This window comes from Rhincodon typus, chromosome 22 (genome assembly GCF_021869965.1).
Source record: "Rhincodon typus isolate 14 chromosome 22, sRhiTyp1.1, whole genome shotgun sequence".
Classification (NCBI taxonomy): domain Eukaryota; kingdom Metazoa; phylum Chordata; class Chondrichthyes; order Orectolobiformes; family Rhincodontidae; genus Rhincodon; species Rhincodon typus.
In genome coordinates, this window is record NC_063353.1 from 39,734,453 (window position 1) to 39,806,541 (window position 72,089).

Sequence of the window (72,089 nt, forward strand, 5' to 3'; positions counted from 1 at the left end):
TAGCGATTCTCTAGTTAATGGTAAAACCCTGGTGTGCATATTGGTTCATCCTGAATTAGGCAATTGGATAAAATTAGTCAATTTGGTGGTTTAATCAAATTTTCATCCTTGTGATAACTCTGGGAATAGTGGGGCTTGATTTGCAGTGCAGTACCCCAGTCGTATCAGAATCAACCACATTGCTATGAGTTTGGAGTCACATATAAAGTCAGACTATTTAAGGATGACATATTTCCTTCCCTAAGGATATTAGTGAATGACATTTGATTTTTATAGCAATCTTTTAATTTCATGGTCAACATTATTGATATTCGTTATTATTCCAAACAATTAATCAATTGAATTTTTTAAATCCTTTTGATGAGATTTAATTTCCATCTCTGTACCATCAGTCCAGTTCAATGACGTCAGAAGATACAAATTAAGTGCTGGATACCATTCAGCCCATCGAGCCTGCTTTCCCATTCAACGCAATGATCTTTGGTTTCAACTTCTCCTTCTCATCCACTTACCATATCCATTCATTTACCAAGATACCAAAAATCTATCTGTTTCAGCCTTAATTGTTTTCAATATTGGTACATCCACAGCCCTCTAGGCTAGAGAACTTCAAAGATTCACTGTCTCTTTAAGCGAAGAAAGTTCTCCTCATCTCAGTCCCAAATGTTTGGCCTCTTAGCCTTGGCCTAGATTCCCCAGCTAGTGGAAGCAACGTCTCTGTATCATAACCAGCATGCCTCTGATGCAATATCCCTCTGGCTACTGCTGGTTATGGATGCCAAGGAGACAGCACAGAGAACTTGTTCCTGGGCTGGTACTCTAGCTGTGACTACAGGCATTTGAGACACTTAAGCCAGATCACCTTTGTTCAGTTATTACATGAAATTTATTGGTAGCAGTTGGAGTTTAAGAAATAAAAAAAACCTCGAGAATCATTGAGGAATAGTATTTTTACAAATTGAAATGTGGTTTTCTGCAGAGGTTCTGGGGTTGGGTTTGCCTCTAAAGAAGGAATAAGTGATCACGCTGCCAAATGTGTTCAACTCGTCCTGCAGAAGTGTGGAGGTAAGGACCATCTGTGGCCAAAACTGTGATAGGAAGAAGCAAAGTATTTAAAGATAAGACTGTCTTCCTGGTATCCAGAAGCACTCACATACTGTGGTCACAACACATTACCTGCCCTGCCATCCTTTCCATTTGTTAACTTACTACTTTTACATAAATGGTTTATAAATAGCACCCTTTTACCCAGTAAATGTTATTATAGCAAGAAACTTCGCCAACACAAGTATAATATTCCAACTACGTTCATTTCGAAAGATAGGTGAACAAAAATACCTACCCATCAATCCCTTTTGTTTCCCTGTGACATCATTTTTGATTTTATCATTTCAGACTCAGCCACAGCTTCAACCCCATTCCAGTTCCTAATTCCAGCTCAATCCTAAATCCAGCTTGGCCCCAGCCCAGCAACCTGTTTATGAATTCTCCATCTGATTAATGTATTCTCCTTACTCCTGTTGAATGAGTCTCTCTGCATTCCTGCTATTGAACATACGTTGTTGAATGGACTCTAACTCCGCTCTCATGCTATTGAATGGACTCCCTCCGCACTTGTTCTGTAGAATAAACTCTCTGCTCTTGTTCTGTTGACTAGACTATCTCTGCTCTTGCCCATTCTGTTTAATGTATGAACTCTTAGTACTGTGCATTTTGTTCACTGGTAAAATTCCCCACTGTCATCAAAAATCCATGACACCTCAAGTCTTTCTCTACACTGTTTTAAAATAAATCACCATGGCTACAGAAAGTAGCTATGTGAGTAGCCAAGAGCTGGGGGTGTCAACACTATTGGAGGAGATGGAATTTAAGGAGCCTAGAAGGGCAGGAAACATGATGTGTAGATGAATGAATTAGTTGGGATGGGAAATCTCGATTTCCTGATGGTGCATTGAGATGCAGAGATTAAAATTGTGATTTTTTTGTTTTTGGAGTGGGTGCATACAAACAGGAGAAATCCCAACTCCTGGATGCCAACCTTTAAGAAAAGGCCACCAGCACTTTCCATTTTCAGCTGTGGGGGGGTGTGGGATTGGATTGGAAATCAGGTCATGCACCCGCAAAGAGCTGAGATGCTGCCAGTTCCTGAGGTGGTCTGGGCAAAAAACCTGCCCATTGGACCCTAGTACTGTGTCCGAAACTTAAAATAAAACAATAACATATAAAACATTCCTGTAGCCCTCACCCTTCACACCTCCGTTAATACACACTTCCCATGCCTCAGGCATGCCAACCCATTCCACCGAATGCCACCCACCCATTCCCATATAACCCCTCTTACCCCTATGCCAACTTTGTGCTGACTGGCCTACATCAACCTTTTCCCTCTTCACCAACCATACAAAGCTGCTATTATCCCCATATACCTGTGCACACAGGAGATAAAATGAAGTTCTATCACACGAAGTTCTGCATGACAGACTTCACTCTAATCAGAAAAGCAGTCTCATTCAGAAAAAAAAACATTTTCTCAGGTGTAGTTTTTAGCAATTCTTAACTTCTTGAGAGGTTGGCACTTATTTACACTCCTTCATGTGATGTAAGGTCTGCGATTTCTGTATATTTTAATATAATTTAACTTTGAATTTTTGAATTTGAATTTGTGCCACAAGGGTATTCTTTGTGTCTGAAGAAGTTTTTATGTTTAATTGTAAGTGTTTCTGTAACCATGGTGATTTATTTTAAAACAAAGTGTGAACAAAGACTTTCTGAAGAGTCATGGATTTTTGACATTGGGGAATTTTACCAGTGAGCAAAATAAAATGTTATGAGTTAGGCTCCAGTTTTGAAAGTTGAGGATTGTTTCTTCTTCTGTTTAAGCATAGCTTGAGGGAAGAAAGTTTCTTTAGTTTCAGTTTGGACTGTTCACCACAGTTCTTGTTTGAATCTGGAAGTATAAAGAAGTTGCTCCTGAAAAAGGGAGAAGATAATTTGCAATTGTTAAAATTAAGGTACCTCAGTGTCAGGAGTTAAACAAAAGTTCCAGAGCAGAAGTGTTTGGTTAAGAACCCAATGGGTTATTTGAAGCCAAAAATGCTCAAGTTCAGTTATACGAAGGTTCCAGGAAGAAATACCAGATTCTCAAAATTAGGAATTTAAGGCACAGTTATATTAAGCCCAATAGGTGTGATAGAGAGGGCAATGTTCTTTTATGTGAATTAAAGGGAGTGCTTTTGGGATTAATGAGATTATATTTTTATTGTGTATTTCTATTTCATATTCATTTTTTGTGCATAATAAACTTCTATTTTATTGTTAAAACCAAATCTGGAACATTGATTGTGTTTCAGTGAGAGATTACCTCTTTAAAATAAAAGAAAGATCAATTAAATCAGAGATAGTAGGAACTGCAGATGCTGGAGAATCCGAGACAACAAGGTGCAGAGCTGGATGAACACAGCAGGCCAAGCAGCATCATAGGAGCAGAAAGGCTGACGTTTCGGTCCAAGAATCTAGTCTACTGCATTCGCTGCTCACAATGTGGTCTCCTCTACATTGGGGAAACGACCGCTTTGCAGAGCATCTACGTTCTGCTCGCAGAAAAGACCCTGAGCTACCTGTTGCCTGCCACTTCAATGCACCACCTTGCTCTCTGGCCAACATCTCTGTCTCCAGCTTGCTACAGTGTCCCAGTGAAGCCCAGCGCAAGCTGGAGGAACAACACCTCATTTTCTACTTGGGGACCCTACAGCCCTCCGGACTCAATACTGAGTTCAATAATTTTAGGGCCTAAACTCTCCCATGTCCCAGCCCCCCACCCCACACACCAGGCCTTGTTACCACATAGCCTGCCACTACACACCCCCTGTTGTTAGTCACTAACGGTCCCCATTAACAACTACTCGCCCTCCCAGCCTGATCATTAGCAACTCCTTTGTCTGTCCAACTGTCTTTCTGTCTCTTTGAGCTCTATCCTATCGTTTACTCCCTACCCCAGCCACCTCCCTATTTTCTGCATATAAACTGACGTTTTCCCAGCCACCATTAGTTCTGAGGAAGGGTCACTGGACCCGAAACGTTAACTCTGTTTTCTCCTCCACAGATGCTGCCAGACCTGCTGAGCTTTTCCAGCAACTTTGTTTTTGTTCCTGATTTACAGCATCCGCAGTTCTTTTGGTTTTTATTTAGCTGGGATACAGCTAGAAATGAAGGGACTTGAATTGGAGGACAGACAGTCAGTGAGACTAAGGCCATAGAGTTAAGAAAACTTGAAAGGGAGATAAAAAGAGGAAGATGGAAATTGAGAAAACAAAAAAATGGAAGATAATGGAAATTGGGGAGAAAGAATAGCAGAGACGAATGGAAAAGAGATGGAATTTTTAGAAAACTTTAATTCTAAAGAGATAAGAAATGTAGACACCATGAGTTGGTCAAAGAAAAGTCTAGAATAAAGAAAGAAGGGATGGGAGCTAGGATGAGGATTCTCCTTCCACTGAAGGATTTGATTTAATTAAGAATCCATGTTTAGTGCCTACGTTTAATGAAGATGGAATGAAAACATATTTTACCTCATTTGAGATGGTAGTTTGATGGATGTCGTGTGGATCTTCATGTTATGGAGTGTGTTGTCAAATACATCTATGGCTATCTGCCAGTTCATTAGAAAAACAATGTTCAGAACAGGAAACATTCAAAGAAGAACACTCTTTGTCCTTTAAGGACATTAGTGAATCAGATGGGTGTTTCCCTCCGACGATCAACAACAGTTTCATGGTCATCATTAGATACTTAATTCCAGATTTTCATTGAATTCAAATTCCACTATCTACAAGGCAGGATTCAAGCCCAGGTCCCCAGAATATTACCTGGGTTTTTGCATTAACAGTTCATTTGATAATACCACTAGGCCATCGCCTCCCTATTACGAACACATGTCTAAAACTTATCAAGTAAAACTTAGGATTGCAGAGAAGAAACCTACTGCAGATTCTGAGTGTTTTATCACAAAAGGGAAGTTATTTCCTTCTGCTTAAAATCAATAAGATAAACCAAAAAGGAGATTGAAAGATACTGGAGCAAGTTAGTCACTGATGCTGTCTTATGATGCCCTTTGTCTTATGTTTGTTGTGAATGCTTCACCCTATCTTTTGCATTGTTGTACTGGACTTTCCCATCACTGAGGATGGGGATATTTATGGAGTCTTCTCCTCTAACGAGTTGTTTAATGTCCACCACGATTCACAATTGGATGTGGCAGAACTGCAGAGCTTAGATCCTATTTGTTGTTTGTAGGATAACTTAGCTCTGTCTATAACTCGCTTATAGTGTCTGACAGCCAAGTAGTCCTGTTTTGTAACTTCACCAGGTTGACACTTCATCTTTAGGTATGCCTGGTGCTGCTCCTGGCATGTCCTCCTGCACTCTTGAACAAGTTGGCCAGAGGAAAACACATGAAATCCCTGGATGGCATTCCCAACACCTGACCCTGAACTGTCTGCAACTTTGTGGGGAATGGGGTGGGTGAGACCGAGGGCTGCAATTTTGAGGCCAGTGGGAGGAGTTCTCAGACAAAGTGAAGCTTGGTGGGTCGTAAGGTGGGGAAGAGGTGGGTAGACATTTTCGTCACTGGCACTTTGCCCAGGGAACATCTCTCCTTCCTGGTCCAGTGCCCCTCTCCTCAATCGCCCGGACCTCATTCTATCCTGACTCCAAATCTGTGCTCCTTGGCTGACAACCAATCAGAGGGGCCTGTAGCTTTTTCAAGAAGACGTCCTCCTAAGTGAAGGGCAGAATTTCCACCTCCTGCTAACCCCTGGAGAGGTAAACGTGGGGTCTGGCATTTTAGCTGGCAGAGTGAGCAATCCCACTATCCAAAAAAGTCCTGCCCTGAAAGATTTTCTATTTTGGCCTTAGAATGTGGAGTATATGAGACGTCCTGATTTTGCGTAGGCGCTGAATGAATGTAAATCATCTTCTTCAAAGCTTTTCATAGAGAGCGCCGCTCAGGTGGGTCGGCAACTTAAGGCTGGTTGATGAGTGGCTGCAGAGTAAAGTGCCAGCTGTAACAGGTATACAGGGAGCTTTAATCTATGTTTAAAATGGCCGAATGTTCTCCCTGGCTCCTGGGAAGACACCATTCAAACCTGAAGTGGACAGTATCAGAAAATACAGGAAGACATTCATTATGAATATTCACTGAAGGAAAACGCAAAGTTGTCAAGTGTTGTGCAAGAGCTTTTGGACTCTGAGGCAACACTGTGATGGTGCCACTCATCTGCTCACTGGGCATAAATAGCACAGAGTGGGCAGAGTTAAGAAAGAAAGGGAGAAACATGTGGAGTGGACCAACCAGCACCAGGCAATAGAGCTTATGGAATAGTTTTTCAATAAGGTAAAGTATGGTTGGAGCCCGGTATGTCTTCGATTACCATGTTTCATCCCAATATGTAATAAACAGTATTACACAGAAACCCTAGCCTGAAAACAGTTCTTGACTTTGCTTTCTTTTCAACCAGTCTGTTTGAACCCAGACTCATGGATGTGGATGTAACACCATACAACAAATATAAAAATTGACCAGCACAGAGGTTGGTTCCTGTACGTTGCCTGTACTCATGACTGTAAACCAGAGATTATGGACTGTCATCCTGTCCAGGACAGAAACTCCTATTGTTCTGAAAGGTAGTGCATTGTTCATCAAAATGGAATGATGATTTTTGCTTCAAGTGCATTGCGTGTCAGGAGCCAAACTGTGCCAGGAGCAGAGTTGTGATATGCAATTGTAACTTGCGTCACATTCAAAGATCCAACTTTTATACAGTAATGACATATGATGTATCAGATGACAAACACAGTTGAATCATAATGGTGTTTAATGAGGTAATTTGAATACAGCAGGGACTTGCAGAACCTGAGCTTGGTGGCAACAAGAAAAATTATCGGCAGCAAAGTTAGGGGCCTCTTGCAGTGTACAGATTCTGTTTAAAAATCGTGTTCACTGGGCCAGATCTGGAGCAATGATCGTAGGGAACTCAAAGTGTCATCGCAGGAAGCCAGCAGTCACAGGAGGGTTATACCAATCATAGGAGCATCCAAAATCATCAACCTTGTAAAAATGAACAGCCAAGGGAGTGGTCTGGAAGCACAGGGTCACCAGAAACTGACCTCCCATGGAAACTAACCGTGGAACATTGACAAGATATTACTGATCCATAAGCTTTTAAGAGTAAGGAAGGGGATTCTGCTAAGCACCATTGTGGGTTAATTCATTTGCCCTCTCAAATACTGATGCAGACCATATCCCAGAAATTGACCCTAACAGTGCCATCAAAGGTAGTAGAAACCAGGAATTATCTTGTTGAGGGTGTTGGGCATAACTGAGTATTCTAAGCTAAGACTTTTGTTCAGTAAGGATATCAATGTGATATGGACCAATGGTGGGAAAATTGAAGTTTAGATACAAATAAACCATTTGAATGACAGGATGGACTCCTGGTCCAGTTATTAGAAAATGTAAGCCTTGGGTATATACAATACCTTTCATGACCTCCGGCTATCCCTGTGTTCTTTAGAGCCAATGACATTTTGAAGTGGGGTCACCGTTGCAATGTGGGAAATGTAGCAGCTAATGTACACACAGCCCGCTCCCACAAACAGCAGTGTGATAATGACTGAATGGTCTGGTGGTGATTGAGGAATAAATGAGAGTTTGGACATCAGGAATAATTCCCCTGCTCGTCTTTAAATTAGTACCGTGGGATCTAAAGCAGATAAGGCCTTTGTTCAACATTTTATTTGAAAGAGGGCATTTTCAACAGAGCAGCAGTACCTCACTGCTACACCAGTGAGTCTGCTTGAGTTTTGTGCTCCAGTCTTGGAGTTGGACTTCAACCTACAAATTACTGGTGCAGAGGCAGAGCTACAGCTATAGGAAAAATAAATTAAAATCCCCAATGTTGGCGTTTATTTCCACCACACAAGTTTGTACCTACCATAGCTACATGTCACAGGGTTTTCATCGCCAATTCTATGTTCCCTGCTCTTTTGAGGTTTCTGGTCTGCCATTGGTTTTCTCAGGTGCTGCATTTCTCAAACTGAGGCTGGGTTTACAATATGAAAAGGCAGTCATTCACATTCATGGAATGAGCAGAACATTAACATAGGAACATAGAAAATAGAATAAAGAATCAGCTGTTCAACGTGATCATAGCTGATCCTCTGTCTCAGCACCATGCTCCTGTGCTCTACACACATCCCTTGAAACCTTTGCCTCTAGAAATCTACCTATTTCTCTCTCGAACGTATTCAGTGACTTTGCCTCCACAGCCTTCCATGGTAGACAATTCCATAGGTTCACCACCCTTTAAGTGAAGAAATTCCACCTCACCTCAGTCTGAAATAGTTGATCATGTGATGGGATTAGTTGAGAGTATGGCTGGCACAGACATGCTGGGCCGAAGGGCCTGTTCCTGTGCTGTACTGTTCTATATTCTATGTATCCTGAAATTGTGACCATTGTTCTGAAGCAAATCAGTTTCCACGCACCATTTTGCTGAGGTTCTGCTACATTCGCAAATGATACACGATCCCAGACATCTGCCTCCCTTTGTTCTTTGATCCTTTCTTAACCAGTTAACCTCCTGGGTTATTCCCCACAGGTCACCCTGGCTCAGCAGAATTGTGGAAACTGCTCCGGGAAAATTCTGAAGCCAAGGTCGCACAGATGGATGCACAAATGTCCAAGGCGTTCAAAGTATGTATGTTCACAGTGGTCATTTCAGGTTGATTCTTGAGGAGCTTTGTTACTAATGTATCATTTGTTGCTGTTGACGTGGTCTTTTCTGAAGTGCTTTGAATGTGTCCTTAACGCAGTTCAGGTTTTAGAAATAAATGCACTGAAAGAGCAGAAAACACAGCAGTGACGTAGCAGAAGCTGTCAGCATTTGGACACTGTCCAAAGTCAAAGAATTCACACTTTGGTGTTTTCTTACATTGGATCTAAGAAGGTGCAAATTTTGCACCGGCATAATTCATAACTGAAAATTAAAACGATACCATTTAGGGCTGATGCCAGGAAGCACTTCTTCATGCAAGTGGAAAAAATCTTTTACCTGCATCTTCAATGATTAGTCTATCCACAAAGTACTCACTGCACTGTATTAATTCCTAGGTGCACTTGTCCATGCAAACATTTCTGTCCACTTGCGTGAATTATCCACCTAATATTACAGTTCCTGAGCTGTTAACTGTGATGCAGGTGCTCCTCCTTAAATATTATTCACAATATTTGACAAACATGCACTGAAGTTCTGAATGCTTTTATTAGTGTGTTTAAAAACTCTCAATGTTGATGCCTAAGGCACTCCCACTCAGCGAACCACACCCCTACAAACCGATACCACACCGAGCTCCACAGATTTCTACTGACTGCAGAGTGCCCTTCCAGTCAAATATGTATCTCTTTCCAAAATTCAATCTGAATCTCCATTGCTTGGAATTTCATGCAGGACTTTGTCAAATGCCTTTTGGAAATTTGCTACAAAAACTTGTAAGGCTCTGCCATATCCTCTCTCGATTTCTTCTGTGATTCTTTGAAAAAATTCAACCCAAGAGAAACTTAAGTTGTGTTTTAAGCATTGATGCTTTATATATAATATATAAGGGAACACTGCCTATGACTGTCCTCCAATAACGCATGGACCTGTCTGGAAAACAGCAGGTTAAAAATCAACCATTTTTCCATTCCTTCCTTTGATTCACAAACCATTTAACCATAAAATTTTTGACCGAGCTTCTCAGGTGAAGAGTTATATCGTGGGGCAGGATTAGCTTAATTCTAATTTTCTACCCATCCGTATTTCTTTGGGATGCACCTTGTACGTCTCCCAAATGTGAGTTTGCCGAGATTTGAAGCTCAATTTGAGGGGAAATCCCAAGTTGCCACTGAACAAAGCCATCTGTAACTCTATATCAATTTTATGTATATATTTATTCATTATGTATTTAATACAATCAGCTGAGCTCATGAAATGGCTCACTTACATTTGATAGAAAGAGAACACCTTCATACACAGGGACCCAAACACTCCAAATAAATAGAATATTCAAGCCTCGTGCTTTCTATGAATTATCTGGGAGCTTTCAGAGCATTACACATTACCAATTAGAGTCAACTTGCCAATCAGTCAGCGCCCTTTCTCTCCTACAACATGATCATTTGAAATTTGTCACTCTTGCATTTCTTCTTTTGAGGGCAAGGTGATAAGCTTTGGTAATATGTCTCTTCAGCAAGATTAAAGCCATTTATTTTCTTAAACCAATGACAATGTCAACACAGATGCCAACGTAAAGTTGGAATAAAGTGGGGAAAATGAAGATAAATATTTTTAAGACTTATTGAACTGCATCTCCGATCCAATGCTCCCATATCATGTTTCATCTTGTTTTGCTGTTCATAATCGCTTTTCTGTTTGTTTCCATATCTCAGCTCTATGCACAGACAAGAACAATTGAACGCATTTAAGAATATTATCTTCAAGAGTCTTGGAGAAATTCCGGTGATTCCCGGAATGAGACAAAAATCAAATTCTGTCAAATAAAATCATATAATGATACAGGATGAGGGCTTTTGGTCCATCTCACCTCTGCCAGTTCTTTGAAAGAGCAAACTAATTAGCCTTTTTTCTTCTTTTTCTTTCTTTAGCCAACTCCCTTTTGAAAATTATTGTTGAATCTGCCTCACTACCCTTTCAAACAATGTCCTAGATCCCGACAACTCAATGTAGAATGCATATTTTACTATTTTCTTTTTCTTAACCAATCACTTTGGATCTGTGTCCTTTGAATCCTGAGTTTTCTTCCATTCACTTTTTTGGCTTCCACCTACAATTCCCAGAGTTGGAAATATCAATGTCAAACTTGAAGAACTGAATGCTAATTTGGGCTGAATTTTCTCCACGTTGAAAATATTCACCCAGCTGTTTCTGGTTCCTCACCTCTGCTCACTTCCTCAGCCCTGGCTCCTGTCTTGATGGTGTACGGCAGGCAGCCAATCAGCACAACACCTCCATCATCACCTCACAGTTAGGGATGAGATGCTGGCTCAGAAGGCTGAAGGGAAAACCAAGAGTTAGAATATGAGGAATGCCAGGAGCCTTGACTGTAGCTTCAATGGGAATCCAGCTGCAGTTACTGGGATATGAGAGTCTCTAATGCAAGAGAGGAGAGAGATGAGGATGCTGTTTGAGATGCATTCTTTGAGAGACTGCTGCAAGGATAGGTCTATGCCTAGTATTGACTGTTTTGGTCTAGTTTTAGGCAAACGAGTGTCCCATGTCAAGTAGGTCTCAAGCCATTAGGTTCTCCCACTGTATGTTTGGCTCCTGTGAGTTAATCAGTCATGTTTTAATTGGTTTCCTATCACTGCCACTGGAAAAATGCCATCAGAAAACTGACATAGCAAATACGAGCAGGAGTAGGCCATTCGGCCCTTTTGAGCCTGATCTTCCGTCTCGTATGACCGTGGCTTATCCTCTAACTCAGTACCCTGTTCCTCATACCCCACATGCTGTCCCTGGTGGGAATTTGCCAGGCCCAGCACTCATTTCCGCCAAGTCTCTGAAAACTAAACAAAAAATCTAGTTCACTAATGCCTGTTAGGGGAAGAAACTGGCATCCTTAGCTGGTCTGGCTGACATGTGAATCCCAGACCAACTGTCATGCGGTTGACCCTTAACTGCTTTCTGGGCAGTTAGGGATAGGCAATGAACGTCAATGGATGCCCACATCCCATGAATGAATAACTTTTTTTTACCAAAAAAACTAAATAAAATCCGCAAGAACTGTGGATGCTCTAAAACAGAAACAGAAGTCAAAATTGCTGGAAAAGCTCAGCAGGTCTCATAGCATCTGTGGAGAGAAATCAGAGTTAATCTTTCAGGTTGAGTGACCCTTCCTCAGAACTGTTCTGAGGAAGGGTCACCAGATCCGAAATGTTAACTCTGATATCTCTCCACAGATGCTGTCAGACCTGCTGAGGTTTTCCAGCAATTTCTGTTCTTGATTTGAAAAAAATAAACTAGCTGCCCCTCCCAATTCCCTATTGTTTAATCCAGAAACGTATAACATTGGGTGAAATGATGTGATGTTATTCCTAAGAATTAATGAAAACATTGGATGGTCTGTTACAGTTCACTCAGAGTCTGAGTTGCTGTGGCAACATATACGTTCCCATGCATGTAGTAGCCTAGCGCTATGAATCAAGAGACCAGGAGTCCCAACTTATTTACGTCACATGACTGACCACAAATCACTGCCGCTGTTGCCACCTGCCCTTGACGTGTGTTGGAAAGATTTGCAGGTTGATGCTCAGTATGTTTGGCCATGTTATGTACACATCTTTGTTGGCCACCGAGTTATGGGATAGGACTCATTCCTGGAGTCTCTGGCTCAGAGACAGGGTTACACCCCATTGCACCACAAGCTTTGATCAGCCACAGTTGGAGTATGATATTGTGAAACAGTACATACCTTGCTGAATCTGGCTCCAGTAGGGCAAACACAAAACACTCAATATGAAGTTCACTTATCATTAAGTAGCTCGTGACTCGACTTGTAGAAACCAACTTGTCCCAACGGTTCTTGTGGCTGCTTAATGGCTGAAGCAAACATTATTATCGGAAGGCCCTTGGCACACTGCTCCTTCCTAGGTGTGTGTTTCCCATTTATTACAAAAGAGCTTGGAACAATGAGAGGCTGTGTGAGCTCAGTGAAGCTGAAAATAGCAGTCCTAAAAGAATGGACTGTTAAGAGTGTTCCATTCAAATAATCAGAAAGAGAGTTGGCACATGTATAATATGTGAAGATATCAAGTTTACTTTTTTTCTTTGTCTTGTTTCTGCTTCCCTAAAGGCAGTTTAAAACATCTAGAAAGGACATTCTTGGCAAAGTCACATTTATTACACAGCCATTATTGCACTGAAATGGTGGTGATGGTTCTTCTTGATCTACTGCAGTCCTTGTGATGCGGTGGCTTAGTTCGCTGGAGGATGGTAGCTGCCTAATACCTTGTTCAAACTCCATTCTTGCTGTATAAATTAACACTGAGAGGGAACGCTTGATAAGTACCAGAAAGAAGCCACTTGCTGAGGAAAAATGGAAAATGAAAAGAAAGGAAAATATAAATAAATTGATTGTATGTGAAAGACAACAGCATAATGTTAACCTCGTAGTTTATAGAAGATTCTGTTCTATTGAAGTTATTAACATTATTATTTTATTTTATTGTATTGACTAGTCTGCATTCAGCATCTACACAAGAGACCTTCGGATAAAACAGGATGCACATCAAAACCTCAACTGCTTAAGTGATGATTGGGTCAGTGATTAAAAATTCTTTGTTCATTTGCATTGTTATTTCCCTCATCAGTCTTTACTGTTAGGCAAGTAACCTGTTGCCTTTAGGAATCATCAGTTTCCTAAAGGCAAGCTTGCGGCATTTCACTGATAACAAGTAAGCATCCAGTGACAGTGAACTGCATAAATTAGTCAGGAATAAGGTTTAATTACACTTTTGAATTGAATCGGTTGTTCTCAAAAGGGTGGCTGTATTGAGCTACTTTTGACACCAGTGGCTAGGACAATCTTTCTACTTCCCACCATGAGAATAATAATCAACATCAAAGTGTAGCACATCAGTGGAAATTAACTGATACCAGCATCACGTTCAGCTGGTTGGTTCCTCTGACACTGTACAGTTCTCTCACAGTCAATCTGAAGGTTTAACCATAAGGATGCAGGGTGTATGAAACCCTGCATCAAGGGAGAGAGAAAGAAAAGGAAAAAATACTAGTGAGCATATGGAACTAATAATATAGTCTCCTTGTGTTTGACTCGCCAAGGAGCCCTAGCCTTCCTATTACATATATCTCAGAATTCCATACTGTTGCGATGCTGTTGCAAAACCAAATCTTGGATGGTCCAACTGATTAAGATGGTGACACACTGGGGATATCAAACGTTTCACCATAGGCTTGTGGGCCACAGCATTTGCAACAAATATAGTTTGGTCCAAGGCAAACACATGTATGGACAGTGTTTGAAGGTTGAACGGCTTCAGCTCAGAGTTTGAGCTAGAGGCTGAGCCAGCGACACTACAATGCATCAGGGAGGGAGAATGTTCCCTGGATTCTTTGTACCAGGAGGCAGTGACGCCGCTTAACAGTTAAGTCATCTAATCTGGCCAGTGTTTAGGAACTGGAGAGTATGACTGTGAGGGATGCAAGTAAAGGGAGCCAGAGCGCAGGAGCACAGGAGTCTCAGTCTGTGCAGTTGTCCAGCGGGTTTGAGGTTCTTTCACAAATAAACACAGAGAATGTTGCAGAAACACAGCAGGTCCGGCAGCATCAACGGAGAGAGAGAGAGAAAAACAGTTAACATTTTGAGTCTGGTATGACTCTTCTTCAGAACTTCTTTTTCCCGTCAGAATTCTGGAAAAAAGACATTAATTAACCAGATGGATTTTTACATGAATCAGTAATAGCTGTCATTGTTACTGAGTCATGCTTAATAAATTAAATTGGTGGTCATTGAACCCAAGCTCCCAGGTATTTAAACTGGTTATTATTAGTAATAACATTATCACTACACAGCCATAATTTCCATACCTATACATCTCACACCTGTGCTAAAGAGGTACCTTGTTACATTCAGAAAGACTGCTCTGTAAGATCTCATTTGAATGGAATGTACAGGGAGCTGAGAAATGTGCTGTCTGAAAGTTATAGAACAATCTGTATCAGATGCCAGTCTCCATGAGAGCTGAATGCTGGACAGTACTGAACATGGGAGTAAGTCCTTCTACTTGTGGGAACACACTATGCAATCTGATAACGGTGTTGTAACTGAATTGGCTTATTATTAACAGTGCAGAGGAAAGCAGGAGAACTAAATACTTTATTGTCTGTGCTCCTTTCATGTGAGTGCACAGTTATAGGATTTTCATTTTTGAGTTGAATATGCCACTCATTATAGAATTATTCACAATTACTTAGGGGATTGGAATGACCTCACTTCCTCAGTCAGTTTCCATCCACTGCCCAAAAGGATGCTGAGGGCAGGTTCAATTGTAAAGATTGTAGAAACTCATTTACCCAGGTCATCTGGTCTTCCATATCGTTGGAGACCAGACGTACCCTGACAGACCAATGACAGACCAATGTCAGATGCCTTGAGGTCCCTACACACTGGCTACACAATAATTGCTGGGATGTCTGCAAATCTGTGGAAGAAGCCTGCAGTCCGAGACTGTGGAGGGTTCTGACTTACCATAACAGTTGGGCAGGAAATGTTAGAGGAATTAAAACCTTCTCAGACTCTCAGACAGCCATAAAACTGCACCCGGACCCTTAATCACGCACACTGACCACCCCCTAACCTACCTCAAGCACCTAACTTGATCCCACCCCTGCCACGATGCCACCCATACCCCTTCTTCAACACATACTCCACCCCGACACATGACTGCACCCTCAAGATAACGAACTCACAGTATTCACGTGCATCACCGCACCCATGCATCTGTTACCTTACCCACCTGCCAACCTGCTTGCTGTTCCACCTACCACCCTTACTCCTTACCCACCTGCCACCCCATCCCCTGACTCATTTCACCCTTCCTCTCACCCGTCCTACCTGCTGATTCACATACTTAACACCGTGTCCCTTCACTCGCCTGGCAACCTACCACCTTACCCATCTGGTTCCCTACCCTCTTCCTTAGCCAGCTGACAACTTGCCTCCTTAACTCACCTGCTGCCCAACCCAACCCAACCCCCCCCCCGCCCCCCTGTGCCCCATCTATCCTCTTGCTATCCTACAATTCACCCGTCTACCTGTTATCCCACCTCCACATTCATGAACCTGATACCACACCCCCTCACTCACTTGGTAACTTACCTTACGCCATTACCTGGCCACTTGTCACCCCACTCAAGAATTCATTGCCCTGCCACCTTCTCCCCTTATGTACCCATCCGTCTTACCCTCATATCCACCTACCGCACACATTAGCCTTCTTTCTGTAGCTTGTCAAAGAAGCATTTGGAACTGTGTTTATTTAAAACATGGCAGCTATTGATTTAGAAATGGGGTATGGCATCTGTGTAGATTAGCTCTGATGCTGCCCGTGTGGTTTGCTGGGCAGTGGCTGGTGAAGTGAGTCCTGCATTAGAAGTTGTGCCCAAAAACATCATAGAGTAGAAAATATATTCTTGTCTAACCTGGATCAGAAACAGAGATTCCAACCCACATTGGAAAATTTGGGCCAATTTGCTGGGACATGCAGAGTAAATGGTTAATACTTGAACATATAAATAATGTGACCTCAGTTGTGATGTAAGAGATCACATGATGATGGAGGCTTTCTAGACAGACCTGAACAGTCTAGGCCTTGTGCTTGCTTCAACAGCTCATAGAGTGTAAACAGTTACCTCCAGAAGACCTTGGACCCAAGCCAATTCTCTGTATTAATTAACCTCCTCCAAGACTGCCACCAGAATAAGAGTCACATTCAAAGGAAAATTGGATAAATACCTTCCACTCCATTTGCTTTGCCAATTACAGGGAAAGTAACTGGAGAGCAATCTCCAAGAAAGCTCTCTCAAACCTCTCAATCTCCATTGCGCGGAGGAGAATGAGCCTGGTTTCTCCAGTCAAATATTGTTGCTAAAACCCTTCCTCTATGGAAACATTCCAGTAAATCTACCCCTCACCCTCTTGAAGACCCTTACATTCTTCCCAAAGTGTGTTGATCAAAACTGAATGTAAAACTAGTGGCCTGATCAGATCTTCGTAAAAGGTTCGTAAAAGGTTCATAATAACTTCCTTGCACTCAGGCACTCGATACTTCTAATTATGAAGTGCAAGATCTGATATCGTTTACTAACTTAACTGGCTCACACAGGCATGATGTATTGAGACGGTCTTCAGCTGTACTCTGTGATTCCAAGAACTGGCAGCGAAAGCAAAATAAGCATCTCAAGAATGTGCCAAATTCCAAAGAGTACATTTTTCTCTTCTCCTCTTACCTTATGACAAGGGTATAATTGTGTTCATTGTGTAATCACTGCAGATACTTCAGACAAATGATCAGCCTTCACTACAGGCTGAAGAGTTTTGCAGGTTATTGTTAAATCAACTACCAGATGATGCAGGAGATCAGACGATGGTCAGAAGCCCTTTAATCTTAGTCTGAAAACAGTGTTTTGTTCACTGAATTGACTGAGAAGACTGTCACCTTTGGGGGATTAGCACTAATTTACTGGACTGAACCAGCACTACAAGGGTTGAGTTATGATAACAGGTTAGAGAGACTAATTTTGCAGTCCCTCAAGTGCAGAAATGTCCACTGTGAGCTAATGGAAATAGTAAAGGTTAATAGAGCAGCTCACTTGTTAGCAAAAAAAAAAATTCTTTCGGATAGAGAGTTCACATAAAGGGGCATAGCCTCAAAATTGGGTCCTTGTACGGTGAGTCCACAAAGAACTGCTTCACTCAATAATGAAAATCTGGGATTTTCTCCATCAAAAAGCTGTTGAGCTTCTTCAAATTTGAAAACTTAATCCTGATAGCAATAGATATGTAATGGATACAGGACAGACTAGTCTAAATAGAGATGAGATACAGGTCAGCCACGATGAACCGGGATGTTGGAATGGGTTCAAGGGGCTGAACAGCCTCATCCTGTCCCTCCTTTCCTGTTCACTTACATTTCTGGGAGCATAATCCACAGAAAACTGAACAGATAGTAACCACTTCCCACCCCTTCATTCTTAACAGGAGGAGGATTTTCGGAACCTGCACCAAGCCCAGTTTCAAAAATGTGTTCAGCACTTGAGAAACAGCCTGGGCCTAATGAGCCGAGCATCTGAGACCAACCAGGAGAGAGCCGCTGCTGTCATTGCCAATAATCCAATTCCTGACCTCAATGACCTGGATGGAAAAGACTCCCCAATGCGCTTCCTAAGCAAACCTCCAGCCAAGGTAACTTTTGTAATAACAGCAACATCATACAAAGAAAGTATTATGTTGTAAAGAAACTTATTTTTCTCATGCCTAAGCAATTTCTTTTTGAAATCAATGACTGCCTCCAACCCTTCACCCTCGTACACGGTTACCACAAGCTGTGCGATACTGTTTTTCCTCAGATTCTCCTGTCAAATCTGTGTATCCTAGTTCTTCTATTACTGGTTACAGTATTTAGAGTAATGTTTCCCTGTTTAACTTTTACATAGTCTTGTACCTTTATTGAAACACCCCTCAATCTCCATTGCTCTGAGGAGAACAGTCCCAGTTTTCCCAGCCAGATATTGTTACTAAAACCCCTCGTCCGTGGAAACATTCCAGTGATCTTCCTCTCCCGCTCTTGAGGACCATCACATCTAGGTCAGCATGGTGGCTCAGTGGTTAGCACTGCTGCCGCACAGCGCCAGGGATCTGGGTTCGATTCCACCCTCTGGCGACTGTCTGTGTGGAGTTTGCACGTTCTCCCCATGTCTGTGTGTGTTTCCTCTGGGTGCCCTGGTTTCCTCCCACAGTCCAAAGATGTGCATGCTAGGTGGATTGGCCATTCTAAATTGCCTGTAGTATTCAGGGATATGTAGATTAGGTGGGTTATAGCGGGGTGGGTCTGGATAGAATGCTCTGAGATTCGGTGTGGACTTGTTGGGCCGAAGGGCCTGTTTCCAGACTGTAGGGGTTCTATGATCTAAGATCTATGAAAACTGGATGTAATACCAATGGCCTAATCAGAGCTTTGTAACAGATTCATAATAACTTTCTTTTGCTCAGGCTCTCAACATCTCCAATTATGAAGTGCAAGATCTGACATCCTTTGCTAGCCTACTGTCTCACACGTCCCGTCACCCACAAAGACCTCATCACACGAATCAACAGGTTCTCTGTCCCTTCACATTCTTTAGAACTATCTTATTAAGTCTATACTGTTGTCTCTACCTCTTCTACTAAAGTGCTTCACGCTATGGTCCTCGGAACTAAATTCTATCATCTCAGACAGAAAAACATTTAGTATGACTCATTGTTGACTGTATGTATTCCAATTTCCTTTATCCACATTAACCATGACCCACTTCAACATTGCTAGTTTTTAAGCAATATTGCTATTCCATGCCAAGGAGCTTGGTCATTAATCTTGGTCTCTCAAAAGCAAAAGGAATTTGCCTGAAGGTTTTAGTGGAAAGAAGTTTTGATAGTCATTCTCTCAGGCTGTGTTTATAGACACCACAGGTATATGCCCCACTTAAATTCACACACTCAACTTCTCATTCTATATTTTAATTTACTGCTGCATTTGAGATTGCTGCTGTAATTTGAGTAATAAACATCTGTTAGAATGAGCTGGGGAATGTATGCGGAGAGGTTTACTCTTACATTAATTTCCTGTTGCCACTTTAAATTTTGTCAGTAGCTTCTATTCTTGGTAGCTGGTCCAAGCTGCTTAAATTGCATTTGCTTGGTTTGTGAGTGGTCTGTGGAAGAACTAAATATCTGTGAATAACTTTAAAATGTGATTTTGTCCATTTTTACAGTAACTACTGTAATTTGCATTATAATGAAATGAGGGTACAAATCCCAGGAGTGTTGAGATTGTACAGTAGGGGTCCATGTTCAAGCCGATGAATAGGAATCTTTTGTTAACTCCGTAGGAGTTAGGTTGGAGAAAGCATTTCTAGAATCTTGCTGGTTCAGTCCTAATTCCAAACGTGTCCAGATGTCAGCAGGCAACACTGATGGTATATACTATTCCTTAGCATAATGGGACTTAATCATTATCTTACACAGCCAGTCTCTCAGTTCTCCAGTGCTGCACTTGAAGAGATCCTCACATCTTCCAGCACAAGGCCCAGCCAAAGAGCTGGGAGGTCAGTCTCTGTCTGAAGATCCTCATGGATGTGCAAATGGCCCAAGGCAGGAGAAAGGCAGGTGATGTTCCCCCACGAGCACCTCGCTCCTGCCTGGTACTCCATCCAAACAAAGAGGCTGTCTGCAGGATTTCAGACCCCAAATGCATGGCTCTTGTGTATGTGCTCAGAAATCGCGTGGGCTCCTTGTGGACTCCAGCTGCATATCCAATAGGAGTTGGCCTGAACAGCTACAAACTCCCCCAACACTGGGAAGAACTAATGTCCAGATGAATGCAGGAGTTTTCAGTAGACTTGCGTAATTAGTTGGTTGAAGGTCCATGAGAGCATAGGGAATAGAAACAGGAGTATGCCATTTGGCCTCTTAAGCCTGCCCACCCCATCAACAAGGTCAATCCTCTTGCATTGCCATGAACTCCCTCGTATTTCAAACATCAATCCTTCTGTTTAAATACTTTGTGATCTAGCCTCCACGACTTTCCACGATAGAGAATTCCAGACATTCACTACCCTCTGGGAGAAAAAAATTCCCTTGATTTCTCAGTTTTAAATATTCTGTAACTATGTCCCCTACTTTGAGATTCCCCCTGCTGGTGGAAACATCTTCTCAACATCTACTCTGTCAAGCCTCTTCAGAACCTTCTACATTTCAATAGAATCACGGCACATTCTTCTAAACTCTAATGAGTAAAGACCTAATCTATTTAGCTGTTCTTGATAAGCCAATCTCTCCATCCCAGGAATCAGCCAAGGGAAGCTGGTTTGAACAGCCTCCAATGCCAGTAAATCCTTTTTAAATACAGGGACCAAAACTGTACTCCAGGTGTGAGCCTCACCGACAACCTGTACGGTTGTAACAAGCCTTCCTGCTTTTAAAACTCCATCTCCTTAGCAATAAAGGCCAAAATTTCATTTGCTGCCTTAGGTAGGAGCTGTCTAATCTGACATTTGCCACATCTTCGGCCCTCAAGGTGTCCCATTAGATTGGGAGACCCAGAGAAAAAAATGCATTCTGAGGTTGGCTTCACTGGGAAGGCTGGTTCAAAGCCAGAAAATCTGCCCAGGTCACTGAAGGCAGGCTCAATTAATATGCTCATGCAGATGCCTACTAAGACCTGGCACAACTTACCATCGTTGCATCTTGTCACACATTTTCCATTCCCAGGAAGCATTTCAAAAGCTATTCATCCTTTGATTTGGACAGGCTTTCCTACTGCAGCCATTGGCATAAACAAGCTGCTGATTAACCCATAGTCCTGCCTTCTCCCAAAATCAAAGCCCCCAGGACATATTGAGTTCTCTGCAACTATTCCTCTTTGCTTAAGTTTGCAAGTGCACCATGGCTCAACGGTTAGCAGCGCCAGGGACCCGGGTTCGATTCCACCCTCGGGCGACTGTCTGTGTAGAATTTGCACGTTCTCCCCGTGTCTGCGTGGGTTTTCTCCGGGTGCTCCAGTTTCCTCCCACAGTCCAAAGATGTGCAGGTTAGGTGGATTGGCCGTGGGAAATTGCCCGTAGAGTTCAGAGGGTGGGTCTGGGTGGGATACTCTTCGGAGGGGTGTTGTGGACTTGCTGGGCTGAATGGCCTATTTCCACACTGTCGGGATTCTGTGAAGTTAATAGGGAATGTTTGCATTCATAGAATCAACTGATTCAGAGTGATGCACAGAGCATGCCTGGGTGGCCTGAGGGAAAAACCAGTAAGCTTTTCAAAAGCAGTAAGGCTTTTCCTCCTACAACTTTGTTAAGCTCCCCCACTAGATAGAATTCAGTCATTAAAATGCTGTCACATACTTGGAAAGACAGGGTGTTGATAATAGACCTGGAGCTCTCTGCACTTACAAGATTTCAAAACGAAGCTAAGTGCCTGTCTAGCAACTATTCATCAGCTATTACTCTGAAACTGGTATCTGGCATGCTCCAGCACAAACTCTGAATAATCTGAACTTCAGTTTACAATAGCATTTGGAGAAACAGAGATACAGAACTGTACAATGTACACAATGTTTCTGTCGTTAGAACATCTAATTTAGTGCAAGCTTTACCATGAAAGGAGATTGTGGTTCAGTGGGGAGCACACTCAACCTGAAGGTTGTGGCCAAGCTCCCCCCTCCCACAATGGGGAGTTTAGCACACAAACCAGGCTGATAGTTCCTGTGCATTACCAAAGGAGTGCTGCATTGACAAAGTTGCTGCCTTTTGACTATGGCTCCATCTGTCCTCTCAAGTGAACATCAGTGACCCCATGGCACTGTTTCAAAGGATGACCCAAGTGATATTGGATTACTGTTTATAAAAGTGTTACTGTTTGCAACTTAGTTGCTACATTTCCTTTGTAACAACTATACTTCAAGAACACTTCTATGTGTGTAAAGCACTTTTGGGTGCTGGGTAAATGCAAAACATTTTTACAGCACAATAATTTTGTTGCTTTTTACGGCTAAAAGGATGTCTGCCTATTTTAGCTGTAGCAATGAAGGAGCACAGCAGGTCAGGCAGCATCGGAGGAGCAGAAAAGTCGACGTTTTGGGCCTAGAACTTTGTTCAGGACTGGGGAGGGGGAAGGGAGCTGGAAAATGAAAAGAAGGAAGAGGGGTGGGGCTGAGGGAAGGTAGGTGGGATGGCAATAGGTGCATGCAGGTAGGGGTAATGGAGATTGGTCAGTGGGAAGGGTGGGGCGGCTGGGGGGAAAGAAGATGGACAGGTAGTGTCAGGTCAAGGAGGTGGGAATGAGAGGGAGGTTTGGACATGGTTTGAGACTGGGGGTGGGGAGATTTTAAAACTGGTGAACTCTATGTTTAGGCCATTGGGCTGTAGGCTCCAGAGGCAAAATATGAGGTGTTCCTCCTCCAGTTTGCATGTGGCGTCATTGTGGCACTGAAGGAGGCCCAGGATGGACATGTCACCCAGGGAGTGGGAGGGGGAGTTAAAAATGGTTAGTGACTGGAAGGTGTTGTCGATTATGCCATACAGAGCGCCGGCGCTAGCTATCTCCAAATGGATGAATAGACACCACAAAATGTTCAGTGTAACACATCTGGTTTTAGATAAAGGTTGAGAGTTGCTGTGATGCACTTCTGTTCTGGACACCATGTTTTATGCAATTGTAAAGATTAATTGTACCTCAGCTTCAGAACTTTTTTTGTCTCCGCAGCTAAAATACCCAGTGAGAAAACAAATAATCCTGCCTCCCCTGAAACAACGTAGGCAGCAATCTGCTGATATTTCAAGAACCAGCAAGCAGGAAGAGCAGGGAACCTTGCGAGAAAAGTTAGTATTAAATGAAGAACTGCGGATGCTGGGTATCTGAACGAAAGACAGAAATTGCTGGCAAAACTCAGCAGGTCCGGCAGCATCTGTTGGAAGAAAGCAGAGTTAACGTTTTGAGTCCAGTGACCCTTCATCAGACTCTTTATCTTCTGATGAAGCGTTATTAGGACTCAAAAGGTTAACTCTGCTTTCTTCCCACAGATTCTGCTGGACTTGCCGCGTTTCTCCAGCAATTTCTGACTTTGTGTGAGAGACGTTAGTACTTCCTTTCCTGTATTGTCAATACAGTGAGAGTTAAAACAAGAACATCATTGCATAACAACAGAATTGTTGCAGCACAGATAAAACGCAGGCCATTCAACCCGTCAAATTTGTACCAGCTTCTTTAATGAGCAATTTCCCTCATATCATTCTGCTGCCTTCTCCCTTAACCCTGCACATTCATCCTTTTCAGATAATCAACTCATTCACTTTGGTTTGCCCTGATTGAATAAGCTGCCATCCTACGCTCAGGCAGTGCAATCAGGACTAAGACCACTTGTTGCAATGCTTTCCCTATGTCACTTTTGTATAACTACCTGTTTGGTCCAAAATGGCTTTCTCCTGTCAATAATCTGAGGTATTGGAGTTAATTAGGTAGAAGGAAAACTGTTAAAGTCAGGGAAAAAGGAATTTGTGCCTCTGTACTGAGAATTACCCTGGACACATTACTCTGGACACATTACCCGGATTGAATCTAATGTTCAGCATTTCAGAGGTGGTCAGTTGCAGAAATAGTATCCCACTGGTCTGCATTCTCTCTCCTTACTGTGTTAATTATAACAATGGTAATGCCCCAAGAATCAGGATCTTAAAACCAGATAAAGAATTACAAAACATTCTTTAAAAGTCAGACCATAAATTGGGATATCAACAGCTAACCTGGTGCCCAATTTGACGTTCCCATGGTGAGACTGTAACATAAAGATAATAGTTTCTCAGAGCAGTTCTGTGGGTCATGAATGATGTTATTTTTTGAATCACACCTGGATAAACTAAGAACAGCTGAGTTTAGATTAATAAAAAGGGCAGCCAGTGATATGGTGGCAGTGTTGCTATATTCGTAATCCAGGGTTCTAAAGAAGGGTCATTGGACTCGAAACGTTAACGCTGTTTTCTCTCCACAGATGCTGTAAGATCTGCTGAGTCTCTCCAGCAATTTCTGCTTCTGTTTTGTTTTAGCAATCCAGATGCCCTAACTAATGGTCCGGGGCATGGCAGCTGGTAGAATTTAAATTAAATTTAGAAATCTGGAATATAATGGTGACCACGAAGCTAATATCGTTTGTTGTAAAACTCATTGAGGTTCACCGATATCCTACAGGAAAGGAAATTGTCATTTTTCCCTGGTCTGGATCCCAGACCCACAGCAATATGCTTGACTCTTAACTTCACTCTGAGATGGCCCTAACAAACCACTCAGTTCAATGATAATTAAGGATTGGCATCCCGCTAGCAACACCTAGATCTTGTGGAAGAATACAGCAAAAGAAAAGGTGATTTCTTTCAACAAGGGGGTGGTAGTATGAGCTGGCAAAATAAGAAATGAAGTCACCTGGCAATACACAAGCAATAATGGGTTAAATTTATAATGGGACTGTTAAAGTCACATTGTACTTTGATATTTAGATATCCTTGGCACAATGCAATAGTGTGTTCTTGGAATAGTAGAGACAACACAGTATGGAGCTGGAGCAGGCCAGGCCCATATCCCTCTAAACCTTTCCTATTCTTGTACCTGTCTAAATGTCTTTTAAATGTTGTAACTGTACCTGAATCTACCACTTCCTCTGGCAATGCATTCCATGCACAAACCACCCTCTGTGTGAAAATGTAGCCCCTCAGATCACTCTTAAATCTTTCTCTTCTCACCTTGAAATTATGTCCTCGAGTTTTTAACTATGTCCTGACATTTCCATCATCACACAGTTAGAAAGCTTTCAGAATATCAGTCACGCAGGACAGCATTTCTTTGATGAGAAAAATGCTGATACTTTTGACAGTGTGCTGGTGAGATAATCAAATGTACAATGAACTTCTTCTTAAATTTCAGGGCTCTGATAATTAAGGCTTCAAAGAAGGAATCAGCTTCCAATTTGTTGAGAAAGGAGTTTAAGAAAGTTGTGAAACCATCTTACCTACTGAGTTCCAAAGCGCCACCAATTAAACCAAGTAATGGCAAAAGCCAAAAATTATCTTAAAGTCTTAGAATACTAACACTAATAATAAGGCTAATAATTACTAATAATGTTGGAATTCATTAGATTAAATGGGAATGAATTATACGTATTTTAAATATGGTGCTGCCAATACTCAGGCTATCACCAATGATTTTGAAACATTCTTAAGGGGTTCATCAGGGTAAATTCTGGGAGGATGTTTCCCATCATGGGAGAGTCTAGGACCAGACAGCATAGTCTCAGAACATAAGGGTGTCAATTTCAGACTCAGATGAGGAAGAATTTCTTCTCTGAGGGTTGAGAGCCTTTGGAACTCCTTGCCAAACACAGCTGTAGGCATGGAGTCCTTGTATGTATTTAAGCCTGAGATAGATAGGTTCTTGATCAGTCGGGAAATCAAAGGGTTATGGTGAAAGGGCAGGCAAGTGGATGTCAGGAATTAACCATAGTTCTACTGAATAGCAGAGCAGGCTTGAGGTGCTGAATGGCCTATTCCTGTTCTCATTTCTTATAACCCTATTGGTGTTTGAGGTCCATGAGTCTTGAATGATCAAGAGCTATTTGCTTGATGTTATTCCAATTAATTCTAAGCAATAACACCACAGTGTAAATCTATGTTGTTTGTGAATATTGTTGGTGCTATAATTTCCAAATGAACTCCGGTGAAAAACCGATTTCATATGTGAATAATCTAATTTCTGGAATTAAAACTCTAATGACCAGTAGTCCATTGTCAATTGTTGCAAAAACCCATCTAGTTCAGTGAGGTCCTTTAGGAAAGGCCTGACCCGCATGCGACTCCAGACCCACAGCAATGTGACTGACCCTTAGCTGCCCTCTAAAACGGCCTAGCAAGCTGCTCCACTCAGTTGTATCCGAGGGCAACTAGGGATGGGTAATAAATGCTGGCCCGGCCAACAAGGCCACCATTCCCGTGAGTGGATTAAAACAAAATCGCTATGTACTACACAATATGGTGTCACGTTTTAGACACAACTCTAGGGAAATTCTAGCAACTCAGTTCATATAGAAAATAATTTTCTAACCCAGAGGAAGACTGGTGAATTTAGCAAACTTTCATGTAAAGTGCTCAAGGGTATCATGAATGGGAGATTGAGTGACAAAACAGTAATACAGTCTTCAAATTAGTTAACATTTAAAGAGCATAATCAATGAATTAGTCCTTAAGTTTAATTGTTTGGCTCAATTTTACAAGCTAACAAATCCAGGTTAGCTTTTAAACAGGGATATATGTTAAAGTATCTGGAGGGCAAAGTAATAAAATACAACTTAATTATGAATTATGAAGGCAGCAATGCACAAATGAGGAACTACTCAAACTAATGTAGACTTGGAAGTGGTTAAATAAGAGTGAGGCAATAGGTTCCAAACTGAAATGGGTGGCTATTTACTCTTTTGGCCCTTCTGGTTAGATAGTCCACGATACACCTGCAATCGGGCATTAGAGGATGGGACTGTCTGAAAACCTGCCTGATAAATAATATAATGACTCTACTGGACTGTTAAAAGAATACCCTCTCTGATATTGCAAACTGTTTTTCCGTGTAGTGGTTGACCCACATTGTGGACCTCACGCTGGGAATATACCAGAGTGTTTGGGGAGCAGGAAGTCTGATGTAAGCAGCTCCATTATTGATAGATAGGGTAAATTTATAAAAACATTGCTGCAAATCAAAACGAAAATTTTAATGGGCTTTCCAAAAGCTGCTACTATTTCTAACGTACATTCTGATGTTTGAGTAAAAAAGTATTTGCTAAGGCATGGTTGGTTCAATAAATGCATAGGTTGGATATTGAACCTGTGGGTAAATGGTGGAACAATCATCCCTGTGTGATGGGTGACAAAGCAGAGATGGTATTAAATAATTCTACTTTTAGACACAATCCACAGTCTTTAGTATGCCTAGAGGACGACAGAAGTGAAGGATGTGCAGTCACTGCCTCTCTACCTGTTGGTATCTACTCTCACACATCTATGGGTAGTGTTATGTATTGAGCAGGGGTTGGTTAGCTCAGTTAGCTGGATGGCTGGTTTTCAATGTGCATGTGTTCAATTGCCTCAGCAGCTAAGGCTACCAAGAACTCTTCTTCTCAACCTGTGCCTTTTCCCTGAGGACTGGTGACCCTCAACTTAAACTACCACCAGTCAATCTCTGTCTGATGAGTGAGCAGCCGATAGTCCAGTAAGGTTACGGCAACTTTACCTTGACATATCTAGCAGCAAGTGTGCAGGAATGCCCAAATGCAGAGCTGTGTCGTCTGTTGATGAATTACCTGAGATACCAGTCGGTCGGGGGTACTGGAGGAGACGGTCTTGAACTTGAACGTCTGACATTCCCTATGCTGCTCCTCCAAAGCAACAGAAGTGAAAGGGGATACTTTCAGGGGAAACTCATTGTCCTCCCGTTGTGGACTTCAAAAAATAAATGGCCAACATGTATGGCAGAAAGGTCCAGGACTTACAAAGTAGAAACAAAGAAGAAGTTTAAACAAGAAACAGGTAGCAAATTCAGAATTAAAACCAGAAGAACTGTGGATGCTATAAAGCAGAAACAAAAACAGAAACATTTCTAGCAATTTCTGTTTTTGTTGCTGTTGTAGTAAATTCAGAAATAGCCTCAAATTATTGCTACAAGCCTTGCTATCAGAGAAACAACATACTCTATTAGCAACAGACTGCTATTTACATGACTGGGCAGAAAACATGTACTATGGCACAAAATTGTATAGCATATTCAAAAGCATTGCTAATGTAACTAATTGTAAACTCAAGGCTGTGTCCAAGGTTAGTTTAAAACCCAACTGAAAATTGGATGGAGTACTCAACAGGCAAAGATCTGGTGTAGTGGGTCTCTGATCTTTTACTGCCTGGTCACACTCACTTTAAACAAATGGCTTAGAACTGGGAAGAAGAACTCACCCAGCCATTGATCCTGACAAGATCCATCAAATCATAGGGTCATTATGGTACGGAAGATGGTCATTTGGTCCATTGAGACGATGCCTACTGGAAGCTTTAATAATAATTTATGGTAAGTAAACAAATATTTACCAAAGTATGTTAATACTTACCAAAATTATGTCTTCAATATGTATCATTTTGTTTTTATTCTCTCAATTAAAAAAAATCTTCATGTGCTCTGGCTAAAGTATGTTCCCTTAAGCATCACAGGTCATTCATAGCTCACTGAAGTTACCACTCTTTACGTGCAGTCTGTGGGTGTGAATTTTGACAAGATATTCCAGAGTGGAAGGGTCAAGATCAGGATTAAACACAATGCTGTTCTATTTTGGTGACCAAACACTTAAATCAAGGCTTGCTGGATGGTTTCCCAGAACTCTGCTATAAACCTGGATGATTAAAGCGAACTACAAGAGATGCAATAATATCCCAATCATGTCCCCAGTCCAATCAGATAGCAGACTGGGAATCCAAGTATGCTTCTGTTATGTGTGGCTCAGCTATTAAAAGGATAATTGCCTGGAAGAAAGTTTTTTAACCTTATCAAATACATGCATGACCACAAGAAATACTGGAGCTCCATCATCTTAATTGGGTAGTGAACCCATCCAGCAACAACATTACAAATATAACACTTGAACTATTAACCGTGAGGTTCATGAATTATGGAAATTGGACTGTTATACATTCTTTTTCTTCACAGATTTCAGACATCACCTGTGAGAAGAGCTTTGACAGGAGTTTGGAGGGGAGGTTGCTCCTGGAGGTGGAATGGACTATCCACCTTCATGCTGAAGAAAGATGCTCTGACACTGTGATCAACATGATCTTCACTAAATCTATGGATGTTTGAGTGGCAGCATGATGTCTTGTGGGAGATGAACTCTGGTGGAGTTTCCGGTGGATGCATATTACATCAATAGCAAGAAAAAAAAATCCATAACTAGTGGGTCCCACAACATGTCAAAACTGTACCTTTCAATGGAAATTGTTGCATCCACTTTGCAAATATTTCCAAATCCTCAGCCTCTGATATGTGAAGTTAAGGTCATGCATGCACAGTTGGGGAGTGGAATGGAAGACTCTGAAGCGACAGAATACATGTTATCTATGATGCGCTCCTCATATTGATTGATTTTATTGTCACATACCGAAATACAGTGAAAAGCTTTGTTTACGAGCGGTACAGGCAGATAACAGGAAGCAAAGAATGTACAGATCACCACAAAAGACTTAGAGGTATACAGGTTATATTGCAGGTTACATTATTTGAGTCCATTCAACAGTCTGATAACGGCCGGAAAGAAGCTGTTCCTGAACCTGCTTCAGGCTTGTGTGTGTTCAGGCTTCTGTATCTTCTGCCTGAAGGAACAGGTTGAAGGAGGTCATTACCAGGGTGCGATGGGTCTTTGATGATGTTGGTTGCCTTTCCATGTCAGCGAGCTGTGTAAATAGAGTCCATGAGTGGAAGATTAGCTTCCGTGATGGCCTGGGCTGTGCACGCCACCTTCTGTAGTTTCTTACGGTCCTGGGTAGAGCAGTTGCCATACCAGGCTGTTATGCACCCGGACAGTATGCTTTCAATGGTGCATCTGTTGAAGTTGGTGAGGGATCTTATGGACATGCCAAATTTCCTGAGCCACCTGAGCATGAAGAAGCGTTATTGTGCCTTCTTGACTGTCGCATTTACATGGGAAGCTCAGGACAGGTCGTCGGTTACCATCACTCCGAGGAACTCGATGCTGTCCACCCTCTCAACCTTCAGCTCCATTGATGTAGATGGGGGAGAGTTGTCCTCCTTTCTTTCTGAAATCGATGATCAGTGCTTTAGTTTTCATTGCACCATGTCTCCAAGCCCACTAGCTCTCTTCTATATTTTGACTCCTCGTTCTTAGATATCCGTCCAACTACGGTGGTGTCGTCGGCGAACTTGTAGATGGCATTGGTTCGGAATTTGGCCACACAGTTATAGGTGTACAGAGAGTATATTAGGAGTCCTGCATATCGATCTACCCCTTGATTGATTCCCTGGATGATCCAATATGAGGGAACATTAACCTTATGTACATGTCAGGACCTCCTATTTAGAAGTTCAGCTCATGTTGCATCTCTTTGATCTTCATTTTCCTTGATCACATTGTTTTCTGTTGTTGAGAATGTTCCTTTTTCTCTTTGGTTGTAATCTTAAGTATACAGATTTGAAGAAATATCCTGCAGGCATCTGTAGACAGGAGGTTTACTTTGCTGAGTCTGGAAAATGCAGGACTCCGCTTTAAGTAAGACTTTGAAAGAATATTGATCTTCAGTAGATTATGTTTATAAGTCATGCATAAGCTAATATCACATTAATCATACCTGTGTATGTTTCCAATATCCTGCATACATACGTTTTCAGGAAATATGTCGTACACGGCATATGATAATAAATGAGATTACAGAACATATTGGATCATATACATCTGGTGTTCAATCTACTCTGGAAACATTTGGTCATTAATCTGATAACCAAATTACATTGATGATTCCCATCAAGATTACTTTGGAAAAGGTTTTGTCATTATGAAAATGGATTAAGCACTGAAAATAAATCAAGAATGGAGAAATGGGAGAAACTTGGTTCCAAGTTGGATGTTTGCTTATTGGCACGCAGTGGCGAAATATCTAACGGCAATAGTAACTTTCAATAGCTAGTCCTGGTTTCTTACTGGATGGCCCATCTCTTTCACCAGTTTCTAGTGATTCCAGGACTTTTCTAAAAGCCAAGAATGTCTGCGATCTGGGAAGAACGCTTATTTTCAGCAATTTAAATTCTTCGACCAAAGTGACTCAGATCAGGAAGCCTACCTACCCAGGTACTTGATAAGTTGTTGATCCAGGCTTTTAGAACTCCAAGGTGTCACTCCAAATACGATGGGATGAGTGCAGTTTTGTCCACCAGGCGGGTTACAGCCCATTGTTCACAGTTCTATACAATATTGAATTGGTTGAGCATATATCCATCTGGACCAAAGCTTTACTAGCATGAACTCTAGCTCCCAAGCTGAGGGGACGCAAGAAGACAGGAGAACCTTTTAAATAAAAAGTAAGCCTGAGAAAATATAAAGTATAGGAATACAATAGACAGAAAGGAATCAGGAGGCAGAAGATGATTTTGAAACCCTATTTTGATTTGGTTCTGAAGAGAAGTTTAATTAAAATTGGAATGCTGAATTCAGTTCCCAGATTGCAGCTATACTCTGGAACATTTGGTGATTTGTCAGCCTAATGGTATTTCTGAGCTGAGATCCTTTCTCACAGAAGTGACTTATTCTGACCATAGGACTTCCTGAGGCTGAAGCACAATTGAAGGGTCAATGTTTTCTAAGCTTTGATGTTTAATGGTTTGTTGCCTTGTGGATGATAGGTCAGTGTGTGCCCACTTGTGTGCAAGTTCAGAATACATGACCTGATCCTGATTCTTATTTCATTCTGTTCCAGGTTTGAAAGCCTGGTCTCCTGAATTACCAGAGAGAGAGGCAAATTTCCAATTCGTATTGTGGGAGCCCCAGATTGGGCATGATTTCAGAAAATGTCAACACACAGTTTCAGGCAAGGGAATTTTCAACCTGGTCAGTGAAGTATCAGCAGGCATCGGTCTGATCTTAATTGGTAAACTGGAGGAGGGATAGCAGTGTTGCTTAATTCATGTCCCCACAACACACTGTCAATGTGAATCAGTTACAAGCCCATTCCGTCTGTTTGTCCATCTGGATACATATGGGCTAATTTCTACTGCAATCCTATTTGAAAAGGTGAAGAACTGAGTTAGTATCCTGTCAGTTGCCTCTAGGATCTGATTCCAGGTGACACAGAACAACACTGCAAGCGTAAACAGCCATTACAAAAGAAGTTTCAGCAGCCCCATCCCAGTGGGTCCGTGACACAAAACTGCCACTTTATTAATACCAATCAGAACTAAATCTGGAGGTCTCATCAAAAAGGCAAGAAGGGAACACCATTGTGAGCAGAAGGAACTACTCCATTGGTTCCCTGGCCTTTGAGGTAGATCAGGTGTGCATTGCTGTCCAACCAGCAGTGCTGCCTGCAACTCACCTGAAAGCATTGGGCCCTGGTGGTGGCCAATTGCAACACCAAAATATTCAATTTGCTGACACTAACATCCCTCAGCTTGGGAAGCACAAATTTTGCCAAAAGCGAGGACAAGATTGCGTTGGCCTATTGTAAATGATTACATCGCAATAATCACAATGATTAATTTGAAGTAGTAAGCATGTGGTTTGTATGATTATGATGTATCTTTCATGGTTCATGCCAAGTGATTGATGTGTTGTTCTCATAAAACCACATGAACGTAACCATTTCATGCAATGTAAAATTTTATGTATCTATCATTTTTGTGTTTGTATGACATAAGTGATGTACTGTGTAATATGTATGTAGCATTATATGAATATCATATTTCTCATTTATACTGGATTTTTTATAATCTTTGTATTTTTGGATGGAAGAGTATTTTATTAAAGTATCAAAAATGGTGTGTTAATTACTGAAATATTTGTATTGTCTGACTATGGAATGCTGTAGCCTGCTAAGCTGAATGATTTATGTTTTGAGGTGAAATATCCACACTTATGATTACATTACTAATTTCATCAAGCACATGGCTTATAATGCTATTTGGAACATTGTTCCCAGTGACTGTGGATATGTTATGTTGAACGGTAAACGTTGGAAATCCTGGAAGAAAAGTAGACCGTTCATTGGAAATACATTGTAAAGCTTGTAAATACCATTAATGCAGATCGATTACGATGGATTTTTTGCTAGGACATGTCAAAGCAAAGAAAGGCTGGGAGATTGATAGATAACAGCAAGTGTTCAGTGGCAAAATCTAATGGGTTCAATAACTCATTAGCCTTTATAACCTGTGTTGGCAAACCTGTAGCCACTTCTTTGTCAAAGCAATTTGCATTCTTAAACTTGTGCAGAGCTGAGTGGAGATGGATTTTAATGTGAGCCAGTGAACACAATTAGCCCAACCAGTAATGTCAGACTTTTTGCAAGTTAGGATACCAACAGCACAGCTTTGACAAAGTCAGCTACCAACCGTTGTGTATATTATATCCTTATTACATGGATATAGAAGACATGAATTTTGATCACTTCCTTAAATCAGTTCTGACCCAAGATCTAAATCTCTCGACTACATTTGCAGGTATTCACAAGTCTACAGTGTATTTTCATTTTGTTCCATTCTTAATTTTGGAATCTGAGTATTCAGTGGTTTCTGTACATCTCTGCAGTTCTGTGTTCTGAACTGTGAGGAACTGAGATTTCTGAAGTCATTCTGCAGGTGAGCGAGTGTCATCTATCTGAAACAAAATGATGCCATCACCATCCACTTTCACAATGACTTCAGTCAGTGCATGGCAAGCCCAGGGTTCCCTCAATGCGGGAAGGCAATTGCTTAGTGGTATTATCGCTGGACTGTTAATCCAGAGACCCGGATAACGTTCTGGGGACCTGGGCTGGAATCCCGCCATGGCAGATGGTGGATTTTGAATTCAATAAATAGCTGAAACTAAGAATTTAACAATGACCAGGAATCCACTGCTGATTATCAGGAAAAATCCATCTGCTTTGCTAATGCCCTTTAGGGAAGGAAACTGCCATCCTTACCTGGTCTGGCCTGCATGTGACTCCAGACCCACAGCAATGTGGTTAACTTTTAACTGCCCTCTGGGCAATTAGGGTTGGGCAATAAATGCTGCCTAGCCGGCATCGTGCCCTCATCCTGTGAATGAATAAAGGAATGACTTCCTACTCCTTATGATGTAGATCTCTTAATATCTATTTCTGCCAGTAATACAAATTGAATGGACTGCACTTCTGAATTGAATTGATCTCCTTTCCCTTCCCAATGGACAGGATTGGTTGTCAACTTGTGTGGTCCAGTACCCTTGGCTGAATCGGTGCCTTCAGGAGAGCTGGGCAAAAAGGAAATTAGGTGAAAAAGTCTAATAAGGAGCAGTGAGAACAGAAAAAAAGAAAAGTAGAGAAAATCAGAAATATAGGGACCCTGAAATCAATCTGTTTAGAGGAACTATGTTATAATAGCAGGTGATGGAATGCCATTTGATTGTGTCCAATGTTTCTTACGCTGTTTCTTTTCAATACCAATCAATATAAATCAGAGAAACATAAAGATGAGAATAAAAATGAATAGTGAAATCTGCTCTGTCTGCTCTGCTTGTCTTTGCTTCCAGATTTATGAGTCAGTCACTCTTGTGCCTCTCCTAGTGGTCAAATGAGGAGTGGTATTTTCAAACCCTTACTATGTTTATTAAGAATGCAAGGTGTGGCGTGAGTATCCATAGTAAGTTGGGAGAGAGCATTTATCAAATGATGCTGCGTTATAAATTAGAATTAGGTTTTATTGTCACGTAGTCAAGTACAGGGATACATGAGTACAGCGAGCAGTGTACAAAGTCACCATTTCTGGCACCATCATAAAAAGTAACATTTGTTGTAATAATGAATTCGTCATTTGAAGATTTTCAGCTCACGTCATTCATCTGATTCTGAACCATCTATTTATCAAATGGAGATAATGTACTTAGAATAAATCCTCTAGCGTATTTGTAAACTCTGCCAGATAGTATGCTGGGATGGTGAAGGATTAGTAAATTCAGCAAATACTATAGGACCCTTTTCATAATATGCTATGATCTCCAGTTTTGGCTTTTATATACACAGGATTAAAACCAACCTCATGACAACAACCTGATCAACTAAAAATGATATATAATACACACATTTATTGGATGCTCTTCACATTGACATTTCTCAAAGACTTTTGATCTTTTTTTGAAGCCCCTTGAGTAAATGTTAGATGGTCTACGTGCTGGATATGGGATGTGCCTAATTTGCTCTTATGTAACCCGTACAGTTTCCCTGCATTGACTAGCATTCCAAAGAAATGTCAGGATGAAATTTATGAAAGGTCAATGTGACAGTTATTTCTATCCGCTCTTGAATGTCGATTGACTCAATTGAAAAGTGGGAAGGCAAATTATTTTCAGTTAATAAGGTGAATTATTACCATCTGTACAAAATTCTTAATTCTCCATTTTTAATTGTTTGCTTGCAGAGAAATCCAAGGAATGCAACGTGGAAGACACTGTCGTGATTTCCATCAGTGAGGGTTTGGATGCGTGCCGTAGATCATCATAAGTTGTAATGTACACTTTGTCAAGGAAGGAATAAAGGGAGCATTTGCGACATTGTTACTTGTTTCTGTCTGGTTCATTCAGAAGTCTTCCAATTTGGAAAAGGCAATTGGCTGTTTGAAAATCTCTTTTCTTTCTGTTTAGTACAGGCTCATCAATTAGTTTGAAGACTGCAGAAGCAATTGTTTAATTCAGAACCTGTGAGATCGAAAAATCCCAGCAGCTTTACAGTCTTGGGCTTGATGTTGAGAATGTAACTTGAGAAGATCGTTGGGACAGGGACCCCCAGGTAAGACCAAAGGCACAGCCTTTATCATAGCCATCCTAAGCCACAAGTATGGAAGTATCTAATCAAAGATCTAATCATGTTGAGTGCGATGTGATGTGAAGGATAGCTTTACCAAAGGGAGTTATACCAATGGAAATGTCTCTCATCCATAAGGTGGAAGACTAAACACATTATTCTGGATCGGCAAACTGTGAAATGGAAGAAATCACCTGTGAATTTGGATGACTTAAGAACGATTTTCAACTTAATAACAGCTGAGAATTTCTACTTTAGTGGTTCTTTGTGAGTCAACTTCAGTGGCCTCCCACATCCATGGTTGGCATGGAGCAATCAAGAAACCAACCCACAAAACACTGGAGACTAAAATACTCGAAGTATTTAGATACTGGCTTTCAGATGTCAGAACCTTGAGATCAGGCAATGTAGCAAAGCAGCGACATTGTAGCAATGTCTCTGGGTTAGGATTCCAGAGTTCCAGATATAGTTCTAGGAACATGAATTCAAATCCCACGGCAATAGCAAAATTCAAATTTGATTAAAAATCTGGATTTGAAAGCTGGTCTAATGGAGACCATGTAATCATGGCCCATTGTCACAAACATCCATTTGATTCACTAATGTACTTTAGGAACAGAAATTTGCTGTCCTTGACTGACCTTTGTGTGACTCCAGTCCTACAGCAACGTGGTTGACCCTTAACTTCCCTTTGGAATTTCCACCCTAATAGGGTCATGGAGTAATAGAGCATGGAAATGGTATTGTGGGTCTGCCTACAGCACTTGGACTGCAGCGGTTCAAGAAGGCAGCTCACTACCACCTACCTTCTCAGGGGAAACTAGAGACAGGCAATAAATGCTGGCCCAGATGGTGTAGCACTCCATCAGTATTGCTTTCTGAACTGCAACTCTGTAATTGAGCTTGGACCCATAATCCTCTGAATTAAAATCAAGCACCCTGCCAACTAAGTCAACTTGTGCAGAATTGAAAGGAGATGGCTAATCTATTGTCTCAATTTTTATGACAGATTTACCAACCTTATTTGATAAAAATCAATGTTTCTATTTTTTTAAGAAATGTGTTTATAACTTGCCTAGAAATCCTGGTAAAGGAATATTCACAAATATGTTTCGATGTCACTGAGACCGGAGGAATTTTCTATTACTCATACTGATACTCTGAGTTTCATTTCTATCACATGATTTGTAGTATCCTGAATTGTTTCGATGGAAAACTTTGGGACATTTTACTGGTAAAACCCGTAACTGATGATTCATTATTCTGGCTAAAAAGAAGAAAAGTAGTTTAATTTCCGTATTTCTCATAACATGAGGAAGTGACTTTTTATCCAGCTACGCATCTTCACACCAAGTTAGGACAGTTATGACCAGGTAAGGTTGAGAAAATTCTTTCTTTTCAACTTTCTCTTGATTGGTTGCAACAAATGTATTATTTCTTTTTAGCACGCAGCTATCAAACTTCAATTAAAACCTCATATTACTCAAAATTAAGGAGATAGTTACCGGGTTTTCTTGAGTTGAAGGAAAAGGAATTTGTTATTACTAACCCCGAGAAAAATATAAAACACAACATCAAGTACAAACACAGGCCTGAATCTTAAAGGGGAGTGTGTCTGGAATAAACAAGAAGAATAAAGGTGAGGCAATTTAAAAGTACTTTGAATCCTTGAAGTGTTACATTTTAAACTGAGACTGCAGTTGTGAAATGACTTGTATCCTCATCAGTAGCAAAATCCGTGGACATCTTAGTGTACAGTTTTTTTTTTCTTCCCTAATTTACTTTCTCATGGTGAGAAATGAAGATAAAATGAAGAGAGAAACAGGAAAAGAGTGAGAGGGAGGCCTTGAGTATAAGCTGTTACCAAGCCATATTCCTTTCTTTCTGTCCTGTTGCTCAAAAGCAATTGCTGAAATAGAACTGATTTATGTATTCCTGAGTCTGGTCCCACAGCCTCTCCAACCTGGATACTCTGCAGGCAACCGTCCATGTCCAATATGTACCAATTATACAGGCAAACTGAAACAGACAATGTCAATTTCTTGATGTCTGACTCAGTGACTGTTTTTAATGTCTTTAGATAAAATGGTGATTTCAGTTCAGACAGTTTTGTTCATTCCACATTGGATTCTTGACCTTATCAATAGGAAACTGATAGGTTACACAGGTAATGGACAGAGTCGGTGTGTCAAGAGGGAAAGCTCAAAATTTGTAAACTCTTGCAATGTGAGAAAAGGTCACTGCTGCTAGACCAGCTTTGTTCTTCCACTGGGTGACCTGCAGCTATTGGTGAGTTGGCTATAGTGGTGGATTTTTAGAAATGCAACAGAATGCATCTCCCTTCCATTCCACCATCTCAAGTCTACCACCTCCTTACCACAGCCGTGTTTCAGTAACTCCTTAATTGGCCCATAGCTAACCACCACTTGTGAGCAAGTAGTCATTTCATCCATGACCCAGCCTCCTTGAAAATAGCCAGGACACGGAGATATGTTGAATAAAAAGCAAATGAGTGTGTTAGGAAATTCTAGTCATGTCTGTCTCCTGTTCTGCCAATTAAATATTCAGCTTGGAGTGTCAACTGAGGTGTTTAAAAGGAAGGCATATTCCTACTTGTATAATGATATTAGAATATGTGGAGAAAAGGTCAAGCTTTGAAATTGAAAAGGCAACACTAACAAGATAACAGTGCAGTCACAATCGCTTACTCTGTTTCCTTCAACCTGTTAATGAATTGTTCAATCCAGGAGACCATAGGAGTTAAGTAGTGAGTGTATCCCAAACTGACACTTGCTGATTTCTGCAGCTGCAAACTGAATAAAGCTTCTGAGAAATCAGAAAGTCTAATTCTATCCATTCAAGTCGATACATCAGAAAGGTTCGGGAAAGGCTGGATTAACATAGTACAGTTAATGTTACAGAAAATAAAATATTCCATCGTTACTTCATATAAACCAACTTTACACAAAGACTGAATATTGAACTCATTCCAGGGTAGATTATTAAGGACAAAATAAAACCCTAATCAATTAGAAAATTGTTGGATTTTGTGTTAGAGGGAAGGCTTTAGGATGGACAAGTCTGGATGAATCAATTGACCTCTCTTAATGGTATCTACCTTGCAGTTATTGTATTCATTTTGGAGAGACCATGGAAATCAACACATTATCTGGAACAGCCCTGATTGGCCTCATTACGTTTAATTGGGAAAGCAAACTTTTTCCTTAAGCACAAAATCTAAGTTGATTATGCAATCATTTTAAGATGTCCTATGTATGAAAAGATATGATAAAATTGTTAATAGGTAAAGAAGAACGGCAATATGATCAACACACTCGACAACAGTCGATTAGTTTCACAAATTCATCAACAAGCATAGAAAGAAGCCATTAGTTCAGCATTCATGAGCTAGATCTTTGAAAGAGTTACCTAATTAAACCCATTGCCTTGCTCTTTCATAGTATCAGTACTTGTCAAACCTAACACCAACAGAAAGTTAAAGCTAAATTAGAAATTGTTGGAGAAACTCAGCAGGTCTGGCAGCATCTGTGCAGAGAAAGCAGTGTCAATGTCTCAGGTCCAGTGACCCTTCTTAGAACTGATTGTAAATTTCTTTATATATATTGAAGACTTGAGGATGTTAGATATGCAGTGGTTGGAGATACAATCCAGAGGGGAAGCAGACAAAGGGATGGATAACAGTGAGCCAAAGAGAAAGAATAGCTGATAATCGTGACTGTTACTGGTAAAAGTGGGTTGACTGTGCTGAAAGCAGCCCATGTGATAATAGAGCCTGTGGTGTGGAGGTGAGTAAAGGACACGGAAAAAGGTGCTGAGGCTCTAATATTATTGAACTCAATATTGAATTCTGAAAGCTGAACGGTCCCCAAGTGGAAAATGTGGTGTTGTTCTTCCAGCTTGTGCTGAGCTTTGCTGGAACACTGCAGCAAGCCTGAGACAGAGCAGTGCAAGATGGCAGCATTGTAACAGGGCTGCGTTCAGGCTCTTGCCCAGAGCCCATCAGCTTGCTTTCTTTGTTTTATTTTTGCTTCTTCTCTTTTCTTTCACCTTATTTTCATTTCCTTTTGATTTTTTTCCTTCTTTTCTGCGGCAGGTTGGTCGGCAGCAGTGGCATGGCAGTAAGAACGAACTGCATGCACTGTTGGTGTTAGGTTTAACAAGTACTGATACTATGAAAGAGCAAGGCAATGGGTTTAATTAGGTAACTCTTTCAAAGATCTAGCTCATGAATCCTGAGCTAATGGCTTCTTTCTATGCTTGTTGATGAATTTGTGAAACTAATCGACTGTTGTCGAGTGTGTTGATAGGGACGTGAATGTGTTCTCTCGCCGTTCGGAGCGGCTGATATTGGCAGTGGTGGGGGATGGTAATAGACTCTCCATGATGGCAGCGCCAGTAAGGTGACATCTGTAGCCGAAGCGAGACTCCTGACCCGGTAACAGTGCCAGGGGCTCTTGGTTGTGAGTGAGGATTCAGCGGTATCAGCGAAGTAGGCCCTGCAGTGAAGAGATGGCACCTAAAGTGGGGCAACTTCTACATTGGTGGATACAGTGCAGGCAATGGCGAGGTAGTGGGGGTCTCCATTGAGGCTAGGTGCCAGTGTGGACTGGGTCAGACTGATATTCTGAACTTCTTAACTTCTTTTTCCTAATTTATTCCTATGACCTATAATACTGGACTATTTATTTCTGTACTTCTCTAAATTTTTTTGTTTCCTAAGAGTTTGATCTTAAGTATCTGTACCTAGGTACCTTTGTATCAAAGATGGTGCTGTAATGCGACAACTGTAAACTTTTCACTGTATTCATTTGAGTACATGTGACAGTAAAGCTAATTCACTTCAATTCAGATGTTGGCGAGTGAACAGGGTGGTGTGTTGAATTGGCAGGCAACTGGAAGGTCGGGGTCTTTTTTGCAGACGGAACATAGGCATTCCAAAAGCCCAGCCTGCGTTTTGGCTCCTCAGCGCAGAGGAGACCACATTGTTAGCAGTGGATGCAATAGACTAGATTGAGTGAAATGCAGGTAAATCGCTGCTTCACCAAGAAGGTGTGCCTGGGGCCTTGTATGATGAGGAGGGAGGAAGTAAGTAGGTGGGTGTTACACTTTCTGCAGGTCCATGGGGAAGGTGCCGTTGGAAGGTGGGAGTGGAGGAGGAGTGGACCCGAGGTGTTCCAGAGGGGATAGTGCCTGCAGAAGGCTGACAAGGGAGGGGAGGGGAATGTGTGTCCGGTGGTGGCATCCCACTGAAGGCGGTGAAAATGGCAGCCAATGATTCTTTGGATGCGGAGGCTGGTGGGATGGTAGGTGAGAGCCAGGGAGACTCTAGTGGTGTTTTGGGAGAGAAGGAAGGGGTGACAGCAGAAGTGCAGGAATTGAATCAGCCACAGCAACCTCATATGAGCCACCCCTTGTTCACAGTCTGAAAGATGGTGAATGAAGACAGTCAGTGCGTATATCACCTTAAATAGATTTAAACTGACTGAGCAGCTTGTGATTCAAAGCGGGAACACAATGAGGTGCTAATTGGTATTGCACTGCATTTAGTCCCCATTGATAGAATTAATTGCAGGAAACTCTGTTTTTCAGGGGTGAACAGGGAGATATATTGTCATATATTCATTTTTAAAATTATCCTGTAAGTGAGTATCCTCTTTGGTCAAGAGAAAGAACATTTGTCTTGTCAGATTTTTACAGCCCAGTTCTCTTGAATGGGGCACAGAGATACCTCTCATGACCAGGATAAGGGTTATGTTGATCTGGTAGTATTGATTTCTGCCCTACTATACATCCTGTTCCTGTGTCATCAATGACAGTGATTTTCTGCTCCCAGAATGGCAATGGAACAGTGATCTAGGAAAATTGCTGCAGAATACTTGACCTATATCATCTAGAAGGACAAAGACAGCAGGTACATTGGAATGGGTGCTCCTGTAGCTCAGTGGTACTTGCCCCGACCTGTGAGCCAGGAGGTCTGGGTTCAAGTCCCACTTGCTGCAGAGGTGTGTAATAGCATTTCTGAGCAGGTTGATTAGAAAATCAAAAGCGTATGTATGCAGCAGGTACATGGGAACACTACCAGCTGCAGATTACTGTCCAAGCCACTCACCATCCTGACTTGGAAATTTATCGCTGTTCCTGCACTGTGGCTGGGAAATCCTGGAATTCCTTCCCTAATGGCACCGTGGGTCTACCAAAACTAAACAGACTGCAGCGGTTCAAGAAGCCAGCTCACCATCGTCTTCTGAAGGGTAACTAAGAATGGACAATAAATGCTGGCTGATCCAGCGATGCCCAAATCTCCTGAATGAAGAATAAAAAATGTCATACTAATTTGCTTCTACTAGGTACGCATTGTAGGCAATGAGCTATTTATAATAGAAGTTTAAGCCTATCAAAATTAAACTGCTTAATGCATCTGAAGTTAGCTCAGTTGGCTGGACAACTGTGTGGGCTCAGTTCCTGTACCAGCTGAGGTTACTATGAGGGAGAGTGACCCTCAGGTTAAACTCACCACCAGTCATCCCTCTCTAATGAGTGTTTACTGGGACAGATGGCAACTTTGGCTTTTATTTTGCAATGAAATATTGGGTCAATATTTCTTCCATATGCCTAATGTCATTGGTAGAGAAATATCTTTACTGTATGAAAGCAACAGTTGGTTTGAAATAACAAAAGCCTGGCAGAACCCAGCATGTAGTTCCTTGAAAAATGGAGTGGAAAATCCCGACTTGAAAAATGGAGAGGAAGGCATCAATAATCAGGAAATGTGTTGTCAGTCACTTGTATCTCTTTGTGTTATGACTTCAGTAATTTGTTGTTTAGTTTTGGCCCTGGACCAATTCCCTTTGAGCCCGGGCATGAGTCAATCAATGGCTATCCTCCAGTAAACAAATATTAATTATATTTACTTTAACCAAAAATTCCAGCTCGTTTATTCCGTCTAGAGGTTGAATTTTTCTTGGATAACTCCTCGTTTTCTATAGGGTAATGCAAAGTAACCACAGATTCTTGGAGAGTCCCACTGATTCATGCAGGTTCTGTCTCTGAGAATGTAACTTATTGAGCCACCAACTGAGGTTTATGAGTTGCTACTTCCTCAGCTACAACTCTTCAGCCATTCCTCACATTTGAACATCTCGCTCTCTTTTTGCAAAGTCCTCTACATGTGCAAACCTCTACAGTTTCTTATTTGTCCTCTCACTGAGATTACCCCTCTCCTCTCCCAGGAGTGAGGTCATGTGTCTGAGTCATTGACAGAACGTAGTCCATATCCTTGTCAGTGAATGCCTGGAACCCATTGTTAAGTATAAATGCTGTGTATAGGAGAGAGTAACACAGGAATCCCTGGAGCCCAACTCTCAAAAACTCAATAAAAAAACAAAAGAACTGTGAATGCTAAGGTCAGAGGTCTCAGTTCCATTCAACCTGATATAACAATAAAATTGTTCTTTAGGGACATGTCATAACTATTACTAAATGTACAGTTTAAACCCCTACTTTGCATCCAATCAAGTCATTATCCTCATCTACTATTTCCTGTATTTACAGTATTTACCCGTCTTCCTACAAACCTATCCACCCCTCCCCACCACAGTCATTGTTCTTTACAAGGAAGGTCTGGGAGCTGGTTTCATCAATCTCCCTGAATGTGTACAAAGTTCCTCCTGACATTGTGGAGGTGCTATGCAATCCAAACCACTTCTCTGAGAGCCTTCATCCCTTGTCTTGCTCATCAGTGATTGTATTGTCTTAGTTTCCTCTTGAGAATCAGGTTATGCAGTCCAACCAGCTAATGATTTCTCTTTCAGCAAAAGCGAGATACCCCTATTTCTTCAGGCAGTGCTGTTCGGAGTTTGGGTAAGGGCATGATGTTAGTTGTTGGAGCCTCACAATCACCGAGTTCTCTCACTGCTGCTCCCTGAGCCGTAGCTGCACTCCTCCCTTTCAAGGTGAGGAGGTTGTGATTTCTGGATCTCTGGTTGAAGGTGTGAATTTGGTCTTCCCTATGGCATTCTCGTTTCTGTTCTGCTTGTTCATGCTCCTGTACTGTGATACTTGATGTCAATCCACGGGAAATGCAGGAACATGGCCTTGCAGCCCACGGTCCCTCAAGAGCTGACAGGGGGCAATGCAATAATGGAGGGCAATGGTTGAGTAGGGCTAGATGAAAATCTCCATTCTTCCTCAGGAGGTTTTTCTATACTCGTTCGTAACTCCTTCATCTTCACCATTAGTTTGTGAGCACCTTGATGAACTTAGAACGTGAACAAATTCATATGAGGCCATAAAGAATTAGAAACGCTCATTGGCGAATTGTGGCCCATTGTTACAGGAAACTAGCTCTGGGATACAATGTGTGGAAAACAGCCTCTTCAAAGAGATAATAAAGGCATCTGAGGTGGGTCAGTTGAACTCCTTGACCTCAATCGAGTATGGTAGGTGATCAAAATGAGAAAAAATGTCTCTTTAAATTCAAATGGATCAATGCCAAGGTGTTCTCGTAGCCTGGCTAGAAAAGATGAGGGAACAAGATGTTCTTTCTGCTCTTGTCTGCAAGTGGCACAGATGGTCCAGCAGGATACCACATCCCCAAGTGTATCTAGGATACCTGGCCACGATACTGATTAATGCACCCTAGCCCTACATTTGGAAATCCCAGGGTGGTTTGGCAGATCTTCTGGAGGATGTCAAGTCAAACAGCTTTTGTGACTCCACCTTCTCTTATCTAGGTCAAAAGGTCATCGATAATACTGACATGATCAACACAATCAAAAATCTTTGAATTCTGTGTCATACCTTTACAATCTCTTTTGTGTTCAATAAAGTTATTAATGGCTTGTGGTCAGTTTCAATCTTAACCAGTAGGTCTAAGACAAAGTCAGAGCATTTCTCACATACCCAAGTCGCTGCAAGGGCTTTGTTCTCTATGGCCACATGCTGTTTTGCTCGGTCATTGAACTCTTGAAGCATAATTGGTTGCCTGTCTAATCCTGTCAAGCTGAAGCTGAAATAAGTCTACAATTATATCTCCAAGTTTGGGATCATAATGTGCTCCAAAGTAATGATTTGGCCCAATGATTGCTATTATTGCCCAGTCCAGTATCATACTTGATCTTGTTTCAAAAGATGCCATAGAGGTTAATTTGTCATTTACTTTGGTTAAGTGGGGTGAGGAAGTTTCCACCTGGTTTGACATTCGCAAAAGCCATCAGAGTTCCTGGATGGAGGAAAGTTCCTGATGGCTTCGACCTTCAGCCAATCTGCTGTGATTCCTTTTGCCTGGGCAGTGAGGCCCAAAAGCATTCTCACTAACTTTGAAAATTAGCACTTATCTTTAAGTGTTCTGCAAGCTTTTCAAAAATCTCCGTACTTTTTCGCCATGTTGGGTTTTAGTGGAGACCTGGAGAAAAATGCCTTCAGTACTTTCTCGAATGTTGCGTGTTGTCCATTGGAAAGTTTCAGGTGCGGATGTGATTCCAAAAGGCAGCTGCTTAAAAAATAATGACCAGAGGATGTAATGAAGAGAATTATTTCAGTTTGGATTCCTTGTCTAGTGTGGGTTGCCAAAGCAACTATTTGCTTCCAGCTGGGTGAAGATTCTGCCGTTTGCACACTTAGTGAGGATCTCATCTACAGATGCCTTTGGATGTCAAATTCTAATGGATCGATTTGATTTGGGAACTGGCACACAGCTGAGCATCACGCATCGGTGGTCCTATGACTGGTGAACTAACCCCTTGTTGAAGCATCGCTCACTGTGCATCTCTGTTTTAAATCTGATATCCTTTAGCCTAAAGCTATGACCTCTCATTCTAGATAGGCCTACAAGGCCTCTGCCTCCAATTGAGGGCCCTAGTCTTGCCACAGCCAATATGAGAAACTTCTGAATATCTTGCTTACGACTGAGGGCATCTCTGCTATGATCTTAACTGTGACTATCCCCACATTTCTGTTACTCCATTATCTTCTCCTTTGAACACTTCCTGTTCCAATTCCTGACCATTCATCCTGTACCTGTTCTCTATGCTATAATAAACCTGTTGTTGAGCTCATACAGTCATAGAGTCATACAGTATGGAAACAGACCTTTCGGTCCAAACTGTCCATGCCAAACATCATCCCATACTAACCTAGTCCCACCTGCCTGCTCCTATCCCATATCCTCCAACCTTTCCTATTCATATACTTATCTAAACGTCTTTTAAATATTGTAGTTGTACCCACATCCAACACTTCCTCAGGGAGTTCATTCCACATGTGAACCACACTCTGTGTAAAATATTTCTCATGGTGTACTTAAACTAATGCCGAGAGTTAGACTTGGTTTAACATCCACTTAACAAGCTGCTTCTGGCAATGCAACCAACACTGGTAATGCCTGAGGATTAATTCCCATTAATCTTGAAGCCTCTTTGTTCTTGTAATGAAAATTACCACAGACCCCATTAATTCCAAATGCAGCACGCCATCCTAAAGCCATCTCAGTTATCCAAAAACCCAGCACAGTCCAAAGATCAAACATAATGGCTTGGCAACTCATCTCTATGTTGGGTCAGCAGACATGAGTGGCCTTTTAAATGCAAAGAAATCTCTCCTTCATGAATAAAACTTGCAAAGAATTGGCCTTCCCCACAACCCTCATTTGCTATGAAGCTGAAATCAAACATACACAACAGGCATCGACATGTTCCAGAAAAAGAAATAGTTGCTAGTTGATTCCTTCATGTATAAACAGGTTAATTATTTCACTGTGTTTGTAATTATTTACACAATGAGATCAAAAATGTTTTCAACATCCCACAGCCCAAAGACTAAACAAAATTATCACTTAGTTAATTATCGTCCTCAATGAGAGCATTAAACAATGAGTCCTGTTCTGATTATAGATACAAGTTTAGGATAGCAATAACAAATTTCATTCTTGTCGTACCTTTAGTGTAGTAAGTTATTCCGAGGGACTTTACAGGAATGTTATACAACAGATCAGGCAGCATCTGTGAAGAAAAAAATCAGGGTCCAATAACCCTTCCTCAGGTCAGGAAGGGTCACCGGACCCGAATCGTTAACTCTGACATTTTTTTCACAGATGCTGCCAGACCTGCTAAGCTTTCCCAGCAACTTCTGTTTTCGTTCCTGATTTACAGCATCCATGGTTCTTTCGGCTTTCGTTATACAACAGATCAATTTTGACACTGAGCCCATAAGGAAATATTAGGACAAATTATCTAAAGCTTTGGTCAAAGAATTAGGCTTTAGGGAGAGCCTTAAAGGAGGAGAGAGGGAGATTAAGAGGTATAGAGACATGGAATTCCAGAACTTAGACAACAAAACACGTAGTGGAGCAATTACATGTTGTGCAAGAGGGCAGTTTGATGATAGCTGACAGACATGGAGGATTGGAGGGCTGGCAGAGGTTTAGAGATAGTGAGGGGTGAGACCATGGAGGAGTTTGAAAATAAGGATGAAATTTTTAAAATGTAAAACCTCCCAGGAGAACTCACAAACAAGCTCTCATGGATAACAACCCTGAGTGGACATCGATTTTTCACAAAACCTACCTAAGAACATTTCCATTTGCATCTTCTTTCTCTACAAAATATCATTACTCTATACCTTGTTACACTGAGAAACTTAATGATTTGAATTGAATCCCAAAAGTACAGGAATCTGCAATGCAGCTGAGGATCATGCACAATGGGGAACTGGCTTGGAATACAATGAACATTATTGTTGGAACAGATATGTTATATGCTCAATGGCAAAATCAGTCTAGCGGTTCTGTTGCCAAATTAGTTTGTTCTGTTTATACAGCTTACATATCATTAAAGACAAACAAAGGAGGGATGTTAGAATGATGAAGATGCAGGTCTGAGGATATCAGCAATATCCTCCACATAAAACATACCTAGATTTAATTGGTAAGGCATAATAAATTATGTACACCTGTCACTTCACCCATAATCCTTTAAACACTTCAACTTCAAAATGTCATGCAATCGCATGCATTTCTTCCTACAGCTGGAAAAATTAAACAGTAAAATAATAATCCCTCCCACTATTCTATATTACCGAGCGAGTGCTTTTGTTTTGTGTTTCTGTATTCCACTGGTTCTGCAGTCTGAGTTCAAGTGAAATCAATGGTTTATTTTCACATACAGCATATTTGTTCCAACAATACTATTCACTGTATTCCAATCCAGTTTCCCATTGTGCGTGATCCTCAGCTGCATTGCAGATTCATGTACTTTTGGGATTCAATTCAAATCATTTTAAGTTTCTCAGTGTAACAAGGCATAGAGTAATGATATTTTGTAGAGAAAGAAGATGCAAATGGAAATGTTCTTAGGTAAGTTCTGTGAAAATCATTGTCTGCTCAGGGTTGCTAGCCATGAAAGCTTGCCTCGCCAGCAACAACAACTTACATTTGCATTGTGGTAAAATATCTTAAGGTATTCATTGCAGCATTATCAAAATAAATTGATAACAATCCACCAAAGGAGTTTTTTTTAATATTCATTCATAGGATGAGGGTGTTGCTAGCTGGGCCAGCATTTATTGCCCATGCCTAATTGCTCAGAGGACAGTTAATAGTCAACCACATTAGGAAGTTAATCAAAACAAACATTGAACACACTGGCTGAACTTGTCTGCCTAAAGAACCATCATTAACAGTTTGAAACCTTGTATTCCATAGAGCCTACTTTATTTATAGGGAGTTTATAAACAGCTTAGTAAATGCAGCTGGTTGTTCTGTCACTCCACACTTCCTTGATTCTGTTATGAAACCATACTTTATGTCAAAAACAAATCATATTTTAAATTATCAGCTGGAAATAGTTTTTTTTTAAAAAAAAAAAAATCCTAAAGCCTCATTCCAGTAATTTGGAATCATTGACAAAGATCATCGCACGTTTGCATCACTGCATCTTCTACTTTCCAAAACTATTGAAACAGAGACAACCTGTTGGCAAAGTTGCACCAGGAACAATTGCCTTGGAAGAGTTAAATGGGGCAATCTCATCACATTAACAAAGCATCCAGATGGTACGATACGAAGATGGGTCACGTTGTGGACAGTGCGGAGGGCTGTTCTAGGTTACAAAGGGACATTGATAGGATGCAGAGCTGGGCTGAGAAGTGGCAGATGGAGTTTAACCCTGAAAAGCGTGAGGTGATTCATTTTGGAAGGACAAACTTGAAAGCAGAACACAGGGTTAACGGAAGGATCCTTGGCACTGTGGAGGAGCACAGGAATCTTGGGGTTCATGTTCACAGTTCCCTGAGACTGCCACCCAGGTGGATAGAGTTGTTAAGAAAGCGTATGGTGTGTTAGCTTTCATTAATAGAAGGATTGAGTTCAAGAGCCGTGAAGTTATGCTCCAGCTATACAAAAGCCTGGTTCGGCCACATCTGGAGTATTGTGTCCAGTTCTGGTCACCTCATTACAGGAAAGATGTGGAAGCGTTAGAAAAGGTGCAGAGGAGATTTACTAGGATGTTGCCTGGAATGGAGGGAAAGGTTGAGAGAGGAAAGGTTGAGAGAGCTAGGGCTTTTCTCTTTAGAACGACGAAGGATGAGAGGTGACTTGATAGAGGTGTACAAAATAATCAGAGGTATAGATAGAGTAGACAGCCAGAGACTTTTTCCTAGGGTGGAGGTAGCTTTTACGAGGGGACATAGTTTTAAAGTGAAAGGAGGTAGATATCGGGGAGACGTCAGAGGTAGGTTCTTTACTCAGAGAGTGGTAGGGGCGTGGAATGCATTGCCGGAGTCGGCCTCATTAGGGGCATTTAAGCGGCTATTAGATAGGCATATGGATGATAGTATAAGGTAGCGGTGGAGGTTAGATAGACCTTAGGTTTAGGGTAAAAGTTTGACACAACATCGTGGGCCGAAGGGCCTGTACTGTGCTGTACTGTTCTATGTTCTATGGTCAACATGGGGCTCAACTGGGCAGAGATAAACAATTAGATTTAATTTTTGTGATATCACTTGAAGAGAATATGCAAATGATCAAGAAACCAAGATATAACTAGCAGCTGTTTAATGCTGCAGACATTGCTGTGGCAGTGTATAATGGGTCCTGAATCCCTAGAATAGTTCTTGTCTATTGGGCTATGCTGTAATATCTTGCTGTGATCCCAGCTGATTTTATTACTGGATACATCAGATCTCAGACTGAAATCTGACTTAATAAATCATTATTTTTTTCACTGAAACACAAACAATAAGGGTCCAGACCCGAAATGTCAGCTTTCCTGCTCCTCTGATGCTGCTTGGCCTGCTGTGTTCATCCAGCTCTACACCTTGTTATCTCAGGCTGAAGATTTGGTTTTAATAATAAAACAGAAGTTTATTAGGCAAAAGAAATAACAATAAAACACATCAAACCAATAAAATTTAAATTTGACACAAGTTTAAAGATTTTAAACACATGGTAAAGTACAATTTCATTCATTCAAACAGCACTTTGTTATGGTTCTCAGTCTTCTCTTTCATATCTCGAGGACTCTGTTTAATTAAAGCCTCCATTTCCAGCCTCAAAAATTGGATAGACTCTTCCTTGAGACTTCATACAACTAAACACAGAATTCCTCAGTTTCATGATCTACTTCTGGTTTGGAACTTCCAAACTAGCTCCTTGTTCTTTTGTTTCATTTATTCACGGGACGAGGGTGTTGCTGGCCAGGCAGCATTTATTGTCCATCCCTAGTAGCCCAGAGGGCAGTTGAGAGTCAACCACATTGTGACATTTAAGCCAGACCAGGTAAGGATGGTAGTTTCCTTCCTAAAGGACATTAGTGAACCAGATGGGTTCATGGTCATCATTGGATTCTTAATTCCAGATATTTTATTGAATTCACATTCCACCATCTGCCGTGGCAGGATTCGAACCTGGATCCCAGAACGTTTTCTGGGTCTCTGGATTAACGGTCCAGTATTAATACCACTAGGCCATTGCCTCCCCTGAAGTAATCTATTTCTTGACAATACTAAACTATTTCCCTTTTTCAAGAGCAATCCAATTTTTATATCCAACCTCAGCCAAGACGTCTGCAAACCACCGAACCGAAACCCAAAAGCTTTCGTCAAGTTATGAATGTTTTCCCCTAATAAAAGCAAAAATATTATTCACTGACTTCCAAATTGAAAGCCTGTTGCACAACCGTTTACATTGGTTGCTCATTAAAACTGTCCTAATGTAAACAGATTTAATTAACTTCCAAGAATTATCTGTTTCAGGCTTTGTATTTTTTTGAGAAATCACTATGGCTTTAGAAATACTTACTAATTGATCATTAATTCACTTTAGACACAACCACCCCACCACAAGCTTAAATCCAAATTCTAAAGTTAATAGAATTAAAATATAAATATTATGCACATGTCACATCTCAATATCTGTAGAGGTTTTCAAAATTTGATCTTCCTTAGCATCCCAGTCCTGTGTGTAAGATTGGACACAAAAACAAAGTTGCTGGAAAAGCTCAGCAGGTGTGGCAGCATCTGTGGAGAAGAAAACAGAGTTAACGTTTCGGGTCCAGTGACCCTTCCTCAGAACTGGTGTGTAAGATTGGTCAGCTTATGGAAAAGAATGAAAAATCCAACAACAATCTCTAGAATTTAGAAGGTTAAGGGGTGATCTGATCAAAGTCTTCAAGACATTGACAGCCGAAGACAGGGTAAATTAAGATAATTTACTGATTTACTAATTTACTATTTCCACTGATTGGAGATTCAAGAACTTGGGGGCATAGTCTAAAAATCAGGGCTAGACTATTCAAGAGAGATGTAAGGAAGCACCTTCTATGCACAAAGGGTAGTACAGGTTTGGGACTCTTCCACAAATGGAATTTGATGCTGGATTAGTTCGTAAATTTAAATCTGTGGTCGATTAAATTTTTGTGTTCAGCGGTATGGGCCAAAGGCAGGTATATGGAGTTAGACCATGATCTTATTGGATTGTGGAATAGACTTGAGGGGCTGAATGGACTTCTCCTGTTCCTATGTTCCTAATTACTTGGAAAATGACACTCTGGATGGGAGAGGAATTCCAAGTCACAACGTAAGCAAGGTCTAACTAACCATGACCATATTGGGTCACTGGACAGTTGGAGAATGATATGTGACATGCCAAGTCTTTAATTACCTGCTTTCTCTACAGAATAGGACACACAACTGAGATGCTGATGGAATTAACCCTAAGTATATTTCTACCTTCTCTTTCTCTCTCTCTCTCTCCATTCATCTTGCAACCTAAGCTTGTCTGCTGATTTTGATTTTCCAGGTGCCCCAGTCAAAGAATTTGAAAGGAACACAACTGAACTCTGTTGTCTCAAAAACACAGATAACTCACCTGCAGTTTTTAATTATCTCAAAGTCACAAGCAGCTGGACAACCAATCCAGCCCGAAGCCAGACAAGTCACTATCCTTCAAGAGTTGCCTACCTCTTAAATTTACTGGACTCTCAACTATTAATCTACACTCTGTCAATGATCTGTGGAACTTTTTTTATTCATTCAGGGGATGAGGGTTCACTGGTTACACCAGCATTTATTGCCCCTTCCTAATTGCCCAGAGGGCAGTTAAAGAGTCAACCACATTGCTGTGGGTCTAGAGTCACTTGTAGGCCAGACCAGGGTAAGGATGGCAATTTCCTCCCCTCAGAGCATTAGTGAGCCAGATTGTTTTTTCTGACAATCACCAATGGTTTCATGGCCATCATTAGACTCTTAATTCCAGATTTTTTTTATTGAATTCAAATTCCACCATCTGCCATGGTGGGATTTGAACCTAGGTCTCTAGAAGATTACCTGGGTCTCTGGGTTAACAGTTCAGTGGTAATACCATCATCTCCCTGATTATTTTACTCAGATTGGGTTAAGTACAACAAAAAAAACTATAATCTTTTCTTGTTTAAGACTTGAAATCTGTCTGATCATGTCTTTTATGGTCATGCATGTACACAGTTAAGCACTCATGGAATTGGCAAGAACATCTGTTGTATTTGTAAAAACCCGCGCTCCAACTAGGAGACAAAACAAGAGGAGAGCCATTTAATGCCCCCTCTGCTGATCGTACCAGATCTCTTAACTATTTCCACACAGAATTGCGTAAAATGTTCAATTGTAACAACTGATGGCAGAAATGGGTTATAATCTCATTGCCAAACCAAGCAGCTGTTAATATTTATATCAACCCCAAATTTGTCAATGTGTGTTCTTTGCAAATGATTCAGTCTTCTCATGAAAAATGTATTAAACTTCCAAAAGCAGACATTCAAGATCTGTCTACTAGGTCTTGATTTGGACTGTTTTCTTTGATGTATTTATATCTGTGTTCCTTAAGTCTTACTGCGCAAGTCTGTGTCATTTCAAGATTGGGCAAATGGAGACAGCCCATTTATATGCATCCTAAATTATTCCTGGTTGGTTGAAGGATTTACCAAAGTTTGCGTCAGTTGACCATTTAGTTGCAAAATAATGTAATCAGTAATTTACTGGGGCCAGAATTTGACATTTTCTACATGCTGGATTAACTGGAGACAGAAAAAGAAGTTAATCAGAATTTGGAAAGGATAGTTCTGAAGAAGTCACTGGACTCAAAATGTTAACTCTGTTTCTCTTTCCACTGACGCTGCCAGACTTGCTGGGTTTCTGCAGCAATTTCAGTTTTGTATTTCTGATTTCCAGCATCTGCAGTTCTTTGTTTTATACTATATTGGATAATCAATCGCTGGGTTCTCATTTGTTTCACAGAAGTAACTTTAATCCAACCTGCTACTTGGAAAACTAATGAGACTGGGTGAAAAGCACTGAAATTTTACGTTTAATAAAAATTGAAAGAACTGCAGATGCTGTAAATCATTTTGAGGAAGGGTCACTGGACCCGAAACGTTAACTCTGACTTTTTTTTCTTCACAGATGCTGCCAGACCTGCTGAGCTTTTCCAGCAACTTCAGTTTTTGTTCCAGTTTTATGCTTTATTGAAATCTGTGGAGAGTAACATTGTGCTGCATGTAAAACTGCTGAACCCAATCCCAGGATTTCCTGCTGAATGAGTTTGGTTAAAACCACTCACAAGGTTTCTCACATGGAAATGAGAAACTGGTGTGCTGTTTACAAAAAAAAAATTGGCACCGTAAATTGTTTACCAGTTGATGGCGGAAGTCGGCTGTGTCTCATTGCCAGGCCGAGCAAATGTTAACGTTTACATCAACCCCAGATTTTATCAGAAAATCAAACTCTGTGGCTAAAATTTCAGGAAGACCACAGACTTAGCTGTTATTGTTTGCAGCACCAATTCATTTGATCCAGCGGGGTACCAGCATATAATTATGGAATCTATGAAAAGGAAGAGGTGGGTGCTATCTTTATCTCTGCAAAGACAAATCATTCAGTGATGGGGCAGGCATTTTGATAAAGGACTCAACAAGGTCAAATTCCTCAAAGCAGGTTGCTGAGGTCAGGAAAGCCATCAGGCAGTGAAGACTGACAAAGTTGCAACATTGGACTAGGATTCCTGGAGATCTTCAAAACTATCTCAGGAGATGATGGAGTGGTTGCAGCAGTTGTTGCCAACAGAAAGTAAAGAGGAGAGAGTAGAGACTGTTGGAGTTGTCATGCTATTTAATTTATTCCGATAACTAATGAGGGTGCTTCCTCAAAATGTCATCTGTGCCTCAGCTCTCAGAAGAATAAATTGCATTAGATACCTCGTCGATTCAGAAGAATTATGTGGAGTTGTGTAAGAGTCTTCTTCTGAGTTGTTGAAAGCTCTTTGGCTTAGTTCTGGGTCCTTCCATAGTCTGCGGTACTGGTCTGGTTGAATTAAAGTTTCCCAGTTGGTAGAGTGTGTGCTGAAGGGTTGTGGCTCTGTATTTGTAGCCAACTATTTTGAACTCCTCTTCACAACTATTCTTGGTGACATAGCACAATACATATTAATTCAGTGGCTCTTCAATCCAAGATGAGGCGAGACACAATCTTTGTGCAGATCATGCATGAGCTTTTCTTTGCATACAGCACCGATACAGAAGCAATCCATTTCCCAATGAAGCAAGATCTGGACAACAATCAGGCTTGTAGTAATAAACAGCAAATGGGGAGACAATGGCCTAGTGGTATTATTGTTTGTCTATTAATTGAGAGACCCTGGAAATGATCTGGGGACCTGGATTCGAATCTCACCATGGCAAATGGTGGAATTTGGATTCCGTTAAAAATCTGGAATTAAGAGTCTAATGATGACCATGAAACCATTGTCAATTGTTGGCTAAAACTCTTCTGATTCAGTCTTGTCCCTGAGAAAAGGAAATCTGCTGTCCTTATCCAGTCTGGCCTACATGTAACTCCAGACCCACAGTTGACCAGGAATGGAAAGCAGAATCTTTTAGCAAGCATGGGCTTTTCCACAAGATTTCCTGAAGCAATGCCTTTAGGAAAAAATACTGCAAAAGTGGTAGTGGGGAAGTTAGTTTAATTTTATACAAGACATGGGTTACCCAAAGAAATACATAAGTTCAAGGATTGAATTTTATGTCACGAATATTCAAATACATTATGACTAGCTTGGGAATTAACAATTCACATCTGCCAACATCTGTGATCTCGGTGTATTGGAAAAATGACATTGATCTTTGACCATCATGATTAGAGCTTATTGCCAACCATGTTCTGACTATTGAGATAAGGGAATTCCTTTATTACTGTTTGCCATCTGAATGAATCCAAAGGATTTAGTCTTTTGGACTAATATATGGACATAAGATGAGAGGTCCACTTAAATTAATTAAAGAAAGCTTGATAAATCCAAAGTCAAAAATGATATTTTCAATCTGTTTGTTTTAATTCTATTTTATTTCCATTCATTTTGTAAAATGAACCTCTGTTTTATTAAAACCAAATCCGCAACATTTTGCGCTTATGTTTTAATGAGAAGCCACCTCATTAGAATCAAATGAAAAGACTCCACATGTTTCCATACTATACTCCACCTACCATGTTTGGCCATTTACGTAAACCATTCTCTCTGCATCATGTTTTCCTATCTATCTTTGCACTGAAGGACCAAGTAGATTTTTTTTAACACTGAGTCCACACTTAGCAGTTTGAGTCCAAAATATAAGTGGTTGCTTCATATGTGTGCAGGAAGCAACTCAAAGGCTCCCCACCAAATTACATGCCCCATTCCAGGTGGACAACCCACCTATCACTAGCTTTGGTGCATATTACATGTTCTAGCTGCTCAATAAATGTTTAAAACTGACGTTCAGAGTTCAAACAACCTTACACAAAGTACAGTTTTACTACATTCATGTTGGATTCAGAACCAAATGTGTGTTCCCTGATGACAATAAATGGTTAACATATTTTTTAGTCATATTGCATTGTAGTTTAAATGCCTAACATTCTAATTAGCTGTCACTAAATGGCACGTCATGTCCGGATTGGTCAGAAGGTGCAAGCCCAACTTCTGACTTCAAGAATTTGACCTGAGAGTTGCTGCAGTCACATGACCTAGAGATCCACTGTGATCTGTTGAATAGTTCCAACCGGTCACAGAGTTATTGTTTGAGACTATGTGCAGACCCCACTAAATTATGTCTCTGGATCTCACTAAAGTATGTGCCAACCCTGCTAAACTTCTGCAGACCCTACATTATCTGAGCAAGTCCTATGTGCCTCATTTATCTGATCTCCCTAATTTCAGGTCACAGACTTACACTCTCCCTTGTTCGAATACTCACTGATTTTTGTTTTCATTCTTTTATCGATTTTGGTTTGGAACCACGATCTGGGAAATGTTAGTTGAGAATGACTTAGGGACTTTGAAATTTATAGTAAAATATAAAGGACAGGCCAAACAAGCTTTCTTTATTTGTCAGGCCAGGCCTGGAAGCTAATTGCAGGCTGAGCCTTGATTAAAAGGATTCCAACAGACACAATGATCCGAGGAAGAGAATTGTGTTTAAACGGATAGCAGAGGTTAGCTATTAATGAGGTCACTACTTGGAATTGGTTCCGGCAAGTCTGGAAGACACCCTCTGTCCAAGCAGATGGCAGTTGTTGAATGGTAGTTGAGGCATCGGGAAGATGTTCAGTATATCAGCGTAAAACTACAATTGAATTTATTTTTGTGAACTGTGTTTTTGGAGGAGATTATCTTGACTGCAAACAAGACAGTGTGAAGATTTGAAAACTCTGTGCCTAATTTGCTATGCCACCACTGGAAGCCCAAAGAGTAGAAAGCTGAATTTGAAGTGATGCTCACTGGCCTTATTGATCTGAGAAGATAACCCTGATCAGTGATTCCAGAAAAGCAACAAAGGAATACACATCTATGCCTGTGAAGTAATACATTGTGAAAGCCATTTAAGTAATCTGGTCAGTTTTGCTATTTTGTTTATCCCTTAAGTGTGTTTGTTTGTCTACCTTTTGTGTAAATGGGAGCTGAAAACAAATGTTTCCAGTTTAAAACACAGACATTAATTAGAGAACAATATGGTTTGATTTTCTCTGCTAAAGTAATTAGGTATTTATTAAATAGCTAAGTCTTTTGTTTAAGATACACAACTGGTGTCTGGGATTGATCATTCAGAAGTCTGGTTAGGAATTGTTGGAGTGACTATTGGGAGGGTTTTTGGTTTAGTTTTACCATATTACGAATACAGAGGTCGAGAGGCTGGTTTGGTTTGGTTGTCTGTCTTCATGTCATAACACCCTTCGTTACTGGTAAACCCATGTTACAGCTGTGGACAGGCCTCCACACTTTCTCAAGGGAGAGAAAGGTAATTTGTGTCCATGCAGTCATAGAGCATACAGCACGGAAACACACCCTTCAGTCTAACCAGTCCATGGCGACCAAGTTTCCCAAACTAAACTAGTCCCACTTGCCTTCTTTTAGCCCATATCCCTCCCTACATTTCCTATTCATGTACCTATCCAAATGTCTTTTAAAAGTTGTAACTGTACCTGCTTCTACCACTTTCTCTGACAGATTATTCCACATACAAACCAACCTCTTTGAAAAAATTTCCCCCTGAGGTCCCTTTTAAATCTTTCTCCTCTCGCCTTAAAAATATACCCCCTAGTTTTGAACTCTCCCACTCTAGGGAAAAGGTAATTGCTATTCACCTTATCTATGCCTGTCATGATTTTATAAACCAGCCTCTCAGTAATTTTCCACAATATGGGCTTTTTCGCTTTACATCCTCACTCTGCCTGACAATGCAAGGCTGTTCTTGTCTTTTGTTTTACTTTATTTTGCTCTTCAGTGTACTCTGCAAATTCAGCCACCGTGCCTTCTCTCCTTTGTTATAAAATGCTGAGACTTCAGCACAGACCCCTGCAAGACTCCATCCTTCACATTTTGTCAGCCAGTAAAAGATCCATTTATGAATGCTATCTGCTGTCCTGCCAAGCAGCCACATTTCTACTTATCTTAAATCAAGGAGCTACTTTTCAGCCTGATGGAAGCTTTCCAGAATGTCGCGAATTTTGGAAAATTAACACCCACGCATTTACTACTTCATTAACCACCTCTTTTAAAACCCTAAGGTGAAGTCCATCAGGTCCAGAGTACATTGCCAGTGTCCATTTCCATCAGTTTGCAGAGCTGCTTCACTATTCATTGCAATTTCACCAAGTTCCCCTCTCCCTTCCACCTCCTGATTTATGGCTATCACTGGAATGTTTTTTGTATCCTCTGCAGTAAAGACACAAGAAAATACAGCCATTCCTCCATATCTGTGAGGGTTCCATTCCTGAGAACTCCTGCAGAGCTCGTTAAAAATAGGCTAAATATATCATGGATATGCAGTTTTTGCCCATGGATGTTGATTTTTGTCATTACTTATTTTTTTTGGCACAGATAGGCTCTCATTTTTGCACGAATATATGTTTTTGCCTTAAGTTGATTCTTTCCTTAATTCCCTTAAATAACCATGGATGATGGGCCCTGTCCTCAAAATTCCTTTTATAGTCGAATATATATAATACTGAAATATCCCCTTAACTGTCTTCCACAGTGTCTCTTTCACCTATCCCTTAGTCTAGTATCCCTGTTCGTTTCAGCTCGCCCCCATAGTTGCTCTTCTTAAAGTTTAAAATAGTTGTCTTCGACCCACTGTTCTCTCATACAAGCTGGATGTTGTGGTCACTGCTGTCTAACATTGCATTTCTCTGAGGTCATTAATAAATCCTGTCATGTTGTACAATACCAAGCTTTGTGTAGTTTGCTCTCTGGTTGGTTCCAGAATGTGCTGCTCTAAGAAACTGTCTCAAAAGTGTTCCATGATTCTCTCAATAAGGCTACAACCATCAATAATTGTTTTCCAGTTTATTAAGATCATTTCTATTAATTGCTGGCCTTCTATCAAAAATACCCAATACATTTTCTAGTATAATCCATCCTATAATGATAGTTACTGTTAGGAGGCCTCTAGATCACTCCCACAAGTGACTTCTTTCCCCTACTATCCCTCAACTCTACCCAAACTGATCCTACACCCTGATCTCCTGAACTGAGGTCTACTCTAACTATTGCACTAATGCCACCTTTGATTAGGAGTGCTACTCCCCCCCTCTGCCTTTACCTAGCTTCCTGTTCATCTTCAGCATCATAAATACCCTCAATATTCAGAACTCAATCCTTGTCATTCTGTAGTCATGTTTCTGGAATGGCCATTAGATCATATTTATTCACTTCAATGGGTGCTTTCAATTCATCAACCTCACAAATTCAGATACAGAGCTATTGGTTTCGATTTTTTTTCATTATCTTTGCAGTATCTAGTCTTCTGGTATGTTGATATGTTTTATCTCTCTGCCCCTCTATACGATTGTCTGAGCTTCATTTTCCACATTCTAACTTACGGATATAACAACTAGGAGCAGGAGTAGGCAATTCAGCTGTTCAAGCCTGTTCCTCCCTTCAAAACAATATTGCTGATCTCATCTTGGCCTCAACTCCACATTCCTGCCTGCTCTCCATAACCCTTCAACCCATTACTGATTAAAAATCTGTACATTTCCTCCTTAAATTTAATCACTGTACCAGCATCCACCTTACTGTGGAGTAATGAATTCCACAGAATCACGATCCTTTACAAGAAATAATTTCTCCTCTGTTTTAAGTCTGCAAGCCCTTATGCTAAAACTATGATCTCTCATTCTAGCTTGCCCCATTACAGGAACCTGTGAGTCTACCTACTCACTCATTCCACCATCCCACCACCCTGTTTTGTTAATCGCTCTCTTTACTTCCCAATTATTCACCAGTCCCAGTAAGTTTCAGATGGAAAAGTCCCAATAATGTGAAACTCGCTTTCCCCAGGACCAGTGTCAGTGTCGCACAAATTGGAACCAACTTCTCCCACGTCAGTACTTGAGTATTCATTCCCTCTGCAAATATTATTTATTTTATGTTAATTTGAATGTAGCTCAGCGATTGTTACCTTTGAGATTCTGCTTTTTAATTTAGCATACTTCCCCAACAGAACCTCTTTCCTAGTTCTACCTATATCATGAATATTAACTTGGACCATGATCAGTGGACCCTTGCCTTCCCACTACAAATTATTTTCCAACCCAGAGTAGATGCCTTAAACCCTGGTACTGGAAAGATTTGACTCTATTCTTTGCTGCAGGAACAATGTCAATCCATCTCACTACACCATACCCTACTACCACTACATTCCTTTTTACTCCCCCTACACTTGAATACTTTCCTGTACCAGTGCAGCCCTCATTCTCATCCAAATACCTGATAATGTTGACATGCTACAACTGAACAAGTTTCGTATGTCAGAAAATAACGAAGGAATTGCACAACGCATGTTCCAAAATATCCCAAATTCTAAAGCTGAAACACAAAACTGCCACTAATAATAATTAGATAAAATATTTGCTAGTTTAAAAAGTATAGAATGAGTAAGTTACTAGTTTGTTCTTTTTGGATTCTGTATCAAGGAATTATTAAATTTTCAAACAAGTCACTGTGACATGAATTCATATCTATTTGAAGAAAATAATCAACATATTTGTCTAAACTGAATTGACATTTTAGCGAAGAACATTTTTGAGAGCTGACCTTTGAAAAACTATACTTTGTTGAAAGATTAGGATTTTTATTTTACAAATTATTTCATGGTGCACTTCCACACAGATATACCATAAAATCTTATCCTTCCCCTGCCATGGCAATTCCATGAAAGAATTGCAAGGTTTTATCATTTGTCCTGCCTGTAATTCTCCTGCCAGTCTCCTTATGTTAATCATAGAATCCCTACAGTGTGGAATCAGGCCACTGAGCCCATCAAGTCCATAGCAACCCTCCAAAGAGCATCCAACACAGACACCCACCATACCCTATCTCTGTAATCCTACATTTCCCATGGCCAATCCACCTAGCCTGCACATCATTTGACTGCGGGAGGAAACTGGAGCACCCAGAGGAAACCCAATCAGACACGGGGAGAATGTGCAAACTCCACACAGTCGCCTGAGGGTGGAGTCGAACCCGGGTCCCTGGCACTGAGGCAGCACTAAGGCACCGTGCCACCCCACTTTTTTTGTATGAGTCAATTATGTATTTAAAAAGAAAACAAAATAACAGGACTGTGGGAGAAGAAAATGGGAGAGTGCAGTTAACTGGATTCAAAGACCCAGAATTGGGTTGAATGGTCTCCCACGCATATAAAATTCCATGCTGTTATCAATCAACTGAGAAGGTTAAACACTTGCAGAATCCATTACAAAAAAAACGAGTACAGTTCCATCATCCTGACATGCTCTAGTGCTGTTTGTTCATAAAATACTTAACTCTGTGTTTACTTTTCTGCAAATCAGTGTGAAGGCAATTTGATAAACAGGTAGATTGTGAGCGTGGAAAAGATAACCTGATTGGGTTTAAGGAGAGAAATTATTGGAGAGAACTAACAGTTGTGTATTTTTCAGAAAGGAAATTTACAGTTCCTGAATTGCATGAGTGATTAAGTGAATAATTGATCCAAATGTGGCTTGAAGGAGAATTTGATAGTTCTCCATTTCTAGGAATTCTGCAGCTGTAATGACATAATTTCCTCCAAACAAAAAGTGGCTGCTATGGAAATCTTTACAAGTTTTAGCAACTCATGATTCTTCGTAGAATATTTGGCACATTCTTTATTTCGGTTCCATTCAGGGTTTCTCCACCTTATTTTCTCATAGATTGGTGACTTTATCAGAGTCATTTCTGACTCTCAGCTTTAACGGGAAAATGTCATCAACCTTGTTTAATGTTATAATCCTTCCTTGTGTAATATACAATCCATTTCTGTCTGTATGTTGACTCTCTCCATTTCTGGGAATAGACCGTCACCCAACATCTGCTGTCAGCTAACTGACTCCTTTGTTGTATTCTGTGAAACCTGGATGAAGAAGGATACAACTGGTGCCAATCCATTTACACATTTAAAGTCTTTTGTTACATAATATAAACCTACAACCCCTAACTCAACTATCTCAATTTCAGATTGTAGCTATTTACAGGAGTACAATTAAGTAAAGCACTGGTTGATGCTTACCACCTATGGGATTGGTTTAGCTCAATTGGCTGGATGGTAGGTTTGCAATGCAGAGTGATGCCAACAGCATGGGTTCAATTCTCACTGGCTGTGCTTACCATGAAGGGCTCTCCTTCTCAACTTTTTTTGCCTGAGGTGTGGTGACTCTCAGGCTAACTCACCACTAGTTATGTCTCTAATGAGGGAACAGCCCTTTGGTCTGTTTTGTCCTTTTTACCACCTACACACAATTAACTTGCAATTAACAGACTTGACAGCACTTCTTCCCTGTCACTTTCTGTAAAAATTCAATTCCATTCTCACAGTTTCTCCATCAGTACTTCGGATATGTCTTTCTTTTATTCTCAATCAAAGATCTTCTTCCTTCCCCAATATGGTTGATAGGGCCTTTAATCCTGTCCATCCCATCGTCTACCGTTCTGCTGTCCATGATAAGGTTCTTTTGACAACATACAAGATCCAAGATGGTGACAGAGTAGGACGATTCAGATAGACCTCGTCCACTCTGCATGTTGCCTTTTCTTTTTGTCCTCTTTTTCTTCTCGTCTGTGGTTTTTTTATCCCCCTTCTCTCTTCTTTCTTCTCCCGGCCATGGACTCCCAGCCACGGACTCCCAGCCACAGACTCAGTGCAGACCCGGTTTGATGGCCTCCCAGCCTGGCCTTGTGGTCTTTCAGTGTGGTGCTCTTTCAGCCCAGCGTGGTAGACTCTCGGCCTGGGCTGTGGTGCTTTTGACATGGCATGGCAGTCTCTTGTCCTGGCATGGCGATCTCTCAGTGGCCCAGCGCAGCAGTCTCTCAGCCTAACATAGTGGTCTTTTGGCAGTATGTGGCAGTCTCTTGGCCTGGCGTGAATTTCTGTCTCAAGGTGATTCCTCAAAGTGCAGCCCCACCGTGGCTAAGCACTTAAGAAAATCTGTAACATTTGAAATTTCAGCAAGGCTACATTTATTGCCAAGACTGTAGTCCTGAGAAGATAGTAGTGAGTTATCTCCTTAAATCATTGGCAATTATTAGAAAGATGGTATTGTCATAATTAAGTTATGTGGAGACCTCCTTTGATATTAGTTACATTGATGGAATGACAATATATGAATAAGACAATATATGAGTTGCAGAGGAGCATGTAACAGAAATAGTGAATTTTTCACCTTAATCAGCATGTTAGCCTAGCAATAAACAACCAGTGATCCTCAATCTACAAGCTGTTATGATCACCTTCGAAACTGATCATTTTTAAAGAGGCATGAATTATCATGTGATTAAAGCTAAGAATTGACAAGATTTAAGACTTTTACTGTTTAAAAAATGAACAAAAATCAGCATTGACTAATAGTACACCAATATATTAAGGCACAGGGACAATATTTCTCATTAACTTCTTAACACAACCAAAAACCCATACCATGTTTACACATTGCATTGCATTCTAAGCAGAAATAAAGTTTAAAGTCCCCAAAGTCCTCCAGCATTTAAAAGGATCTCTTCTCCCTATCCTACCAGAGCAAACATTCCAGAACCCTTTTAGACCACGGTCCCTCCACTCAATCAACTGAGCATAATCAAATGGACTTCCAGTCTCCCTCGGATGACTCCTTGGTATTTAACAAGCTTTGTTTCTTTGACAAGGGATCTGTCCTCATCAGCATTCTGCTGTGTGTTTCGTCCCAAATCACTCATTTTCCTCTGCTTAGTGTAGCAGCGACTTTTGTGGACCTTGTCCCTCAAAATTTTGTAGCTGACTAGCTCGAAGAATTTATCAATCTGGGATCAGTAAGAATGATTCAGGAGAGGTCAGTATAGTAAAAATATCATGATTGGTTCCTGGATAGGTGGTTGCAGACACTACAGCAGAAGACATTTATTCTGCAAAGAGAAAGCATGCATCTCTCACCCTCTCTTTATCCCTCCTTTCAGCTTGTGGAAGAGCAACAAAAATGCTGAGGAGCTAGCTAGTATCTCCCTCACTCTGCAAAGCCCCTGCTGGAGGGAAAAGGGGAGAAAATACTTTCAGAAACACTGAAAATGTGAATCCTCAACCAATAATTGAAAAGCTAAGGATTGGTTTACCCATAATCTTATGACCCTTCATTTGAAGATGGAGATAAATCAAGAACATATTTGATTTGTCTTCATTAATTGAGAATCAGAAAGCAGATACATGTCAGCGCAGGCAACTCACACTGAGTAAAAGCAAAATACTACGGATGCTGGAAATTGGATTTAAAAACAGAAAGTGCTGGAGAAATTCAGCTGATTTGGTGGTATCTGTGGAAAGACCTAACATTCTGAGTCTGGTGACTCTTCTTCAGAACTAAGTAAATTCTGAAGATGCCGTGAACTTCAGAGTTCTGAAGAAGAGTCATTTCGGACTCAAAACGTTAACTCTGTTTCTGACTCCACGAATGTTGAGACTGGAGGTCTGTAACCAGTGATGTTCCACAAGGATCAGTGCTGCTACCTCTGCTGTTTGTGATATATGTATAAATGGTTTGGATGAAATTGCAGGTGGTCTGATTAGTAGGTTTGCAGACAACATGAATATTGGTGGAGTTGTGGATAGTGTGGAAGGTTGTCAAAGGATATAGCAGGATATAGATCAGTGGGAAAATCAGACAGGGAAATGGCAGATGGAGTTTAATCCAGACAAGTGTGAGGTGATTCATTTTGTTAGGTCAGTGCAAAAGGAAAGTATACTGTAGTGATTGGAACCAGGTGGATCTTATTGACTACTGGATCCTTGATTAGGGTTGTTAACCTAGGCCAATCAGGGAGCCCTGGCTGACAGATATAAACAGGCAATTCAGAGAGTCTCCTGATTTCGGGGACTGACTCTGCGTCGACTGGTCACAGCCAGTGTACTGGTCACATGTAAATAAATGCTGACTTGGTGACGGGATCCCGGCCTCTGTGCAGTTATTTCCTGTACCGTAAATGGTAGAACCCTTAAGAGCATTGATAAACAGAGGGATCTTCGGGTACAAGTCCATTGCTCCCTGAAATTGGCAAGACAAGTGTATAAGATGGTGAAAAGGGCATATTTTATGCTTGCCTTCATTGGTCAGGGAATTGAGTATAAAAGTTGGCAAGTCATGTTGCAGCTGTATAAAACTTTACTTGGTCCACATTTGGAGTGATGTGCGTAGTTCTGGTCACTACACTATATGAAGAAGGTGGAGGCTTTGGAGAGGATGCAAAGGAGATTTACCAGGATGTTGCCTGAATTGGAGTGTATTAGCTATAAGGAGAAGTTGGTCAAACTTGAATTGTTTTCTCTCGAGTGTCGGAGGCTGGGGGGATGACCTAATGGAAGTCTATAAAATTATAGGAGGCATGGATAGGGTGGATAGCCAAAATCTTTTTCCTAGGGTGGAAATGTCAAAAGCTAGGGGCATGGATTTAAAGTGAGATGGTGAATGTTTAAAGGAGATGTGCAAGGCAAGTTTTTTTTTATACAGAGGATGTTAGGTGCCTGGAATATACTGCCAGGGAGGTGATAGAAGCAGGTACAATAACAACATTTAAGAGGTACTTAGATGGTCACATGAACAGGTAGGGAATAGAGGGATACAGACCATGTGCAAGCAGAGGGGATGAGTGTAGAATGGCATCTTGGTTGGAGCAGACGCGGTGGGCCTGTTCCTGTGTTGATATGTTCAATGAAAGTGTCTGAAACTTTCCTGCAGAAATTTTTGTTTTTAGCTCACACTGAAGAGTAAATTCTGAAGATGCCGTGAACTTCAGAGTTTTGAAGAAGAGTCATATCAGACTTGAAACGTTAACTCTATTCCTGATTCCACGAAGGAAAGGCTAAAGATGGTCCAGACTGCAGTCATTTTAAAAGTGGAGTTCTGATGAGGAAATGGAGATCCCCTCAAAGACCTAAGGATGAGAGGAAATACTTCTTTTTCCTCCCTTGACAATAACTTCAATAAAGCAGGAATTGTCAGTGTTTACTTAGAAATGTTCAAAACACATATGATTCTAACCGATACTTGGAAGCTGGGATAACGTAATATAATATTGGACACTAAAATAGAGGAAATCTCTGCAGAGCCAAATTTTTTTTTTATTTCATGGAAAGATATGAAGAAAGATATTGAGTGTTATTATTCAAGATTAATGTTATTATTGGGAGTAAGAGTTTGTGTGCACAGCGCTAACAGAATTCTCAGTTTCTGAGAAATACATTTTGCCGGAAAGTTTAAATCTCGAAATGAGAGACTGTTCAGGTGGAATCTCTTGATTTGACCACTGAATGTAAAGATTGTTCATATTATTGGTAAAGATAACATGGTAGCAGATATATTGTCTAGAATGTGAAAATGATCGAATAAGTTAAAGATTTAAGGTTTAGTAAATTTTAATTTTTGTTGCCTATGTGTCATATACCTTCTGATGAAACACATTTTTAAAATGATGTTTCAACTCTGCAAAGGTGAGGGAATATTTATATCTTTTCTTTTAAGACTGTAGATTAAAAATGGGGAAAGGAACAGATTTAAATTGAATCTCTGTAAAAAGAAGTTTGCAATTTTAAAAAAAGTTACTGGGGCCCATTGTCAGTTGCATGTACTATGTTGTTAAGCAAATCAACACTGTGTGATCGGATTAATTCAGGTCAGAGACAATTCTTGGCCTTGAAACAACACCAGTTGTGGGGGTTCAGGAGAATTCAGTTTAGAATTTGATTGGTTCTTGGGCCAGGCAGTTTTGTGCATGGAAAATACAGCAGTAAACATCAAGCCTATAAAGAGAAAGAACCATCTCCCTCTGAGGTTTTGGAGTAGATTTGTAGCTCGGGTTGTGAGTGTTGTGGTTGGTTGGATCGCCGAGCTGGTTCATTGTTTCGCAGATGTTTCATTACCATGCTGGGTAACATCATCAGTGCAGCCTCCGATGAAGCGCTGTTGTGTTTTCCGACCTAGTTTTTAAACTCTGGAGTCCATTGAGCTGGATTACCTCACTTCTGGTTTTCCTTCGTCGTGGAGTGTATACGGGGTCGAGTTCTATATGTTTGTTGATGGCTTTCTTCGTGGAGTGCCAGGCTTCTAGGAATTCCCCTGCCTGTCTCTGCTTTGCTTGTCCCAGGATCTTGGTGTTGTCCCAATCGACTTGGTGGTTCTCCTTATCTCACTCATCTCTATCCACATGGATAAGGAGAACCACCAATTCGACTGGGACAACACCATGATCCTGGGACAAGCAAAGCAGAGACAGGCTCGGGAATTCCTAGAAGCCTCCTTCTTTCTATCCCTCCCTCTGTGTGTTAAGAATTAAGAGAAAATTCCGAGCAGCTAGCTCTTCTGTCTCTGAAAAAATCACCTGATGAAAGGGAAAGGGGAAAAACACCTTCAGAGAAACTGAAAGGTTGAATTCTCAACAAGTGAATGAAAAACTGAGAACTAGCGTACCCACACTTCATGTCATCGTCAAGGAGTCAGAATTAATCAAAAGGAACTACAAGAAAACATTTCATTCACACCTGTGTTCCAGAGTGCCTCCAGAACTGCGCTTCTCTGATGTTTTTTCCTTCCTACCAAAATGTTTGCGTCTTGTCTTGTCCCTTTGTATGTCTGTTTGTATGTGTATGGGGAAAAACAAATCTAATTTTTAAAAAGGGCATGGAGTTTAAGCTTTAGAGTTATAAGTTAACAATTCATGTCTTTTTCGCCATTGATTAAAAACAGTTCGATTAGGATAAATAGTCTTGTTTTGTTAATGAGAAAAACCCCAGTGTGCGTATTCTTTTAACCTGTGATAGATGCTGAGCTGGAACTGGGCAGTTCGATAGTTCAATTAAATTTTCATATTTAAAAATTTTGGGAATAGTAGCGGCAGCAGAGAACAGCAGCAGAATTGTACTCCAGCACCATCTGCAACCTCATGGCCCGGCATATCCCCCACTCAACCATTACCATCAAGTCAAGGGCTCAACTCTGGTTCAATGGAGACTGCAGGAGGGCATGCCAGAAGGAACACCAGACATACCTAAAAATAAGGTGTCACCTTGCTGAAGCTACCAACTACTTGCACACCAAACAGCATAAGCAGCAAGTGACAGAGTTGAGCGATCCCACAACCAATGGATCACATCTAAGCTCTGCAATCCTGCCACATCCAGTCACAAATGGTGGTGGACAATTAAACAACTCACTGGAGGGGGACGCTCCACAAACATCCCCATCCTCAATGATGGGGGAGCCCAGCACATCAGTGCAAAAAGATAAGGCTGAAGCATTCGCAGCAATCTTCAGTGGATGGTGAATCTCAGCTTCCTCTAGTGGTCCCTAGCATTACAGATACCTGTCTTCAACCAATTTGATTCACTCCAATTGATATCAAGAAATGGTTGGAGGCCATGGGCCCAGACAGCATTCTGGCAATAGGCCTGAAGACTTGTGTCCAAAACTTGCTGCTCCCCTCGCCAAGCTGTTCCAGTACAGTTACAACACTGGCACCCACCCGACAATGTGGAAAATTGCCTTGGTATGTCCTGTACTCAAAAACCCAAACAAATACAACCTGGCCAATTACTGTCCCATCAGTCTACGCTCCATCATCTTTTTCACTCAGAGGGTGGTGGGAATGTGGAATGCACTGTCTGGGAAGGTAATGGAGGCCTACAAAGTTTAAAAAAGTATTTAGGCGAGCACTTGAAATATTATAACATTCAAAGATATGGGACATGTGCAGGAAATTGGGATTAGTGGGCCTTTAGTGGTAGTTATGTTGGTGCAGACTCGACAGGCTGAAGAGCCTTTTCTACATTCTAGGAATATCTCTGCAGGAGTTCCTCAGGGGAGCGTCCTAGGCACAACCATCTTCAGCTACTTCATCAGTCACCTTCTCTCAATCATAAGGTCAGAAGTGGGAATGTTCGTTGATAATTGCACAATGTTCAGCACCATTCGCAACTCCTCCAATATTGAAGCAGTCCATGTTAAAAAGCCGCAAGAACTAGACGATATCCAGGCTTGGGCTGACAAGCAGCAAGTAACACTTGTGCCACACAATGACCATCTCCAATAAGAGACAATCTAATCACTGGCTCTTGACATTCAATGGTGTTACCATCACTGAATTCCCCACTATCACTGGGGTTACCATTGACCTGAAACCTAACTGGACATGTGCGGCGTAATCGTAGGCCTACAAGAGCAGGCCAGAGGCTAAGAATACTGCAGTGAGTAACTCACCTCCTGACTCCCCAAAGCCTGTGTACCATCTACAAGGCACAAGTTAGGAGCCTAATGTAATACTCCCCAGTTGCCTGGATGGGTGCAGCTCCAACAACACTGAAGAAACTTGACACCATCCAGGACAAAATCAGCCTGCTCAGTAACGGTAGTGTGTACCATCTTCAAGAAGCACTGTAGAAATTCACCAAAGATTGTCCGACAGCACCTTTCTAACCAGCAACCACTTCCATCTAAAAGGACAAGGGCAGCAGATACATGGGAACACCACCACCTACAAGTTCCATGCCAAGCCACTCACACAGGATCATAGAATCCTTACAGTGTGGAAACAGGCTATTCGGCCCAACAAGTCCACACCGTCCTTCCGATCACCATCCTGACTTGGAAATATATTGCCATTCCTTGAATGTCACTGAGTCAAAATCTTGGAATTCCCTCCCTAATGGTATTATGGGTCTATCTACAGTACATGAACTGCAGCGGTTCAAGAAGACAGCTCACCACCACCTTCTCAAAGGCAATAGAGATGGGCAATAAATGCTGACCCAGTCAGTGACGCCTGTGTCCCCCAAACAAATAAAAGAAATCTCTTGATTCTTGCTAGAACTGAATATCTTTTCACTGTTGATAACTGTTCTGGCTCCTGAAGGTGAGCCAGCTAACTTGAACAACGACTGGTGAGATCGTTAAATGCCTGAAATAACACTTTGGCATTCCCAACATTGTGATGAGTGACAATGGCTCCCAGTGCATGAATTAAGAAATCAGCAACTTCATTAAGGATTGGGAAATTCAACATTACACTTACATCACACTATCCCCAAGCAAGGCTGATGCAGCAGTGAAAACCTACAAAGAAATCCTCAGGAAATTGATCAAATTCAGCATTGATGTATCCAAGGAAATCCTGAATCAAGCAACAAAACTACTGAAAACATGGAGAATAGACTAGTACAAAGACTAAAGTCACACCACAACCAAAATAGTAATGACAGTCATGAGTGACAAAATCAAGGTGAAATGGCAGGAAACGTTACTAGAGTTAAGTGTTGGAGAGCCAATCAGAGTACAAACCTTCAACACTGTCAATATGAGTCAGCCCACGTGGGACCTGTGTAAACTATTTTCACGTTAATTTTATGCGGTAAATGTGAAAGACCAGTCATATACCAGATATGACAATGGGCATGCACATATGTCTGAAGAAGCTGTTCCTCAACTGCCTGTGGCTGATCAGGAACTCACCACCTGTACTGTTCCCAGTTCAACCATCACACCCAGAGATCGACAGCATCCTAACGATGGAAATAAAACAACAGGCATCCTGACAGCAATAAACAACATAGAAATGACTCTGCATGGGGAAGGAACATCACCAAAAGGATCAGCCAACAATGTGTGTGTATACCATTAAGACACAAGCAGAATTCAAAGACTGTATGCATTCTCTATGCAGAGACTGACAAGAATAATGAATCACTAATGTGTGAGAACAATAGTGTGTGTATTGGGTAACACAAAATGTACATGGCAATGTATTTTCTAGAGTTTTTTTGTATGAAAGGGGATGCAATCTGTACCAATGTTCCTCCTAGCTTGAGACAGTCGTGTGACAACCATTATGACGCACTGACTGGAGGGCCGCCATCTTGCAGCCAGCTTCAATCAAGTCATAACACAGGCCAGACTGTTGTCTTAAGAACTCATAACACTTATTAACTTTACATACTTCACATCTCCCGGTAGCTTGTCAAACACAATCTTCAACCTTTAAACAGTTTACTTACTAGAATGCAGCAGCTATTGCCACAAAAAGGGACACAGCTTCTGTGAAGATTATAAGTCACTCAGAGATAGTAAGAACTGCGGATGCTGGAGTCAGAGATAACACAGCGTGGACCTGGAGTAACACAGCAGGCCGGGCAGCATCAGAGGAACAGGAAAGCTGATGTTTCGGGTTGGGATCCTTCCTCAGAAATGGGTTCCAACCCAAAACGTCAACTTTCCTACTCCTCTGATGCTGCCTGGCCGGCTGTGTTACTCTAGCTCCACGCTGTGTTATTTCTGTGAAGATTAACTCAGATGCTGTCTGCATGGCTTGTTGAGCTGTGTCTTTCGGGATGATTCCTGCATCAGATGTTGGTCCAATAAAACAGATAAGGGTACAAAGGTAATTTCTAATCTTATCTGGGGTGAAAGTAGGGATTCTGATCCAGATTGGTAGACTTGAGCCGACGTTGCTGATGAGTAAACTAAAACTCGAGATGAAAGTTGCTTGAATGCATTACCTGCAGGCTGAGTCTGATAATACTTACTCACCTATTGAGTCGTTGAATGCAGTCTGGTTAGTAGTGG

At 41.1% G+C, this 72,089-nt stretch overlaps 1 protein-coding gene across 1 annotated transcript; it reads left to right on the forward strand.

The window, feature by feature from the left end:
• Positions 1 to 1,049: 1,049 nt before the first annotated feature.
• LOC109931871 lies at positions 1,050 to 35,695 on the forward strand. The gene is made up of 8 exons (XM_048610387.1): positions 1,050 to 1,065; positions 8,658 to 8,752; positions 13,295 to 13,375; positions 17,836 to 18,039; positions 18,847 to 18,951; positions 23,092 to 23,207; positions 25,300 to 25,418; positions 35,560 to 35,695. The coding sequence occupies exons 2-8, from the start codon at positions 8,723 to 8,725 to the stop codon at positions 35,640 to 35,642; spliced, it is 738 nt and encodes a 245-aa protein (XP_048466344.1). The 5' UTR covers positions 1,050 to 1,065; positions 8,658 to 8,722; the 3' UTR covers positions 35,643 to 35,695.
• Positions 35,696 to 72,089: the final 36,394 nt, after the last annotated feature.

Bases quoted from the DNA above. Each gene is read 5' to 3' on its own strand.
- LOC109931871 (XM_048610387.1), top strand. From the start codon at position 8,723: ATGGATGCACAAATGTCCAAGGCGTTCAAA. The intron at 23,208-25,299 runs GTTAGTATTAAA...CTTAAATTTCAG, and splicing joins CAGGGAACCTTGCGAGAAAA to GGCTCTGATAATTAAGGCTT. The intron at 25,419-35,559 runs GTAATGGCAAAA...GTTTGCTTGCAG, and splicing joins AGCGCCACCAATTAAACCAA to AGAAATCCAAGGAATGCAAC.